At 39.5% G+C, this 72,089-nt stretch overlaps 1 protein-coding gene across 2 annotated transcripts; it reads right to left on the bottom strand.

Moving 5' to 3' along the window:
• Positions 1-905: 905 nt before the first annotated feature.
• On the bottom strand, positions 906-54,190 carry CFAP95 (cilia and flagella associated protein 95). Of its 2 annotated transcripts, XM_003407397.2 has the most exons (5): positions 53,655-54,190; positions 40,759-40,877; positions 40,144-40,212; positions 24,463-24,520; positions 906-1,878 (listed from the first exon to the last, which is right to left on the bottom strand). In XM_003407397.2, the coding sequence occupies exons 2-5, from the start codon at positions 40,848-40,850 to the stop codon at positions 1,687-1,689; spliced, it is 411 nt and encodes a 136-aa protein (XP_003407445.2). In that variant the 5' UTR covers positions 40,851-40,877; positions 53,655-54,190; the 3' UTR covers positions 906-1,686. The 2 variants fall into 2 exon arrangements, with proteins under 2 accessions (XP_003407445.2, XP_064147303.1); XM_064291233.1 differs by lacking the exon at positions 53,655-54,190 and having other exon boundaries at positions 40,759-41,687.
• Positions 54,191-72,089: the final 17,899 nt, after the last annotated feature.

Consider the following 72,089-nt stretch of genomic DNA (forward strand, 5'->3'; position numbering starts at 1 on the left):
CAGGAAATTCTCAAAAATATATGTATGTATATATGCTCAGTGTGGTTTGATTTTTTTTTTTTTTTTTTAAGAAACCGAAGTTTTTGTCTGTACACACAGATGGCAGGCCACCTGGCCTTCTTTTGTTACAAATTGCACTATTGGAGCAACATCTATATTTTCTAAGAGCTGAGTATTGCTAATATGAATTAAACTGTCATAAAGTGAATATGAATTTTCAAATTATAGTTTGGTTTGGGAAATGGGAAGTGGTACCTGCCATTACTCCCCACCCCCCGGCCCCGTTAATCTATAAATAGCACCTACTTCCACAGTTAATTGGTGGGCATCCATGGTGCTATAAACAAGTACATCACGGAGAAGTCAAATTTGAATATCATTCCCACACTTTATTTTGGTTCGTTATTTCAGCCTTTTGTTCTTTGTTTTACTTTGTTGGTACAGCTGCTGTTCACCTACAGTCTGTGACAGGAAAATGACTTGTAAGAATAATGTAAAGAGTTTGTATTCAGAGGGCTACAGAAAAATGGCAAAATTCTGCCGCTTACCCATAAATATTTCTCTAGCGCATAAAGCAGAAGGCACCATGAGTAGGTATAAAATGAGCCATCCCCCATGAACTTCAGAACCCTTATAGAACAATTACCTTTTTTATGAAAAGAAATCCAGTGAGGAGGACTTGAAACAAACACAAAAAGGCAAATTATATCACATAATATTTATCATATGCTCCAACTCCTCAAAATACAATTCAGCACCATTATTCTCTCAGTTTATAGCAAACACGGCACTTACACATTAGATAACCAAATCTGTACAGTGTCAACCGAAGAATAGCAGCACGCAGACTGCTTCATTTTGGGTGCAGCATTTCTTCAAAATATTTTTCCTGTCAGCTCCTCTTCCAAGCCATCCCTCCAGTCCTCAGTCTTAGGAGCTGTTTATATCATAGCTGTTGAGCTATACTGTTAAACTTTCACCATCTCTTGGACATGAACAGTGTTTGTTCTGGTGGGTGCTCTGGTTTACAAGCAAACATTATTTTACTTAAAGGAGGATTTCAGTCAAATCAATGGATGTTCTGGAAAATTCAGGCTTGCTCTGTTACTATTCCTGAGTCCCGTCAAGTCAACTTTGACTCATAGAGACCCCATGAGACAGAGTTGAACTGACTCATGGGGTTTCCTAGGCTGTAATCTTTACAGGAGCAGATCACCAGGTCTTTCTCCCATGGAACCACCAGATGAGTTCGGATCACCAACCTTTCAGTTAACAGTCAAGTGCTTAACCACTGTGCCACCAGGGCTCCTCAAGCTTGCTCTACAGGACATAAAAATCTCTTGGACCAATTTTGCCAACTCCTCATATTTGCCAAGATTACCAGTGGAGTCCTCAGTAATACAAACATGCTAATTATCTGTCTTTTTAACCAAAGCCAATATGATAATATGGATTACATTCTTCATAAATTACCCCTGCAGTCATTCACACCAGCATATGATTATGACAGACATCCTCATGCTAACTCCTTCAGCAGCCCTGAGTGCCCTCTGTGTTCCAGACACCGGTGGCCCCTAGATGAGTAGACCTACTATACTAACATTTTCATTGCATTTATTAGGACAGAAAATTACCAACGGGTACATCCATTATTCCCTCACTAGAAACAGAATCTGATTCCACACTTTATTTTAAAAATGGGACAATAGGACCACCAGTTAATGGGTAGAGTTTTTGTTTTACATATGAATTAGCATAAATCCCACTCTCGTCATGCCAATGGTTGATGCCAAATCTTTTGGAACCATCTAGATCTGTGAACTGAGAATGGCATTTTCTGTGCACTATTGAATGATCATCATCTTTGCTGGGATAACCCTATGGAGGAAAAAAAAAGAGAGAAATAATATTGAATGACTGAAATATGAAAAAAAAAAGGTGTGATTTTCAAAAGTTGAGCTTTAATAATATTATGGTCAAAGTTTAATTTTTAAACAATTAATTAATTTAATCCCTCTATATAACAAATGCCTCAAATGAAAACCATGGCTACTGCATTCATAAGTATTTCTTATCCTGAAAAAAGAATCTAGTTCATTTTTTTTATTTACAAAACTAAAAAGATAAGTTATCATACATGCAAAATTTTTCTAAGCCATAATCATATAGCATAAAGAATAATTTAAATTTTATGACAACCCAAATAAGACAAAAACAATTACAATTTAACTACCATTTGAACTTTTTTATTACTATCAGTTATAATCTTTCCAAAGAATAATATCTTGGGTTGTATCTTTAATAATTGCTACACTGGGTGGTTTTTTACCAAAGTCATGCTTCCCAGGACAATACTAAATGCCAAACCCTAGGATTCATTCCTATGAGAAATTTACCTCTGTATAACCCAATATAATCTTTAAGATGTTTATCCTTAGGCTACCTCATAAAAGCTTCTATTATAAAACAAGACTTTACCATTGATCATTTTCCAAAGGAAATATCGATTCTTTCAGATTACACCAGAGGTGATGATAGACATGGAACATAAAGTCTTTGAACTGATTATCTAATTTCTGCTTCAAATTGATAATAATTTTAAAGCACTAGGACAATATTGAAATTAAATCACCAAAGACATAAAACAATGAAAGGACACCGAAACAGTTTTTATCTTAGATTGGCTTTATTTTCAACCGAAGAGTTTAACCATATGTTCAACTGTAACAATCGTTACTATGCCTACCATGAATTGAATGCCTGTTATGGGCTGGGCACAGTACTTGACTGTTTATATCTTTTAAGCTATTACAGGGCTCTAAGGTAGGAATTATTGCTCCCACTTTATAGATAAGAAAATGTGAAGTAATTTGCTGAAGATCTCAGAAGGAGAGAATTTAAATAATGCCAATAGTTAAGCGACAAAGCCAGGATTTCTAATTAGGTCTGCCAGACTGCAAAACCCACTGTCCCTCCAGGATCCTTACTAAACTCTTAATAATTAAGAGATGAAAAAAAGTATTAACAATAAAACCCTAACCTACATAATATCCATGTTACTACTCTTTAGGATTTTGCGTTTTGTTGCTGGGGTCTGTTTCCTTGTTTTGTCTAATTTTGGGGCAGATAGAGGTCCGTTAAATGAGATTTGAGGACCACTGGCCCAAACGGCCCCCTCAGAAGGAGACAAGATCTTCTCATTCCTTCGCCACCATGGTCAAACCGAATAGGGCTTTGAATGCCACACCAACCCATTCCTTCAGCAACTCACAGACAGTGAGGAGGATATTGAGGTGAGTGACAAGATTAAATGTGGTGTTTTAGAAAATAATTCTGGCAGCAGAAGGTATTAAAGACTGGTGGTAAAAAGGGCTGAATTCCAGAATTGTGATTTGAATTAGATCTTGATAACTCAAATGTTCATCAATGGATGGATGGATAAACAAAATCTGGCATATTTATATAATGGAATATTGTTCACTCATAAAAAGGAATGAAATACTGATACCTCGATGACCCTGAAAACATTATGCTAAGTAAAAGAAGTCAGACACAAAAGGCCATATATTGCATGATTCCATTTATACGAATTGTTCAGAATAGGCAAAACCACAGGAACAGGAAGTAGATTGTGGTTACCAGGGGATGGGGAGGGGAAGAATGGGGATGACTGCTAAGGGGTATGAGGGTTCTTTGGGGGTGATAAGAATGTTCTGAAATTAGATAGTGGTGATGCTGGCATAACTCTGTGAGTATGCTAAAAACCACTGAATTATACACTTTAAAAGTGTGGGTTTTATGGAATGTGAATTATATCTCAATAAAGCTGTTATAAAACAAGGAATGGATGGGAGGGAGCAATTCTGAAATTAGGAAGACTACTTAAGAGACTTTGGCCTTTTAATGCAGGTAGGTTTGGAGGATGGAATTGGAAGAGACAAGCTTTGCTTAGAAACCTATATATCACTTACCTTGTTCCAAGGAGCATGTATTTCCTTAGTTATTAAAGATAATAAAACAGTGAAAAAATACAGAATCTGAAACCAGGAACTTGGGTTAAAGTAAGAGTGCAGAATACACCAAAACTGTGCAGGGCTCGTAACACACTGAACAATGTGGAACCAGGATTCTGGGATCTACTTGCAATGGACATTGCTGAGTAACTCCCATCATCATTGTTGTACTGGTAAACCATCTCTCAAAAACAAAACAAAAAAACCTAATTTGTAGTATTTGCTAATTTCCATGGTCTAAATACTCCCACTATAACTGACTTGAAGTAGCCAAAATGAGGTCAGTGAGCAGTGAGTTGGGAGTACATGAGCAGAATTCATGTAAGAGCTGCCTGCAGCTCACCCCGAATCCACTGCTCCCATTTCTCATTATATAGCAACCGTTTAATTTGGGTAGGTATTACATATTGAATTATGTCCCCTAAAAAGAGATGTTGAAGTCTTAACCACCCCCGTACCTGTGATTGTGACCTTGTTTAGAAATAGGATCTGTGAAGATGTTATCAGTTAAATTAACATGAGGTCCTACTGGAATAGGTTGGCCCCTAATCCAATATAAGAGATTTTTATAAAAGAGGGGAAGAGGCACAGACATAGACACGGGGGAGAAGATAGCCACGTAAAGATGGAGGTAAATACATCTATAAGCCAAGGAACTTCAAGGATTGCCAGAAACCACCAGAAGCTAGGGAGAGGCAAGGGAGGATCTTCTCCTAGAGCCTGCAGTGACACCACTACTCTGCCAACACCTTGATTTCAGACTTCTGGCCTTCAGAAGCGTGAGACAAGAAATTTCTGTTGTTTTAAGCCACCCTGTTTGTGGTACTTAATTACGGCAGCCCTAGGAAACCAATATAGTAGGACTGACCCCACTCCCACCTCTAGGGGGAAATATAATTGGCCTAATACAATCAGCATAATCTCACCCCATTCTCAATGACATGATTAGTTCAATGTTGAGCGTATGACTTGAGTTTGTCCAAAGTCCAGGCCTTTTGTTCAAAGGTTTGGAGGAAAGAAGCTCTTTTTTTTCACAATTGGATATACATTAGGAAGCATCTACCCCAGGTTGCTGTTGGCAGCCCTTCTACAACAAATCTAGCATGAAGCCAACACTGTAAAAGTCAGGAAGAAACCGGGTCCTTGATGACAATGCTGGATCAATCCTCTCTCAATGTAAGCCAATAAATTGCTTGTCTTGTCTGATTCTATTTGAGCTGGGTTTTGTGCAGCCTACTAAAAGCATCCTAACTAATGTGTACCTGAATAATCTGCAATATTGGAACACTGAGGTACTGAGAGTCAGAACAAGGAAATGAGTCAGAACCATGGAAACAGGGCACATATATCAAAAAAGTCATGACAAATAGTAAATCTGTGACTAAGCATATAATCAGGAATTAGAAGGTGGCCAAAAAAAAAAAAAAAATTTTTTTTTTTTTTTTAATATGGAATAGGTGAACAAAGCAGGTAATTCAAAAATTAGAACCAATTATTGGGAACATGGAGCCCTGGTGGAACAGTGGTTAAGAGTTGGGAACATGGAGGGTATGATTATTACAAGGAAGAAGAGATAGTATGTTTTTAAAAATTCAAGATAAAAAGCATGAAGCAGAATGGACAAAATCAGATGCCCCAAGAAGAACTTCAAAGGGCCTTAATATTGAGCACAGCTCAGACCCAAGGCCAAGCTGAGATGGTGGGAGTCCTGGACAAGCAAGTAATTTTCTGTACTTTCAAACCAAGTGTCAAATAATTTGAAAATTATTAGTATGTTTTCTCTTTTCAGTGCAACCACCATTTGCCTAAGAGGAGATTAAAATTCTTTCAGAAAAATGGCAACCAAAGAGCAAAGTTATATTTAGCTTCTAATATGCAAAATGGACTTTTCAGCAAGACAACAGTCCTGTAATTCAGTCTATAGTCTTAAGACTTTAGAGTATCAATGACCAAGGCTGGAGGAGTCAAATCGTAGTTTTCAAAATGTGTAGAGAAAATACCCTGTTTGCTATTAAGTCTTAGCCAGGAGTTGGAATGGAGAGGAGGGTAGGGGAGAGCCTGTCTATCTGGGGAATCGTGAGAAGGAGAGAATATGGGAGAAGGGAAGCTGGACAGCATAGACAGCAAACGTGTGCCCCGAGTTTCTCATCTCTGAGCTTTATTCAGGCAGACTCTCTTTGACCTAAAGAGAGAAAAGTACACTAGATAAATGAGAATAATGGCAGAAAGGCATAGAGGTTCTCTTGCCCCATCCATCCATGTTGAAATCTCTTGAAATAGATCAACTCTTAGACTGCCCTTTCATTTGCCTGAGGCACAACCATGTCAAAGCTGCTGGAACAGCTTGCTCAGGCAAAAGGAAGGCTCTGGGATTTATCAATCCTGAGCCACTTTTGATACTCTGAGGCAGAGACAAGATCCTGAAGTAGCTGAAAGTCTACGGAGGGTCACTAAGCCGCACATTGGAGCTAGGGCAGGATAGGAGCCACAGGAGGCTCCTATGAGGTCTACAGTGCCTCTGGGAGTGGAAGTGAGGCTGAGACATTCAGGGCCTGCATCCGGGAGCCAACCAAGTCCAAAGAGAAAGAGAAAAAAGACTGCCAGTTACACCATCCACAGACTTTAGCCACTAATGCCAGCAGGGAAAATAGCAACCAGGTGGACTAGGGATATCACCCCAGAGACCAGAACAGAGAACATAACACTTAAAACCTTACTTTTCCCCTCTGGCACCAGGATGCTAAATGACATCCCTCCCTGCATATACTTGGTCGCCACCTTAGGGAGATTTGGAGTTACTACTGCTGCATAACAAACCACCCCAAATATAGTAGTGTAAAACAATAACCATTTTATTATGTTTCCAGAGTTTTGGGGTCAGGAAGAAAAGGTACAGAAAGGGCTTCTCTCTGCTCCACAGTGTCTGGGGCCTCAGCTGGGAAAGCAGAGAATGACTCAAAGGCTGGATGGATGGTGGAATCATCTGAATGTGCTCTCATTCAGACACCTGGCAGATGATGCTGGCTGTCTGCTGGAACTTCATCTGGGGCTGTTGGCTGGAAGAACTACACATGCCTCTTCATGTGCCTGCTTGGGCTTCCTCATAACGTGGTGACTGGGTTCCAAGAATGAGCATCCAGGAGGATGTTCCAAGAAAGAGAACGAGGAGGAAGCTGTATTACTTTTTTATCAGTTAGCCTCAGAAGTCATATCATTTCCACCACAGTCACAAATCTCCATCTCTCAATAGGAAGAGTGTCGGATTCTCGTTAGACCATGTGGGATGAGAGCACGTGTTGCCACCGTTTTTTGAAAACATAACCTGCCACAGGCAGAAAAGCAGGAAATCAGAGAGGATCTCTGAGAAGTAACTTTTCTCAGGATATATTAAAGACTTCCTATGGGGAATATTTAGAAAGTCTTTAACATATCCTGAAAAACTCACTTTCTCAGAAATCCTCTCCGATCCCCTGCTTTTCTGCCTGTGGCAGACTGTATTTTCAAAAAATGGTTGCAACACATGCTCCCATCCCACATGCTCTAATAATGAGATTTTAACACTCTTCCTATCGAGAGATGGAGCCTACGTTGCCTCCTCTTGGATCTGGGAAGACTTGTGATATTTCAGAGCCTTGGTGGCACAATTAAGAGCAGAACTACTAGCCAGAAGGTCAGCAGTTCCAATCCACCAGCTGCTCCTTGGAAACCCTATGGCTGAAATTAACTTGACAACAGCAATGGGTTTGGTTTGTTTGGGGTTATGGGGAATACTTAAATTATGAAATCAAACAAGCGTTAAATAAATTGAAGAGTCTGTATTTTCGCACTAGCTGTGAGCTCAGGAAGAAAGCCAGTTATCAGTTAGACACATTTTCTCTGCATATCCGAGTTGCAGACTGTTGCTAAATTTTCAATACCTTAACATAATATTTAAATGTTTGTTCACCATTTAGTGTTTTGAAATTGCACGTAGAAACAGATTCTTGAGTCACTACGTGCCGTTGTTCGCTAGTCCATGATTCTTGTACTACACAGACCCTGAGTTTTGACAAAGTTCTTTTGCTTGACATAGGAACAATCAACCACTGCAAGCTTTTCCTGAACACTTCAATCAGATGAGGGTAACTGCAAGGGTTTGTCTGAGGTGTAGACAAGGTGTACATTACCATGTAACAGCTTATGCACAGCCAGACCAGAAAGAACTTAGAGGACTTTTACAGCCAACTGGGGATAATGGTTTGTTTGGGGATAAAGAACCAAAGATGATTAATAGCTTCAAACCCGGATGCTGGAAGAGTTGTGACACCACTGAAAAGAATAAGGAAGACATAGAGATGGAAGAGGACTAGTTTTAGAGGGAAAACAGTGAGTCATATTTTGGACATTTTAAATTTGAGATGACATCAGTATAAAATGTTCATTAGCATGGTGGGACAGATGGTCTGGAAAGAAGTCAGTGCCCTGTGTACAACAGGGATGGTTGGCAGGGGAAAGATTGCTAAAAAGAACACTATTAGGACCCTGGATGATATTTGAATGTGGATTGTGGATTATGTATCAACTTTCCTGAGGTTGAAAACTATACCATGGTTATGTGTCCTTGTTCTTAGGAAATACATATTGGACAATATAGGGGTAAAAGGCACAATGTCTCCAATCTACTTCCAAATGGTTCAGGAAAAAAAGTGGACATGTCTGAATGTGAGTGTGTGTGTGTGATAAAAAAGGACAAAATGGTGTGTGTGTGTATGATAAAGTAGGACAAAATATAAACAATATGACTCTGGGTAAAGATTATATGGGAGTTCCTTGTGCTATTCTTGCAAATTTTCTATGAGGTTGGTATTCTATAAAAAGTTACCTCCCAAAAAGTGATGGCTGGTGCAGAGCCATGGGAGTAAGTTAATTCTTTGAGATTGTGTAAAATATGAGGAGCAGGGTTCTACGGCCCAAAATTGAGGATGCCCATGGTTGGGGCCATAAAGAATCCAGGAAGACAGTGAAGGAGAGGTAGGGAGAGAATGTTGCAATGCCATAGAGTCTGAAGAGAGACGGAGGTAGGAGAATGCAGTGGTAAACAACTGCTAACTTCTAAAGAAAACATCAGAGAAAACAAGCCCTGAGAAAGCACCGTCAATATTTAGAACCAATGTCTGATCATTTTTGAGTGTGCTGTTTCAGTGAAGGGTTGAGGAAGTCAAATAAAACATGCCTATAAAAGGTGGGGAGGTAAGAGTGTCAGAGAAGGGACTCTGAGAGGCAAAATGAGCCTTGCAGCGATCCAACTGCTAAAGGTTCAGCAAGAGGATCCCTCTGGGGAAAGTCCGCCGTAAGAAAGCTTTTTTCTTCCTTTTCTTCTCTTTCACTTTCGTCGCTTTCTTTTTCTTTAAGATATCATGAAAAACAAGATGTTAAAGGAGGGCTGTCTTACTTAGTGGTCCCCAGTCAACTTTCCCTCATTGTGAAGGACAAACAGAACGTGGTTTTACCAGGTAGATCAATAAAATGTATCAAAAAAACCCACAACGTGTCTTTAAATGGTAGGTTCCACCCACCCACCACCCCACCAACCCCATCCCCTCTGCCCCTAGGGTGCTAAATTCTTACTGTATGCACCATTATCTCCTTAACCTTTTTTCAGAATAAAATCACATTGCTGTTTCCTAGTCAACATAGTGGTTAAGTGCTACGGCTGCTAACCAAAAGGTCTGCAGTTCAAATCCACTAGGCGCTCCTTGGAAACTCTGTGCGGCAGTTCTACCCTGCCCTACACGATCACTGTGAGTCAGAATCAACTCGACGGCAACAGGTTGTTAGTCAACCATAGTCCCTGTCCTTACCCAGGTTTTCCCAGTCTCCCTCTTTCCCTCAAGGGGAAGAGGGGCTGTCCTCGGTTATACTTATTCTTGTTCAATTTCATCCCTTTTCATGGGACTTTTTTTTTTTTTTTTTGTAGTTTTAGTTTTCAAGGTCATTTACAGTTTTAGGCGTGCCTTCTGGAACACCAGTAACTCTGCCTAATTTAATATTATAAGATAATTTGAAAACACAGTTTCCATTCTTTTATCTAGATCATCCATAAAAATGCACAATGGGTTGTTTCCTGGCCAAATCAGTCACTGAGGACTAACCTTGTGTCCACCATTAAAGACAGCTATTAGCCACCTGGCATTAGTACAGCAAAGACCATTGTTCCCTAGCACGCCTGTAAGTACATTCATTTTAAGTACTCCATTTACCCTTAAAAACGTATGTGAGCCAGCAAGCTTATTTATGTGAATGTCACATTGGATGGAATGAAAGCAGATATAAAAGTAGATTGCTTGTGATATTTCTTTCATTATTTTTAGTGTACATCATATCTAAAAGTCTTTACCACTTGACTGGATGGATGTACTTGACTGAAGCCCTGCCTCCTTCTGTCTAATAAGGTTGCCTTCTATACACACAGCTGTGGCAACAATACATGCAGAATGGTGTTAGGGGAGAACAGTATTTCCCGACAGCCAGATCTGCCTTGTCAACCAGACAGATCACTGGGGGACAGAAGTCTCAGATGGATGCCCCTCATTCATAATATTTTTTCTCCCAGTGATTACATTAAAAACATAAGAGTAATTGGCATATTGGCAAATGCAGAAAACTAAAAGGCAATCTGTAACTAGTTTGATTTTTTTTTAAGTATTTAAGAAACATTTACTACCCACTTTTTATTCAATAAAATTTAACAGAAGAAAAGTACTTCTGACAAACACAGGTATTTAATAAAAGAAAAAAGTCATGAGAATTGCAAGGATATTTAGACCGTGGGTATGAACATAAATACCTATATCATTGCTGAATCCCGTCAACTTAGTAAGGTTTCATCTCAAAGAAAAATATGGAAATCTATATGAACAAACACTTCAGAAAATAAGCTGACTTTTAAAGATTAATATCACACAAACCTTAGTAATGGCAAGTATCAAAAAATGTGTAATACAGCATTAAATATTATTGACACATTTTTTCTTTCTAATGCACAAATTTTAATTGGTTATATCCTTTCAGTTGTATAAAACACAATTTTTTTTTTTTTAATTCTTCAGTCTACATTATATGAGGGTGTTTCCACTGTGTTATATTTGTAATAGGGGCCCTGGTAGCACAGCAGTTAAGCACTTGGCTGCTAACCGAAAGGTTGGAGGTTCGAACCCATCAGCCAGTCCATGGGAGAAAGATGTGGCAGTCTGCTTCCGTAAAGATTAGTCTTGCAAACCCTATGGGACAGTTCTACTCTGTCCTATAGGGTCACTATGAGTTGGAATCAACTCGACAGCAATAGGTTTGGTTTCATGTTTATAACAGTGTAAGCTAATGGAGTATGCATAAATTTGAGGCCTAAGGTTTTTTATTTTAAAAACTTGTCTTTTTTTTCTCCTCTCTTTATAAAAAGTCATTTATTTTCACTGTAGAAAATGTAGAAATTAAAGGTAATCAAAAAGAAGAAAATAAAATATCTCACAATCCCAGATTCACTAAAGGGGAACTAAGTTTTATGACCTGACCTAGAACTAAAAGGTAAATCATGGTGACTTGGCTTCAGAAGTCAGTATAATATGAAGGCAAAGTTTCAAAAGAAAGAAAGTATCTTTCTACTAAAATCAGACAATGCTAAAGAACACTGAATCTGAGTTTTCTGGAATTGAGAGTCCACGATTTCTCAGCTGTTGGTGATACAGAAGATGAACAAGGAATTAAAATATTTATTTCCTAATTTTCAAGTAGACTTGAATTAAATGTCTGCCAAGTAATCAAAAAGATTACTTGGTCATAAATAAATAACTATTGGGATACAACAGGATCAGTGAGATAGAGCCAAATCAAATCAGATCAAACTGAGTAGAATTTGAGAGCCAAAGAGCTCTTATAGATCATTCTGTACAACCCACTAATTCTGAAGATCAGGAGGCCAAGGCCTACATAGGCTGAGTGTGTAATTGTTGAGTCACGTTTGTACAAAGTGTTCAAAAACATGGCATCTGGAGTCAGGCCTGGGCTCCCTTTGGACACTTATTTGCTGTGTTATTGCAAATATTTAACCTTTATGGGACACGAGTTCCTCAATGTAAGATTATACTAATAGTGGTAGTTTCCCCAGTGAACTAATGGATATATGATAACTAAGCCAGTGCCTTAGGTAAACATGGCTAACATTCAATCAATGTTACTTTCTTCTTCTTTCCCTCCCTTTTTTCCTTCCTTCTTCCCTCCCTCCTTCCTTCTACTCACCTACCAGCAACTGCATATTCCACTCAATAAGCAAATCTTACTGTATCCCAATCTACTGGGGAAGCTTGGGAAGCCCTGTGGAGCTATATGAGCAATTACCAACAGATCCTGAGGTTGGAACTGGGACCTGGGAAATGTGGTCCTTAGCGCCAACAAAATTACATGAGACTCAGAAGCTAGAACTGTTTACATATCAAGCTACAAAAACATGCCTACATGTATACATATAAGTTCAGCACACATCTATCAACACACGTTGAGGTCTTATAAAATCAAATCAAATAGAATCTTTGAGTCCATTGCTGCTGCTATTGTGTCAGGAAATTTAAGTTAGGAAGGCTACCATCTTCTGAACCTAAGTAATAGAAGGTTGTTACAGAGGTTGACTAGCAGCAGCATCATGGAACACCCTTGCATGGATCAAAAGACATTGGTACAACCACCTGGCCCCCTCCCTCTTCTCTAACTGCACTCCCTACCACAACCTCATTTGCAGAAGAATCTAAAACTCTCATTCCATTTCAGTCAATAGTACCTAAAAGATAAACAAGTATATTCAACAAATGGCCATTATTCTTTTGCTGGTGGATATTGCGTCAGAATATTAATAGGACAAAAAAGAGAAAACTAAATAGTTGATATATTCAGATGCAGCACAAAGAAAAGTAGGGCTAAAATGAAAATAAGAAGACACATTAGGAAGTCTGGAACATTTCCCTAGCTAAATTTCAACCTTAATTATCGGGGTAAAAGTTAGGCAAAGGCATACCTTATTCTAGACTATAAGACTTATACATGATGATTCCATGCGGACAGAATTATGTTGCCCAGCTATTAGCACTATTATTAGTACTTTTTTAAACAGAAAAGAGAGAGAGAAAGAGAGATGGATGGAGGGAGAGAGAGAGAGGAAGGATAGATGGAAGCAAGCAAGCAATGGAAGGAAGGAAAGGAAAAAAAAGAACTGTCTGTAATAGAATTAAAATGTTGAAGATAATGCAGCAAAGATGCAGAGAGGGCTTTTAAAAGAGCTGAGAATCAAAGCTAATTTAGTCCAGAGGAGTGATGCCTTCTTCAGATGCCCTCTTGTGGATCCATTTTCTGCCCCACTCTGGGTTTTTCAGCCATCATTTTTTCCCTTGTCTTCCTCTCAAGAACAGTGGTAGGCATCCTTTCTAGGAAGCAGAAAACTAAAGGCAATTCCAGTCTTTTGGGAGTTTCTTTTATGTAAATGAGGCTAATTAAATAATAAAATGGCTCCTAAAGGTGCTGCCTCAACCCCCACCTCTGACTCCTGGTCAAGACGTGTTTTGGTCTGGGATGATACTCACGTATTTATTGGTCAATACAGCACCAGCCGGCCAGGCTTTTAAGCCCTAAAGGCCCCAGCTCAGCCAAGTGTGGAACTTGCAGGAGGTCCAGGCTGACTTAGCCATTATGCACAGGAAGCATAGTGCCTGGGGACTCAATACTAATTTTAGGGGCCAAAAATAAATTTCAATTTTTGTTAAAATCAGACTTAAAAAAAAAGGAATATAATATAGCAACGCATTTGTAATTTTTATTTTTTAATATTTTTTTAATGGAAGGTAGAACATACATGCTTGTTAGTTGCCATGGAGTTGGCCCCCAACTCACAGAGACTCCACGCACAGTGGAACAAAACATTCCTCAGTCTTGTGTTATCTTCACAATCATTGTGACGTTTGAGTCCATTGCTGCTGCTATTTTGTCAATCCATCTCATTGAAGGTTTCCCTAATTTTCACCTATCCTCTATTTTAAGAGTCATTATGTTCTTTTCTACCGACTGGTCTTTCCTGATGATGTGTCCAAAATAAGCTGGTTGAAGTCTTACCATCCTCACTTCTAAGAAACATTCTGGTTGATCTCTTCCAGGACTGATGTGTTGGTTCTTCTGGCAGTCCACGGTATAGTCAATATTCTTCACCAACACCACTGTTCAAACGCGTCAATCCTTCTTCTCAGTACTTAGGGCCTTCAAAAGTCATAATGTGGCCCTGGGTCCGGGGATTACAGGGGAGGGGCTGGGACTGCTCTGGTGATGGGGGCTCTCAAGGTTATAACTAATTTCCAACTGCCATGAAAGTAACGCTGTTTAACAACTGCCTGGGCAACTGACAACAACAAATAGCCATACCAGCTCCCTGGGTGGCGCAAACAGTTTGCACTCAGCTGCTAACCAAAAGGCACTGTGGAAGAAAGTCGTAGTGATCTGCTTCCATAAGGAGTATAGCCAAGAAAATCCTGTGGAGCTCAGTTCTACCTTGTCACACATGGGGTCACCATGAGTGGGATACGCTCGACAGCAAAGGATTTGGTCTGGTTTTTTTACGGCCGTACCAGCACATAAAGTCCCAAAGCTAGGTCAAGACAATGCTGCCATTGTTGGAAATCACTGCTAAACAGATGCAGCATCTTTTCTTACCTACTACGAAACGTAACACGGACTTCTTATGGTCGATTTGGAATGCACGCCACCTTTAAAGCATACTTCCCTATTAAAAACTTCCTCAGCTTTCTACCCTTGAATGAACTAGGATATAGAACACTTTTTGGTTTAGAAATACTCATATGCCTGGAAAGATAATTTAATACACAGCTCTATTTAGGGAAACAAAGTGGCACTTAACGCTTGATTCTGACAAATGAAATTCACCCAACCGGCAGTTCCATGGCTGGTAGGAGTCATCAACCTCCAAAGCACTCCCCTAAGTTCTCTGAGGGGTTGGTCATCTGACATACAGTCCTTGGCCCCATCCTTCTGCCTACCATCTGGCTGGTTTATTTCCAAAACCCATATTTAGGATCTAGCCTACATTTTGGCTTAGCTTTCCTTCACCTTCTCAAGTCAATGACTTGGGTTCCACCCTAGTCACTCACTCCCATGGCCACATTCTAGACTCTGTCATTCCCCAGAATTGTTCTCACTCTGAAATAATGAACTCCGATATACCCTGTCTTAGTCATCTAGTGCTGCTATAATAGAAATACCACAAGTGGATGGCTTTAACAAAGAAAAATTTATTTCTTCACAGTAAAATACGCTAAAAGTCCAAATTCAGGGCATCAGCTCCAGGGGAAGGCTTTCTCTCTCTGTAGGCCTTCTAATCAATCTTCCCCCAGACTAGGAGCTTCTCCGTGCAGGGACCCCAGGTCCAAAAGATGTGCTCTGCTCCTGGCAATGCTTCCTTGGTGGTATGAGCTCCCCCTTCTCTGCTCACTTCCCTTTCCTTTTATCTCTTGATGGATAAAAGGTGGTACAGGCCGCACCCCAGGGAAACTCCCTTTACATTGGATCAGGGATGTGACCTGCCTAAGGGTATTACAATCCCACCCTAATCCTCTTAACATAAAATTACAATCACAAAATGGAGGACAACCACACAATACTGGGAATCATGGCCTAACTAAGTTGACACATATTTGGGGGGACACAATTCAATCCATGACACACCCCTTTGATGATTTCAGTCCTATTTTTTTAGCTTTCCCATTCCCTCACTGCTGCCATGTTTGTTCTTCTGTTTTCATCACCATATTCATTCCCTTGGCCCTTCACCTTCCTGAGTTTACTAGGCCCTGCCTCATCTAATTGTTTTCCTTACTCATCCTGAGCGTGCTCAGTCAAGTCTCTACAATCTTCCTCAGTTCACTGTTCTTGTCCTAAAGGCTCACGTACTCTACAGCCTGCCAGCCTTGGACCAATCCTCTAATGTACCTTCTCTGCAACTTTGGAACAATGGTAAGGAAGCTTCTCAGAGAGAGTATCTTTAATTGAAATTGGAATGAACCATAATAAGCGCTCCGCTTAAGGTGGATTTCTGAAGAAGCAGCAGTTTGCAATTCTTTTCCATTTCTCTCCTTAGAAATGACTTTATAGCTTCCTAATACTCCGTATTTTCTTACCTATGGCTAGATCTATGGTGTGAGAACCACATTCCCTCTAGACTTCCTATATATAATGCTGTCCCACGTTAAGCAAATTTGAATTAAGCAAACATAAAATACCATAATGTAAAAATAAAGTCTCAATTTGTATACAAAGACTGAAAGAATATGAATCCAAATATTTTTAAATTTCATCAAGAATTGTATAATTGCAAAGGCGGTCAGCTGAGTGAATGGTGAACTGTGTTTATGCTAAGGCCACATGGTTTTAGTCTCCAGCAAATAAACAAATATCTGCCTGCCTTTGTCACTATTTCAGGAATCATACACTTGTTTATGGACGTGGTAACTTCTCACGTCAGAGTTCAGTTATTATTCTGCTGTTATTTAAACATCCACTGTGATGATAACTTAAAATACTTTTTGTATCCTATAACAATGTAATGCAAGGATTTATTAAATGGGAGTTCTAGATGTAGTGCTGAAAACATGCCTCAAAATCAATTACTTTGGCACGGAAATTGGGAGTGGATGAAGAAAGCTTTGCAAATAAAGCCAAACAACTGTCATGGTGTGCTGTGCTTTTAATGTACAAACAAGCAACGGAAGAAGTATTAGAAATAAGGCTTAAAAATTTAAAAACTCCACAAAAGCACAAGCATACACCACAATAGCTAAAGATTCATGTGCCCTGAGAATACACCCACATTCTTTATATTTATGCCTATGGGGAAATTAGTTCTTTGAATTTTGTGTTTTTAATTATGCATCTTACAACTTCCTTTTGCTTAGAGATAGAGCCCAACCCCATGTAGCTAAGGAAATGGGCCTGAAATGCATTTTTAAATAATGTAGCTGTTCCCCTGTGGTTTTTGTGATTATAAACAATCATGCTTGCTGCATTGCAAAATTCTAAAGTGTAAAGATGAAGAAAATCACCTAGCATTCCACCATTAAGTGCTAAATTTACTAGTATTTTGACAGTTTCTTCATTTTTTAATTTTCTCTATAGTTTTACATAGTTTAGATAAAATATACATGCAATTTTGTATCTTAATGTTCTTCTTAACCTTAAATGAATATTTACCAAGACACTAAAAACTGTCTATGGATATTTTAAAGTCTGCATAATATCTCATCCTATGATTATAACTGACACTTCTCCTAATAGGAAATATTTAGGTACTTTCTACATTTCATCAGTATAAACAATTCAGTAATGAGTATATTCACATATAAATTTTATCCCCAGTTTGAATTATTTTTCTTTGGGGAAATTTCCTAGAAAGAGAATTACGGAGTCAGAGTATGGACAAAGCTAAGTATCTTCATAAGGAGCTCTCGTGGCAAGAAGGTTAAGTACTTGGCTGTTAACCAAAAGGTCATGGTTCGAACCCACCCAGTAGCTCCATGGGAGAAAGACCTGGTGATCTGCTACGATATAAATTACAGCCTACAACACCCTATGGTGAAGTTCTACTCTGTCACAGGGGATCACTCTGAGTCGATTACATCTAACAACAACAACAAAGTATTTTCAAACATACTGCCAAATTCCTTTCCAGAAAAATTATAACAATTTACAATCTTCCTGGCAAAAGATGAATTGTCCATCTCACCCCACCCCCATGCCCCACACTGAATATTATTTTTTTAATATTGCCAAATTTTATTAGCAAAGGAATATCTTATTACTTTAACTCACATCTTTTATTATTTGTAAGTTGTAAATTAACTAGTTAATTATATTTCCTACTATGTAAATTCTCTATGTATGTCCTCTGTTCATTTCTCTATTGGGTTGCTAACATTTTTCTTGCCAATTTGTATGAGTTCTTTATGAACTGAGTATATTCTTTATCAAATAAGAAACAAAAATAAGAATGTAATAAAAAAGGTAGTCATAAATTTTTTACTTCTCTAAATTGGCTATGCCACATTTTCAAAAACTTTTGATTATTCTCATCTGCTAATTCTTTCAAATAATTCTTAAAATCTTAGAATTCTGATAGAAAACAAAATCCACTATTAAATTTAAAATTTAATACAACTGCAATTATATTAAATCCATAAATTTAATTTAAAATTAAATTTTAGTTTCCAATCCCCCTACAATGGTAGTTATTCCCTTTTATTAGAAATTTCTGTCTCAATTATATTTTAGTGCATATTAAAAAACAAAAAACTTGGTGGCTTCAAACAATAATTTACTATTATCTCCTTCTTGGGCCTCTCATGTGGTTGCAGTTAGATGGCAGCTGGAGTCCAGGCTCAGCTAGGCTGGATGTCCAAGATGGCTGCTGCACTCACAAGTCAAACTCATCAGTGTTCTTCCCCATGGCCTTTCCCTCCAGTAGAGCAGCCTGGATTTCTTACATGGTGGCTCACCACTCTGAGCGGTAGAGCCAGTCTTCTTAAAAGCTAGGCCTAGAACTGGCACAGAGTCACTTTTGCCATGTTCTACTGATCAAACCAGTCACCTGACAGCCGAGATTCAAGGGACAGAGCAATATTCACCTCTTGACAGGGGAATGGCCTAAAAAAACAGGGTAGGCTGTCATCTTTGGAGAAAAACTACCTCACCTTCTTTTATTGATGTTGGTAAAATTTTCCTAATAAAAGTATTTTAGTTTGTGTTGCTGTAGTAATTTGCATATTTTTTCTTTTATAGTTTATTAATTGAACAGTACTGATAGGAAGGAAAACGATTGGCCATTGTCTTTGATATATGTATTTTGTATTCAATCACTTCACTATATGGGTTTATTCATCCTAATCACTTTTCAGTTCTTGAAAACTGAAAAAGTTTCCTAAGTAGATCATCATACCATCTGAATATAAAGATGACTCTTCTCCTTTTCAGTACTCAAATCTCATATTTATATTTCATGCGTACTATGTGGCGTAGTGGTTAAGAGCTACAGCTGCTAACCCCAAAGGTCAGCAATTCGAATCCACCAGGCACTCCTTGGAAACCCTATGGGGCAGTTCTACTCAGTCCTATAGGGTCACTATGAGTAGGAATTGACTCAACAGTAATGGGTTTGGTTTTGGTTTGGTATATCACTGGTTAAGATTTCCAGAATACGGCTAACAAGAACCAGCCTTGTCTAGTCCCTATTGCACAATTTTTTAATATAATTTTTATGGTGCTTTAAGTGAAAGTTTATAAATCAAGTCAGTCTCTCACATAAAAACCTATATACACCTTGCTACATACACCCAATTACTCCTCCCCTAATGAGACAGCCCGCTGCCTCCCTCCACTCTCTCTTTTCGTGTCCATTTTGGCTGCTTCTAACCCCCTCTACCTTCTCATCTCCCCTCCAGGCAGGAGATGCCAACATAGTCTCAAGTGTCCACCTGATCCAAAGTTCACTCCTCACCAGCATCCATCTCCAACCCATTGTCCAGTCCAATCCATGTCTGAAGAGTTGGCTTTGGGAATGGCTCCTGTCCTGGGGCAACAGAAGGTCTGGGGGCCATGACCACCGGGATTCCTCTAGTCTCAGTCAGACCATTAAGTATGGTCTTTTTACGAGAATTTGGGGTCTGCATCCCGCTGTTCTCCTGCTCCCTCAGGGGTTCTCTCTTGTGCTCCCTGTCAGGGCAGTCATCGGTTGTGGCCGGGCACCATCTAGTTCTCCTGGTCTCAGGCTGATGTGGTCTCTGGTTTATGTGGTACTTTCCATCTCTTGAGCTCGTAATTACCTTGTGTCCTTGGTGTTCTTCATTCTCCTTTGATCCAGGTGGGTTGAGACTCATTGATGCATCTTAGATGGCCGCTTGCTAGCATTTAAGACCCCAGTCGCCACTCTTCAAAATGGGATGCACAATGTTTTCTTAATAGATTTTATTATGCCAATTGACTTAGATGTCCCCTGAAACCATGGTCCCCAAACCCCTGCCCCTGCTATGCTGGCCTTTGAAGCATTCAGTTTATTCAGGAAACTTCTTTGCTTTTGGTTTAGTCCAGTTGTGCTGACCTCCCCTATATTGAGTGTTCTCTTTCCCTTCACCTAAACTAGTTCTTATCTACTAATTAGTAAATAACCCTCCCCCACACTCCTCCCTCCCCCGCTTGTAACCACTGTGTTCCTCTCAGTTTAAACTATTTCTCAAGTTCTTATAATAGTGGTCTTATACAATATTTGTCCTTTTGCAACTGACTAATTTCACTCAGCATAATGCCTTCCAGGTTCTTCCATGTTATGAAATGTTTCACAGATTCCTCACTGTTCTTTATCAATGCATAATATTCCATTGTGTGAATATACCACAGTTTACTTATCCATTCATCCGTTGATGGGCACCTTGGTTGCTTCCATGTTTTTGCTACTGTAAACAGTGCTGCAGTAAATATGGGTGTGCATATATCTGTTCGTGTAAAGGCTCTTATTTCTCTAGGATATATTCTGAGAAGTGGGATTGCTGAATCATATGGTAGTTCTATTTCTAGCTTTTTAAGGAAACGCCAAATCAATTTCCAAAGTGGTTGTACCATTTGACATTCCCACCAGCAGAGTATAAGTGTTCCAATCTCTCTACAGCCTCTCCAACATTTCTGATTTTGTGTTTTTTGGATTAATGCCAGCCTTGTTGGAGTGAGATGGAATCTCATTGTAGTTTTGATTTGCATTTCTCTAATGGCTAATGATCGAGAGCATTTCCTCATGTATCTGTTAGCCGCCTGAATGTCTTCTTTAGTGAAGTGCCTGTTCATATCCTTTGCCCATTTTTAAATTGGGTTGTTTGTGTTTTTGTGGTTGAGTTTAGCAGAATCATATAGATTTTAGAGATTAGGCGCTGGTCAGAGATGTCATAGCTGAAAACTTTTTCCCAGTCTGTAGGTAGTCTTTTTACTCTTTTGGTGAAGCCTTTAGATGAGCATAGGTGTTTGATTTTTAGGAGCTCCCAGTTATCTGGTTTCTCTTTGGCATTTTTAGTAATGTTTTGTATTCTGTTTATGCCATGTGTTAGGGCTCCTAATGTTGTCCCTATTTTTTCTTCCATGATCTTTAAAGTTTTAGACTTTGTGTTTAGGTCTTTGATCCATTTGGAGTTAGTTTTTGTGCATGGTGGGAGGTATGGGTCTTGTTTCATTTTTTTGCAGATGGATATCCAGTTATGCCAGCACCATTTGTTTTAAAAAGCCTATCTTTTCCCCAGTTAACTGACACTGGGCCTTTGTCAAATATCAGCTGCTCATATGTGGATGGATTTATATCTGGATTCTTGATTCTGTTTCTTTGGTCTCTGTGTCTGTTGTTGTACCAGTACCAGGCTGTTTTCACTACTGTGGTGGTATAATAGGTTCTAAAATCAGGTAGAGTGAGGCCTCCCACTTTGTTCTTCTTTTTCAATAATGCTTTACTTATCCAGGGCTTCTTTCCCTTCCATATGAAGTTGGCGATTTTTTTGTCCATCTCATTAAAAAATGTCTTTGGAATTTGGATCGGAATTGCATTGTATATATAGATGGTTTTTGGTACAATACACATTTTTACAATGTTAAGTCTTCCTACTCTTCAGCAAGGTATGTTTTTCCACTTATTTAGGTCCCTTTTGGTTTCTTGCACTAGTACCTTTTGGTTTTCTTCGTATAGGTCTTTTACGTCTCTGGTTAGATTTATTCCTAAGTATTTTATCTTCTTGGGGGCTACTATGAATGGTATTGATTTGGTAATTTCCTCTTCAATGTTCTTTTTGTTGGTGGAGAGGAATCCAACGGATTTTTATATGTTTATCTTGTAACCTGAACTCTGTTGAACTCTTCTATTAGTTTCAGCAGTTTTTTTTCTAAGGATTCTTTAGGGTTTTCTGTGTATAAAATCATGTCATCTGCAAACAGAGATACTTTTACTTCTTCCTTACCAATCTGGATGCCCTTTATTTCTTTATCTAGCCTAATTGCTCTGGCTAGGACCTCCAGCACAATGTTGAATAAGAGTGGTGATAAGGGGCATCCTTGTCTTGTTTCCGTTCTCAAGGGGAATGCTTTCAGAATTTCTCCATTAAGGATGATGTTGGCTGTTGGCTTTGTATAAACGCCCTTTATTATGTTGAGGAATTTTTCTTCTATTCCTATTTTGCTGAGAGTTTTTATCATGAATGGGTGTTGGACTTTGTCAAATGCCTTTTCTGCATCCATTGATAAAAACATGCAGTTCTTGTCTTTTGTTTTATTATATGGTGGATTACATTAATTATTTTTCTAATATTGAACCATCCTTGCATACCTGGTATAAATCCCACTTGGTCATGGTGGATTATTTTTTTGATATGTTGTTGAATTCTATTGGCTAGAATTTTGTTGAAGATTTTTGCACCTATGCTCATGAGGGATACAGGTCTGTAATTTTATTTTTTTGTGCTGTCATCTTTAGCTGGTTTTGGTATCAGGGGTATGTTGGCTTCATAGGATGAGTTAGGGAGTGTTCCATCCTTTTCTATGCTTTGAAATACCTTTAGTAGTAGTGGTATTAACTCTTCTCTGAAAGTTTGGTAGAACTCTGCAGTGAAGTCATCAGGGCCAGGGCTTTTTTTTGTTGGGAGTTAAAATTTTGATTACCTTTTCAATCTCTTCTTTTGTTATGGGCCTATTTAGTTGTTCTACTTCTGTTTGTGTTAGTTTAGGTAGGTAGTGTGTTTCTAGGAATTCATCCATTCTTTTAGATTTTCAAATTTGTTAGAGTACAATTTTTCATAGTAAACTGGTATGATTCTTTTCATTTCAGTTGGGTCTGTTGTGATATGGCCCATCTCATTTCTTATTCGGGTTATTTGTTTCCTTTCCTGTATTTCCTTAGTCAGTCTGGCCGATGGTTTACCAATTTTGTTAATTTTTTCAAAGAACCAGCTTTTGGCCTTGTTAACTCTTTCAATTGTTTTTCTGTTCTCTAATTCATTTAATACTTTTGGTTGGGTCTAATTTTTGTTATTTGTTTTCTTCTAGTGCCTGATGGATTCTTTTGTTGCTTGCTTTCTATTTGTACAAGCTGTAGGGACAGTTCTCTGATTTTGGCTCTTTCTTCTTTATGCATGTGTGCATTTATCGATATAAATTGACCTCTGAGCACTGCTTTTGCAGAGGTTTTGATAGGAAGTGTTTTCATTCTCGTTACAGTCTATGAATTTCTTTATTCCTTCCTTAATATCTTCTATAACTCAGTCTTTTTTGAGCATGGTATTTTTCAGTTTCCAAGTATTTGATTTCTTTTTCCTGGTTTTTCTGTTATTTATTTCTACTTTTATGGCCTTTTAGTCAGAGAAGATGCTTTGTAATATTTTGATGTTTTGGATTCTGCAAAGGCTTGCTTTCTGAACTAATATGTGGTCTATTCTAGAGAATGTTCCATGTGCACTAGAAAAGAAAGTATACTTTGCAGCTGTTGGGTGGAGTGTTCTGTATAAGTCTATGACGTCAAGTTGGTTGATTGTAGCAATTCTTTATTGAGCTTCTTAGTGGATGTCCTGTCCTTCACCGAAAGTGGTGTGTTGAAGTCTCCTGCTATAATTGTGGAGGTGTCTATCTCACTTTTCAATTCTGTTAGAGTTTGTTTTATGTATCTTGCAGCCCTGTCATTGGGTGCATAAATATTTAATATGGTTATATCTTCCTGGTCAATTGTCCCTTTAAACATTATGTAATGTCCTTCTTTATCCTTTGTGGTGGATTTAACTTTAAAGTCTATTTTGTCAGAAATTAATATTGCCACTCCTGCTCTTTTTTGATTGTTGTTTGCTTGATATATTTTTTTACATCCTCTGAATTTTAGTTTGTTTGTGTCTCTAAGTCTAAGGTGTGTCTCTTGTAGGCAGCACCTATTGCATAATTTTTAAGAACAAACATATTCAAGTTATAAAGTGTACATTTTTAAATCAACATACACATTTCCCAGAGCTGAATTAAGTCACTTACTTTTATGTGCAATACACAAGTGAATAGAAAGGTTGATTCTTTTTCCAGATGAATTAAATTCAGGGAAGGGGGCAATAAAACAAGATGAGGAAGAAAGTGACCAATACATTTTGGACACACATAATTTCTCCCTGAAATCTATAAACTTCCAAAAATAAATCGTAATCATAAAATATATTTATTGACTGCTATGAACAGCTAATATCTCTAAATAAATATAAAACATCATAAATCCCAGCAGTTTCTCCTTTCTTCCCAAGCTTGACTACTTACACTGGATGTAAAGAATCACTTTAAGTACATAAATACATATTAGAATATGGCTTCTTGGCCCTCTTATACTCACAAGTGTCTGATAAGCATACGGTGGAACATATTCTTCAGAGTATGTTGACAAGGGATACCTAAAACAGATAAGACAATATTTGAGAGAAGAATGACTTCAAATTGAAAGATGTTTTCAATTTTTAGCAGTATATAGTTTACATGAAATCAAAACACTTGAGGACCCACTGTCCCTTCTAAATTTAAAAACTGGTCAAATTTTTAATCCCCACAGCAGTCCTAGATCTTGTTTACAGTGTTACCCACCACCAGCAAGGTGAACCTTCTTCAATTGCTTTCAGTTCAGCATCACCTAGAGGTTCTCTAATACTAACAATACCTGTGGCTACCAAGTCCCAGCTCCCTGGGTTCAGTTGCTCTACATTTCAGACCTTTGAGGTTTTCCTTATCACTCATTTTTTACCTCTCAAACCTGTTTTGACCCTATGCCAGTTTCTCTACTAGATAACAACTGAAGAGATAATAGAGGATAACTATGGTGGACTAAGGTTACAGCCATCTATCCTATTAAACACACAGAAGTCTTGGTTGAGATATATCCCCCCACAAAAAAAGTCTACAAACATAGCCAAACTCAAAAGGGAAAGCCTAGAAAAAAAATGAAGGTAGAAAGACACCCAATCCCAGATTCAGGAAGGCAAAGAAAACAAAGCAGGACAAATACCAAAAAATCTATACCTAAGCACATTATATTCCAACTTCAGAAAACCAAAGACAAAGAGAAAATCTTGTTAAGATGGCAGTTCTTCCCAAAAAGATTTATAGCTTCCATGCAATGTGGATAAACCTAACAACATATGATATATAAGACAAAAAAATGGCAGAATCACAAACATGTTATTAAGTGCTGTAAAATCGGCTTCAACTCATACCAACCCTATGCACAGCACTGCCTGGTCCTGTGCCATCCTCACAATTGTTGTTATGCTTGAGCACATTGTTGCAGTCCCTGTGTCAGTCCATCTTGTTGAGGGTCTTCCTCTTTTTTGCTGACCCTCTACTTTACCAAGCATGATGTCCTTCTCCAGGGACTAATCCCTCCTGATAACATGTCCAAAATATGTAAGACAAAGTCTCGTCAGACTTGCTTCTAAGGAGCATTCGGGTTGTACTTCTTCTAAGACATATTTATTCATCCTTTGGCAATCCATGGTGTATTCAATATTCTTTGCCAACACTGCAATTCAAAGGCGTCAATTCTTCTTCAGTCTTCCTTATTAATTGTCCAGCTTTCATATGCATATGAGGTGAGTGAAAACACCATGGCTTGGGTCAAGCACACCTTAGTCCTCAAGGTGACATCTTTGCTTTTCAACATTTTAAAGAGCTCTTTTCCAGCTGATTTGCCCAATGCAATGCATCTTTTGCTTTCTTCGCTGCTACCTCCATGGGTGTTGATTGTAGATTCAAGTAAAATGAAATCTTTGACAACTTCAATCTTTTCTCTGTTTAACATGATGTTGCTTATTGGTCCAGTTGTGAGGGTTTTTATTTTCTTTATGTTGAGGTGTAATCCATACTGAAGGTTGTGGTATTTGGTCATTAATGTTCAACGCATCAAAGTGTGCAGGACCAGTCTTGGAAAGGCACTGCTTCTGGGGAAGAGGAAGGCAATAGGAAGGTAAAGAGAAATAAGGAAGTAGGCACAAGAAATTGAGGGTTCTACGGGAGAAACCCTGAAAGTATGGCCCCCGGACACCCTTTCAGCTCAGTAATGAGGCCACTCCTGAGGTTCACCCTTCAGCCAAAGATTGAACAGGCCATGGAACAAAACAAGATTAAAGTGGCACACCAGCCCTGGGGCAGGCACTGGAAGGCAGGAGGGAACAGGATGGCTGGCAATAGGGAACCCAGGGTTGAGAAGGGAGAATGTTGTCATGTCATGGGGTTGTCAACCAATGTCATATAACAATGTGTACACTAACTGTTTGATGAGAAACTAGTTTGTTCTGTAAACCTTCATCTAAATTTCAATTGAAAAAAAAAGAAATTAAGGGTCCTAGTGCTATAAGAAGATATAATATCTGTAGGCAACCCCCTCCAGAAAAAAAAAATTAGGTGTCATTAATTAAATAAACTTCACTGTTCCAACATAAGAGGGCACTCTTGAACTAAGCTATACAGTGGACTGCCCAAATTTCTCATTCTCCTTCTGTAGAATTACCTATGATTGCTGCTAGTCTAGGAAAATCCAACATACTTAAAATGAACAGAAAAAGGCAACATTACTATAAGGAGAAAACAGTAAATGAGAATCAAAAATCCTCCCCCGCACCCCCACCCCTCCCCGCCACCAGAAACACTCCCAACCAGACAGAGAAGTCCTCCATCACCACTTCTGCTCAATGATGTACTGGAGATCTAGTAAAAGCAGTAAAACAAGGAAAAAAGAAGCCTAAGTATAATAATTGAAACAAAAGAAACAAAATTTCATCACCTACATTAAAAAGTTCAAGAGAATCCACAAATCATAGGACTAACAGGCAAATTCAGCAAGGTTGATGGATACAAGATCAGTACACAAAAATTAGTAGCATATGCATATACCAAACCAAAAAACCAAACCCGTTGCCGTCGAGTCAATTCCAACTCATAGTGACCCTATAGGACAGAGTAGAACTGCCCCCATAGAGTTTCCAAGGAGCGCCTGGCAGATTCGAACTGCCGACCTTTTTTGGTTAGCAGCCATAGCACTTAACCACTACACCACCAGGTTTCCATGCATATACCAGGAACAAGAAATTAGGAAGTATAACTAAAGTGGAAAAAATCCCATTCATCATTGCAACAAAAACTCTAAGATCCTTACTGGAATATAACAGAAGATGTGCAAGACATTTATGGAGAAAATTGTAAAATTTTGTTGAAGGACATAAAATAACTCCTTTACTTATTGATGGAATGACTCAATATGATGATGGCAATTATTCCGTCCAACAAAGTTAAAGCACTTCCAATCCAGATACCAAGAAGTTGTTTTATGGAGCATGACGAACTGATCCTAATATTCATAGACTTCCATAAAGAGCCGAGGGGAGTGAAGGCAACTTTGAAAGAGAAGAACAAGATGGTTAAACTCACTGTACCAGATATCAAGGCTTATATAAAGCTGGAGTAATTAAGACAGTGTCGTACTGTTTGCAGTCAAAGTATAAAAAGTTGAGTTGAAAGGATACCAACTTCAACATAGTGGCTTTTCATGCAGACAGAGGAACACAAATGAAAGGACTTAATAAAGAGGGTACCTTATAGTATATCTTGAGGAACACCTCAATTTTATCTGGGAGGTATCATTTCTTTTAAAAATATATGAACCAAATATGATAAAAAATATTAACACATTATCACAGGATGACGAGTACATGGGTTTTGAAGGGTATTTTATACAATGGAAATATTTCATAATTTTAAAATATGGTTAAGTGCCAATAGATGACAATGAACTTGCTTCCCTACCCTCTTCTTACCCAAAGTTGTAATTCAAATGATGTGATTATCAGGGACCCCAGTCAAATATCGGAATTACTTTGGGCAGGCAGACCTTACAAATCAGCATTTGATACCTCTTAACAAAATGGACGCTTTTATAATATTGAGCGATAACTTTCAGTTAGTTATTTGAACGCTTTGTAGTCCTTTTTTAAAATCTGAAAAACAGGGCAACAATCTTTAAATGATACATAGGAAGTATATTATGTACTCCCCAAATCTGAAGTAAGATGGTCTTTTAATAACACAAATATGGGAATCATCATGGATCTTCCTTGTAGACATCAGTCTAAGGCTCTAGCAGGATAAAGAATATAAAGGAAGAATCTGTCCATAAGAAGAGAAATGGCCTTCAGTGAAACTCAGGGAAGCAAGAGGTTAGAAAGACAAAGGAGGCATTGGTTCTAGGCATGGTCCTGGGGAACAGGTGTTCTGGGTCATAAATAGGTCTCTCTGGTTCTGGGAGCGAGATGGAGTACATCAATGTCGATGTACCAACTAGACTCACTGGCAGCCAAAAATGGCTTTATTTCATTATTTGGAACCACTGGGAGCAAGTCCGTCCTATGAGGCTCTTATCTGCCACTCCTATCCCTTTCCATAGCTAATAGGTCCAAATATCAGCCTCTGGCCTGTGCCTGGTCAGAGCCTCCTCTAGGGGCTTCTCCTTCACAGAAACCAATGGGAGAGGGCCAATCACTCTTCTGTGACAGGAACCATGGAAGGTAATGTCCCCACCATGTGGAAGAAGCTATCCTCAGAGGGAGAGAATAAAGCCAACAGGAAGGGAATCTTAGAGATTTTCTAGTCCTGATTCTAGTTGTCTCTAAAACCCAGCTGTTTCACTGACTTTCCCATAGTTCCATGATTTACTCCAGTATCTTTTAATAAATTCCCCTTTTTGCAGATTTCAACTGTGCTTCTGTCACTTACAACCGGAAGAGTCCTGACTATTACAATTAGGCAATCAGAGTCTGAGGCCATTAATCATTGTAATCATAAACCAACTCCCCTTGCTCTATACCAAAGATACTGAAGAACATTCTGATTCTAGTTTGGTTTCCCCTATGATTTTCTAACAGAGGGAGAGTGCTTTTATTAGGCTGACATGACTGGTGTGCCAGAAATTTTGATTTCTCATGATAATTAACTAATTAGAATTCTGGCTTTCCCTGTAAGTTTAATGAATACAAGTCAATCTCCATGAGTCAGATAAATTCTGAAACACAGAAAAAATGGTCTTTTTGGACATGTAAAACTGAAGACCAGAGGCGGTAACATTCACCAGGATAATGTTACACCTTAAAGACACTTATGGGGCATTGATTATTCAGTGGTAGAATTCTTGCCTTCCATGTGGGAGACATGAGGTCAATTCCTGGCCAATGTAACTCATGCAGAGCCACCACCTATCTGTTAATGGAGGCTTGAGTGTTGCTATAATCCTGAGCAGGTTTCAGTAGGACTTCCAGACTGAAGATAACATAGGGCCAGGAAGCATTTCATTCTGTTGTTCATGGGGTCACCATAAGTCAAAGGCCAACTTGATAGTAGCTAACAACAACTAAGGATGCTTTGAAGTTGGGCAGCTGGCTTCACTCAGCACTACCCACAATTTGCCACACATGACATCTTCAACCTTAAAAGGTTGTAGTTATAAGAGACTGTCTTAGTCATCTAGTGCTGCCATAACAGAAATACCGCAAGTGGATAGTTTTAACAAAGAGAAATTCATTTTTTCACAGTCTAGTAGGTTACAAGTCCCAATTCAGGGTGTTGGCTCCAGGGAACGGCTTTCTCTCCCTGTTGGCTCAAATCTTCCCCTGGTCAAGGGGCTTCTCAGGCACAGGGACCCCATGTCCAAAGGACATGCTCTGCTCCTGGTGCTGCTTTCTTGGTGGTTTGAGGTCCCCCTGTCTCTCTGCTTGCTTCTTTCTTTTATATCTCAAGAGATTGCTTCAAAACACAATCTAATCCTGTAGGTTGAGTCCTGCCTCACTAACACAACTGCCACCCATCCTCCCTCATTAACGTCATAGAGGCAGGATTTACAATATGTAGGAAACTCACACAATACCAGGAATCATGACCCAGCCAAGTTGATACACATATTTTTGGGGGAATATAATTCAATTCATGACAGAGACTTTATAAGATAGAGAATAACTAAAGATGTTTTGTAAGATGAGAAAGAAAAAGAAGTCTTATCTCTCAGTTATCACGAAAGCCAAGGTATTGGTCAAAATACCTTTACCTGCAGTAAAACCAGTGGTAACATGTGTAAGTCTACAACAAGATAAGGCACAAAATCACAGTTGTTTAAACTTGGAAGAACTTTAAAGGTCAACTGTTTCTTTTCTGTTTTGTCTAGACGAGGTGCAGATATTTCCTCACCCAAATTCCTGGAAGCCAGAGCAAGGACATATGATATATAGTCAGCAAATCGGATGGTCCCACCTAGGAGACTGAATCTGAGTAAAGGACTCAGAGAAGCAGGGAATTCATTTGGAATTAATCCCACCACTGGCAGCAGCAGCAACAGCATCCATTATTTAGGACAAGTACAGCCACAGAGGGCCGTGGAGTCTACTAGACTTCATATAGTCGGGGGAGCTTATGACCACTCTGGGAAATTCAGCCTCATTCTTAATAGCAACTATCATTTAAGAAAAAAAAAAAAAAAAACTTTCTTATATTGAGCTGAAATTGATATCCCTGTTATTTGCTCCTACTTCTTACCTACTGAAGCCACACAGACCAAATCTAATAGTTCTTTCACAGCTGCTGAAAGCCAGGACTGTTTTTTAGAAATTAGCCTCTTAGAAGTTGGTAGGCAAGAAGTGGAGAGGAAAGGTGAAATGGAGGCTGATCCAGATCTGCTTTTACCCCTGGTCCAAGCCAAGCACTTGCTAAGTTGCCTAGGAGCTTCGGCCACAGCCTTCCCCTCCTACAAAGAACACAGCGCTGTGAACCCAAAGATGCTAGCTAGTCTCTGCTTTGCCACTAAGTAGCCATGGGGCCTTGAGCAAGTCATTTAAACACTCTGCATCTTCACTTTCCCCATTAAGTATCTGTTCCATAAATATTTATAGAATAGATGGATGGATTAATTAATGAGGAACTGGATTGCTTTATTATCTCTCTGCTTTGATTTCCCTCTATGTGTAACAAAGAAAATACCTACCCAAATGACCCTGTATGATTATTAGAAGGAATGGACTAATGGACAATGCATGTGAAGGTACTTTGAAGGTTACAAAGCACTACACACATTTAAGCATGGAAGGCAATGTAGCATAGTGGTTACAGATGCAGGCTCTGCAGTCAGACAGATCAGACATGAGTTTAAAATCCAGCTCTGGTGCTTACTACTAAGCAGCTTTTGGAAAGTTACTTGACCTCTTTGAGTTCCTTTTCAAAATGGGAATAGTTGCAGTATCTATCTCAAAGGATGAGAATTAAATAAAAGAAAGCACATAAAGCCCTTAGCCAGACACACAGTAAGTGCTTGTTAACATTAGTTGGATACAACCACCCTGTTATTGTTAGGTGCCATCAAGTTGGTTCCGACTCATAGCGACCCTAGGTACAACAGAATGAAACACTGCCCTGTCCTGCACACTCTGCACAATTGTTACTATGTTTGAGCCCATTGTTGCAGCCAGTGTGTCAATCCGTCTTGTTGAGGGTCTTCCTCTTTTTTGCTAACCGTCTACTTTACCAAGCATGATGCCCTTCTCCTGGGACTGGTCCCTCCTGATAACATGTCCAAAGTACTTAAGATGAAGTCTCACCATCCTCACTTCTAAGAACCATTCTGGCTGTACTTCTTCCAAGACAGATTTATTCATTCTTCTGGCAGTCCATGGTATAGTCAATATTCTTTGCCAGCATCATACTTCAAAGGCATCAATTTTTCTTAGGTCTGCCCTATTTATTGTCCAGCGTTCACATGCATATGAGGCGACTGAAAACACCATGGCTTGGGTCAGGCACACCTTAGTCCTCAAAGTCACATCTTCACTTTTTAACACCTTAAAGAGATCTTTTGCGCCAGATTTGCCCCATGTAACATGTCATTTGATTTCTTGATGTTTTTATGACAACCACATAAATTTACACTATTATGATGAATAATACTGGCTCATCATTAATGTACATGGAATAATAGGAAATATCAGGCTTAAATATAAGTTCTACAACCTCGACATCCTGAGAATCTTTACTACTTACTTACAAGACACATTGTTTTATTACCAAGAGACAAGCTGCCACACAAGTGCCTGAGTAGAAAAGGAAGTAAATGCCTTGCACTGTCCTTGGAGAAAAGAGAAGCCTCTTACTATTCATGTGCAGCCCCTTTCCTCTGAAGAGTGCCAAAGGTTTTACAAAAGCTAAATGCCCCAGTGAGAGGAATAAACTGAAAGAGTTTAAACTGTGGCCTAAGCTTGCCACAGCTACTGTGATCACTCCACGGGCATACAGATAAGTGCTCTAAGCCAATAATGAAAACTTAATTTCCTGAACTGCTTTCTGGCCTCATTTAACCTGCCCATTTATGTGACTACAGATGCCTTCTCCTTATAACTATAAAATTTTAGAGCAGAAAAGGGCTTTATAGATCATTTGGTTCAATTCCCTCATTTTCCAGAAGGAAACAACTGGAACCCAGAGAGGGTTATTAGCCAGCACAAGGTCACATAGCAGGTTTAGTGCAGGCCCTGAAGCAGAACCCAGGTCTCCTGTGTTCCCTTCCATGCCATTTCTGAAAAGCACACTATGTCCAAAAAGGTACCCAGTGATCCAGAACACTACATTAATTTTTCTCGGCTCCTGCCATATGGATCACATAAATGTTTAGATGAGCTCTGGAAAGAAGGCACATTTACCATAAACTTTGGACAACAGACACTAATCACTATCACCAGGAGATGATAAAGTAAAAAAAAAAACCTATTGCCATAGAGTCAATTCCGACTCATAGCGACTCTAATAAAATTTGGTAAAAATGACAAGATACAGTAGTTGGGGCTGATCTTATGAGAAGTGTAGAGTCAACCTTGGGCACTTCTCCATCCTCCAGTAGGTGTCCCAGGGCTGCCCTCAAACTGACCCAAGCTCCCAAGGACCTGCTTCTTATACAGCAAATACCCCAGAACTGGCTTTTCCCTATCAAAAAAAAAAAGACTTCTCCTCTGGACCATTATCCTAGGATCATGCGTGGTTACATATGCATATTTTAATAAAGGCTTCTGAGAAATAATATCTCAACAAAAAACTCTGATATTTATTACTATATTCCCTTCCAAAATTGAAAATTCTTGGTATAATTTTGTCGCTGTTTCGAGGTTTTTTTTTTTTTTGCTAGGTTGTTTTATGTTTTGGTTGTTGGTTGGCTGGTCATAAGCCCAGTCCAGATATCATACATAAAAGACCTTATTTTTTAGAATGAATCAGCTACAATCTTCTGGTTCCCTGAACAAGTCATAAAATGAATTTGTATTAGATAATCAGACATCCAGGGGTCTTCTGATAATTAGTGACTTTGTTTTCCATGCCTTATAAAAAAGCACTCCCACAGTAAGTGAAAGGTACTTAAACATGCTTGAGAACCACATAGGAAGGCAAAGAAGGAGCATTACCTACTAACTTACTAACTATATCCATGTTCCCACCCACTTTTCCTACGTGCCTTCAAGGAAACGTGCCTCTCGGTACTTTTTTATGCCTTTAAATTAATGTCTCTTGCCATATAGTAAAAGTAATACATGTTAGAGATCGCCTGAACATACAACAGTATTAGTCTGAGACTATAAGAGCACTGCTGATGTCTAAGGGGTCTTGGAACCTCTTTGACTTTCAGCTGTTCCATCGCTAAACCAAAACCAAACCGAATGTGTTACCATCGAGTTGGTTCCAAATCATAGTGACCCTATAGGACAGGGTAGAACTGCCCCATTGGGTTTCCAAGGCTGTAAATCTTTACAGAAGCAGACTGCCATATCTTTCCCCCTTGAAGCAGCTGGTGGGTTCAAATTGCCAACCTTTCAGTTAACAACTGAGGGCTTAATCACTGTACCACCAGGGCTCGTCCTTCCATCACTACTAGCCAATGCCAAGTCCCTGGAGACTCACTGACAGAAATGTGACCACCTCTCAAGGGAAACAGTTAACTCTAGTTCTAGATGAGCTCAATCTAGCTCAAAGTCTATAAATCTCCTTTTTAAACTTTAAGTTTTCGATATCACTTTTAGTCCCACCCTGGCTGCTCTCTATATTACAGTTTTTTAGCTCATTTAAAATCGTCATGTGTGGCATATGTGGAGAGAATTATCCAGAGGACCTTCTATTCTAGTTAAGGTCAGGACTGATAAGTCCACTGGTATCAAACATTCTAATTGTTCTGATTTTGAATATGTCCCACTGAAACGTTTGCTGCTAATTTATGGAGGAAAAATGTTGTATCTTCTTCACATTGGTCCAAATTTGAGCAGGTGGGCCATAGGTTGAGTCATGAGAAAAAGGAACAGATTGTAAAATGCCATAGCAACAAAGTAGACATTATCTAAAAATTAATGTCATCTGGCTAATATCTCCTTAATAGCAAAGATACACCCTTATTCTTTTTTTTTTTTTCCTTAAGAGGTAACCTTAAGTTTAATTTATATTGTGACTACAGTACAGCCTTTCTTTTATAAGTTGAAGCACATTATTTTGGTCCACTGAGCAAACTCATTCTTATTCATTGCCTTTTAAAGCTGATATTTAACTTCCACAGCTGTACAGCTGGTAAGAAGCAAGAGAATATTTAATATTCAAGGCAGCAGATTCTGAAACACCATGGCATTCTATTGTATAGGATGTCTTCTAATTAGTGCACACTAACTGAAAGAAAGAACTACATGTGGAATTAGCAGAGGGCAGTTGGAGGTGCTCATGTATTTATTTCCTTGCTAATACTCATAAGTCAAACAAAATAAACAAGTAATTCTAGCAATTCAAACTAATAAGGGATGATTTTCTAAAACACCAGGTCTTCTAGTGCACTTGCCAGAATAGAATTGAGAACCTTTTTGGTCTATGGGCTTTGTAGCCATATTGCTTGTCCATCATAATTTGCTCTTCAACATCAGAAAGAATTTATTTATTTATTCAAGGAATAATTATTGTGTGTTTTCTGTAGGCAGGTACCCTGTTAGGTACTGGGGATAGAGCTGTGACAGCCCTGCCCTTCAGAGCACTGGATTTAACAAAGGAGACAAACAAGAATATAGGCAATTAAAAAAAAGATGAAGAGTGTTAGGATAAAAGAAGTCTATGGACACACACAATGAGGGGCTTTACCAAGTCATGGTGGACTTAACCAAGTTCATGACTTAACCAAGGCCCTCTGGAGGAAGTGACACTTCAGCTGAGACTTGATTTCAGGGTTAAGATTGGATGTATACATATGATTTTGCTTTTTCCAGAAGTCTCACTAAAACCACATTGAAAAGATTTAATAGTAATAATAATCTCAACAAGAACAAGGAGAACAGGAAAAGGGACAACAGAAAAAAAATTTGGAAGCTGGAGAGGAGAGGGACAAGTGGTCACTGCCTTAACAGAACACTGAATCCTAAGTCAGCAATGGGGAAAGCTGAGAAGCCAGGGATGTTTGTGCAGAGTCCTCACCAGACTCAGGACACACTCAGTACCTCTGGAACTAGGAATGAAGTCAAGAGCTGAACAAAGGAAGATTGAGGGAGAGCTGTTTGAGAAGCAGCTAGATCTCCAGAACTCCTTTGCTGCTCCCCTACTCTCCACCCTCCACTGCTGGGTGACTGCCCCTCCTCAACTCCAACAGGAGGCTACAAATGTATTCACTAGAAAGGGTAAAACAGAAATGGCTCGGTGATCAAAGGCAGGGTTGGTTCTGTGGCCATACATAAAGAAGGCTGAATACTGAAGTCCCAGCCCGTTTTCCCCGCTCACTCCAAGAGCACAGGCATTCAGCCCTTCACTCCTCAGGTGGGAGATTGGTGGAACTACTCCTGGGGAATCTGACCAACTGGAGAGGAAAGGCTAAAATACCAATACCAGGGCTTCCAAAAACAATGGCCTGCCTATTTATTTATCGATAGATGAATGGATAAGCAAAATGTGGTACATCCATAGAATGGAATATTATTCAGCTGTAAAGAGAAATGAAATTCTGATACATGCTATAACATGGATGAACTTTGAAAATATTATGCTGGTGAAATAAGTCAGACACAAAAAGTCAAATATTGTATGATTCCACTTACATAAAATATCTAGAATAGGCAAATGCATAGAGACAAAAGTTTATTAGTGGTTACCAGGGGCTAGGGGAGGAGGGAATGGGAGTTAGAGCTGAAGAAGTACTGACTTTCTATTTGGGGTGATGTAAAACTTTTGGGAATGGATAGTGGTGATGATAGCACAACATGGCAAATGTAATTAATATTACTGAATTGTACACTTGAAAATGGTTAAAATGGCAAACTTTTTGTTAGGTATATTTTACCACAATAAAATAAAATAAATGGCCTATAGATTCCTCCAGTGAAGCTCCAACTCAACAAGCCTCCCTCAAAGGCTCAGAGTTCCATCTCTTAATCATAAGCCTGATTTCTAGACATCTAGCAAAGCCTCTAGCATGGAAGATACCCAAAACCAAACCCACTGCCACTGAGTCAATTCCGCCTCGTAGCGACCCTGTAGAACAGAGTAGAACGGCCCCACAGAGTTTCCAAGGAGTGCCTGGCGGATTCAAACTGCCAATCTTTTGGTTAGCAGCCAAACTCTTAACTACTACACCACTAGGGTGTATAAACAAATAAAAAATAGAAGGAAAAAAAGGCAACATGGAGGAAACAGACTACACATGGAGAAGAAAATTAAAGAAAAACAATCATTAACATCCCCAGATAGATGGACAAGATATTACAGCCATGAAACAAAAACAAAGGATTCTATAAAATCAGAAGATTAAGAGTACCAAAAAGGGAACTCTTGGAAATTAAAAACAGAACAAATGATACACTCCATAGTAGGCTTGAAGAAACAAAGAGGAAAGCATATCACAAAAAAGGAAAATAGGAGGGAAAAGACGGGCCCAGACAATCCGACATCCAAATAAAAGCTTTCCAAAAAGAAAAAATGGAAGGTATACATCACCAATGAAATAAGTCAGGAAAATGTCTCTGCATCAACGGTTATGAGTTTATGACCAAGAGTGTACACCAAGGATCCGGTGCACCACAGACTCGCACAGCACTTGCCGTGTGTGCGTCAGTTACTATTCTGTTTTACGTATATTAACTTGCTTAGTACTAACATCAACCCTATATCCTGGGTGACTTTATAATTATCTCCATTTTGCAGATGAAGGAACTGAGACACACAAAGGTTAAGCAATTTGCCCAAGATCGCACGGCCAAGAAGTGCCAGAGCCAGGATTTGAACGCAGGCTAAATGGCACCAGAGCCCACTGCACAATAAATACTAGTCCACACAAACGAGCACCATTATGAAATTTCAGCATGCTGGAGAGAGAGTTCTATTGTATTTTAAAAACCAGATGTATGTGTTACATGATAGGACATGCAGAGCCCAGCCCTCGACCGAGGACCTGAGGGGAAGCCCATGAAGACTTCTGTCCCTACCCCGCCCTTGCCCCCACACACACCATTTCCTCCTCTCCTATATCCTGCCCTGCAAGTTCCAGCCTAAATTCCCATTCCACCTCCTAGCTCAACAAGAATAGTCGTCTACACTTGGGCTCACCTCCCTGCACCATAGCCAGGAAGAGTGTCCCTGTCATTAGTAAGGGAAGAATGTGATGCTTACTTCCCATTCTCAAGGAGCACAGTCCCCCACTTCTTGCTGTCTAACATCTGAAAACAGTCACCTAAGATGTTTCGTCCATCTCTATAGCTGTTCATGGAGACAGTGGTGATGCAGTGGTAGAATTCTTGCCTTCCTTATCGGAGACCTGAGTTAGATTTCCAGCCAACGTACCTCAAGTGCAGCCAGCACCCACCTGTCAGTTGAAGGTTTACATGTTGCTGAACAGGTTTCAGCAGAGTTTCTAGACTAAAACAGACTAGGAAAAAAGGCCTGATGACCTACTTCCAAAAATCAGCCAGTGAGAACCCTATGATCATAACTGCCTAATCCCCGTCTGATCCCACAACTGATTGTGGGAATGGCACAGGACCGACTGGGTAGTCTTTTGTTCTGTTGTGAGTGGGATCATGAGTTGGGGGCTGGCAGCTAACAACAACATAGTTGTTCCCAGCAGGATGGTAAGTCTGAAACCAGTCCTCCTATGCCTAAAAATATCTTTGTTTGGCCCTCACCCATTGTTTGACCCTCACATGTTAAAAATCCTAAGTTCAAAATTCTTCTCCTTCGACACTTTAATGATATTACTTGTTGCACTCGGGCATCCAATGTTTCTGTTGGGAAGTTAACGTCAACCGGACTTTTATTATTTTGCTTTATGTTTGCAACAGGTTTCTTTGCGCAAGTGATGACGTTTTAAATTCCCAAGCCATCTGTCCCATTGGGCCTGATTCCTCCGGTTTTCTGTAATTTGTTGTTTCTCATGATGCGTCTGCTCTTTGGATATGTCATGATTTTTTTTTTTTTAAACTGGAAAATTCCCTCATATTATTTCTGAGACTACCAATTGCCTCCGCTTTGGATGATTAGATGGGTGGCCCATTGACAAGGGAAGCCCAGCTGGTGTCTTCACTGTCAGCGTGGGAGATGTGAGTTGAATGCCTCAACTGCAGTTCTCTGGACTTTACTGTACTCGTTTTCCCTGACATCCATCTTTCCTTAGGATACACTGCCCAGTTCCTGTATCAGGAACTGCTTTCTCCAACTGGGGCTGGGGGAGACCTACTGGCTATCTGTAACTGGCATCAGAGTGCCAGGAAGAAAGGCTATTTTCATCAAATCCTCTATTATTTGGAGCCCTGGGTGCCTCATTTTCTGTCTTGGACTGAAAACACCAAAGCCAGTGCAGAAAATGCAACTTTGAGCATATAATCCAAGGTCCTAGTTAGCAAACACTAACTAGACAAGACTCATTAAGCTTCTGTCCTAGCCTGGTCCACTGAGATCATAGCTTCCCTCTAGGCTGGCTCAAGATTCCATCTAGAGACTTACACCCTTGCTTTCTCCTCTCCTCTCGCCCCTCAGCCCTCTCCTGCTCTGGCCCCTTGTTTTCTTGAGGGTTTCTCACCTTTGATGTACTTATTAAAGCCTGCCTCTGGATTCATTCTGCCTTCCCCTGTCTTTGCAGATTTCAGTGCAGGGAAACGATCCAGAAGCCCATCCTCTTCTAGGATCACTCTGGGGTTACTTCCTGTGGACCCTTAAGCTCACTAGGGGATGCTACACCAGGCTGTGGGAGATGCAGGTCCAAGCCAGCCTTGCTGGAGCAAACAGCTCCATTTATCTGGCCAGAATTACAACAGGTAGCTGTGATGCAGGGTAGGGTGTTATCCTTTACAGCACTCTCCCAGGTAGACTCTGCAAAATGGCTTCGTTCTAATGTCTCAAAGGAAGTAAAACACCTTAATTTCCGGTGATGATGACACACACTCAGATTATGTTTTCCTAATGCACAATCCAATACTTAGAATTTTGTTACACTTACAAGTGCCTGTATTTCTACATCGCTTATCTATACATCATTATAGACATTACATTATTAAAGTTGTCTTTAGAAAGAGGAGTGGAAGAAAAATTCTTTTTTTTACTATAACATGTCATGCTATCCCCAAAATAAACTCATTTCTCTTCATCAGTAAAAATAGCAGTCTTAGTTATATTATTGTTATTGTTATACATATTTATTAGCAGAAAGAAAACTTTTGTTAAAGAAAAGAGGTCTGTAAGATGTTACATAAGGGGCATCAGTTACTATGCTGATTGTTTTACATATATTAAATTGCTTAATGTATGTATATCTTGGGTGCTTTTACCTTGGGTGCCTATATCTTGGGTGCCTTTAAAATTATCATGCCCATTTTACACATGAAGAAACTGAGGCACACAAAAGTTTTGTTGCTCTTGGTATACACATACCCTTGACCACTACCAAAAAAAAAAAAAAATCCCAAGTTATTAAGAAACATTTTGTACAGTCTGCAGCAGTATAGAAACTACTAACATTTTACGATGATCTGGTGGGTGCCTAGTGAAGATGGCTCCCAAGCCCGTAGCAGGCAATCCAGTGTCCCTGAAAACAAGATAACAAGTTTTAGAAAACATGTCAGGCTGCCACTTCGAAAGCTACACAAAACTAATTTGGGGCTGAACTTTTATGATGATTATTTTTAAAAGGGACTTCATGTTTGGAACATTTAAGTACCTTGAAAAATAAAATTTTCCAACAAGTAAGTGGAAATTTTAGCATTTTGTTGTTACTTTGACTGCATTTTCCAATGATTACAAGATAAGACAATGTCTGTGTCATGGGCTTCCATGGGAAGACACTGTGCCAGGTTGCAGGACCACAGAAATGACTAAGAAACAGTTTCCACCCTCAAGGAACTCTCGATCTCCAGGGAAACATACATACATATAAACAACTAGAACGCCAGTCCAACTGTTATCCAGAACATGAACAAAACGCTTAGCACGAGCAGAAATCAGGGGAGCTTGAGACGAATGTGGCTGATGTGTTCCTATAGTATGTAGCTGGGCCACTATACTTCTTTCCTGCTTCTATAAATTTATACCCTGTTCTGCACGCACTGTAAGCAAAGGAAAGAATTAAGAATACCTTTCAATAATCCCAGAGTTTAACGTATCCTCATTCAATAAGGCCTTGCTCTTTACTTCAGCTGATTGTGTTTTTAAACGAATTTGAGCCATCTGTTCATTTGTTTCTGATATCCAAATCTGGGAAAATAGCCACATACAGGAAAAAATTAATACAAAAAAAAAAAGAGGTCAGTTACTAAAATATATTTCTGTTGGAGTACATTCCAATTTTTACTTCTCATCTTCAATTGGCATTAAAAAATAAGTAATATCATATCTCATAACAGTCAACTATCTCATCATAAATATGGAAAAATGGCAATTCCTTACTGTGTGTGGTTGGGAAAATAAAAACCAGATTGATTGTTTCTACCAAATGAAAAGTGTTGCATTCACCAAAAACTAGCTCTGCCTGCTTTGTACTCCCTTTCTCTTTCTCAGGGTTGGTGTGTTTTAACTTCCTTAAGTAAGAAAATGTTTGTAGCAGTCCATTTGTAAGTCACAAAGGACTTCAGATATCATCTCTGTCATCACCCTCATCGTTGCTGTCACCACCACCATCATTATTATTATCCATTCTCTATCATAGAGGATATTTCAGTGAATTATCAAGCAATTATTACTATGATGACATCTGTAAATTATAAGAGGCACTCAGACCAATCACAGAAGTGCCACAGGTAGCATCTAGGGGGTCTTAGGAACACCATCCTTGTCTCTAAGAGTATCACAGCCACAGTCAAGCACCTTTGGGCCACTCTGGATCAGTCATAATGTTCTGCTATAACTAGGAATCTACCCTACTCAAAGCATTTTAACTCCAGTCTCTGGTCCTGGCTCCCTGGCCTACTCCATGGCTCTCTAGGTCTTGGACTTCTCCCCTCACTGCTCTGTAAGGCTTCAGTCTTCAGAATCACAGCCTCCCAGCTCTGACCCATATGTCCTAGCTCAACGTCTCCTCCTCTTAGATTCCCAGGCTCGCAAGTCAGTGGTAGAGGATACTGTATTAGATATCATGTACTATATTTTAACAAAAAAGAACACATGTTTTTTAAAAAAATTATTAACCATCATTTTGATTTAATGCCGTAAGGTTGACTTAAAAATGAATCTTAGGTATGTGCTGATCATTTTCAGCAGTAAAATATTTCAACACGTCCATCAGCACCTTTGAAAACTGTATTTAAAGAAGAGATTACCAAACAGGGAATAATGAAGAGTAAAAAGAAACAAATAATATTTGCACTAAAAAAACCATTGCCGTCGATTCAATTCTGACTCATAAGACCCTATAGGACAGAGTGGAACTGCCCCATAGGGTTTCCAAGAAGCAGCTGGTGAATTTGAACTGCCGACCTTTTGGTTAACAGTTGAGCTCTTAACCACTGCGCCACCAGAGCTCTATATCTGCATTAGTGGAGCTTAAATTTATTGAGTGCTTATAGTCTGCGTCAAACACTATATTAAGCACTCTATATGCATTACTTTATTAAATACTCAAGACAATCCTATGAGTGTTGTGTATCAAATATGGTCTCAGAAGGAAAAGTGCAATCATGGGGGAACTGAAACTGACAAAACCAAACCCAGTGCTGTCAAGTCGATTCTGACCCGATAGGGCAGAGTAGAACTGCCCCATAGAGTTTCCATGGAATGCCTGGCGGATTCGAACTGCCGTCCCTTTGGTTAGCAGCTGTAGCAATTAACCACTATGCTACCAGGGTTTCCAGGGGAACTGAGGAGACTTTAAATAAGGATCCATACAAATGTGGCCAACACTTTTAAGGAAAGCAACAAGTTACAACCTAGTAAGTGGTGGAGCCAAGAATCAAACTGAAGCCATCTGACTCCACAGCCCGCTCTTAATCTCTATGTCACCTGTATCAGAAGCAAATGTTATCCCCCAATATTAAACGCCCCCTTCTTCCTCAGGAATAATCCTGTTGCCATTGAATTGATTCTGACTCATGCGACAGAGTAGAACTGCCCCATAGGGTTTCCAAGGAGCAGCTCATCAATTCAAACTGCCAACCTTTTGGTAGCAGCAGAGCTCTTAACCACTGTGGCACCAGGGCTCCCCCAAATTTTAACTGACACATGGCCTTGTATGACACATTTTCCAGCCTCCATTATAGTTATATACGACCAGTGACTGGTTCTGGGCAACTGAGCTAAGTGTAAGTAGTTTATACAACTTCCAGGGAAAGTCCTTCTGCTTTTCTCTTCCTGCTACCTGGAATGTGGGCATAAGGACTGGATTCCAACAGTCATTTTGGACCTTAATGACAAGGGCCCTATCCAAAGGATGGCAGAGCAGAAACCTGGAAGGAGTGGGACCCTAACAAGTTTGTGGAACTTCTATACCAGTCCTGGTCTGCTTTCCTTCACATTTTTTAGATGGAAGAATGAAGGCTTCTGAACAGCACTGTTGATTTGTGGTTTGTGTTGCATGTAGGCAAACCTAATACTACCCCGTTCTCAATGTGAAAAATCACTTTGGTATAAAAATGTTCATAACCTCACATAAGGCTAGGTAATTCATAAAAGTACTTCCATATGTTTAAAAGTCTTTGGAGCTTTGTATATATATCACAAACTAAGGATTGGCAATTTGGTTTGTGAGGTAGCTAAATTAACATATCACAAACTCACGGGATAATCACTAACATGTCCATTTAATTTGCATAATAAAATCTAGCTTGAGTCAAATGATAACATAAAAAGAATCTAACGTATACAAGAAGTTCACTTCATGATCTCATAATGCTTATTCCCTGTTGTCTTGAGAATCAATTTTTTTAAGTCTTAATTTCTAATCTTTCAGAATGCACTCTTCACATATGAGCTACATTTAAGACAACTCAATAGAGGTATAACCTGGGTAACTACTTGGTACATGAAACGAGCAGGTAACTCAAGTTCCACATTTGATGGTAACCAAACTTTTTCTGCTGAGGATGACTCATCCCCTAGCAGAATCTTTCTTGCCAGTTGTTTTGGATTGAATTGTGTCACCCAAAAAGATGTGCTAAAGTCCTAACCCCCAATACCACTGAATGTGACCTTGTTTGGAAATCATTGAATCTTTGAAGATATTATCAGTTAACATGAGGTCATACTGGAGTAGGGTAGGTCTTAATCCCATCTAAGTGGTGAGAAGAATAGGGACAGAAAAAACAGATACATGAAGGGGCCATCTACACACCAAGGAACGCCTACCCGAGAGCCTTAGGAGGGAATGTGGCCCTCCCAACTCTTTGAATTCAATGTCTAGCCTATACAACTGTGAGAAAATAAAGCTCTGTTGTTTAAAACACCCACTTTGTGGTATTTTGTCACTGCAATTTGAGGAAACTAGTAACAGTTGGATTCATTTTAGATGATCCCCAACTAACATTTCTATCGTAGGTTCCTTATACCGGAAAAAAAAAAAAAACCCACTGCCGTCGAGTCGATTCCAACTCATAGCGACCCTATAGGGTCCCCAGAAAACATAGTTTCTGATCCATATTGAAGGAAATGTGGGTACTTTCCAAGTCAAGTTTCCACTCTGATGCCACAGGCTGCTTCGAAAACCCTCTAGCTTATAGCCTTTTGTCCAGCATGAGTCAGACCCCAGTCCACTAAGCTCCCCAATCTGTAGGGGACGCATATCAAGTTCCCTGTGTGGTATCCTTGAGGCTCCATTCTAAAGCTTGAAATGAAGGGGACATACTTCCCACTTATCCTTATTTCTCATTCTTATTTCTGAGCAGTAGTTTTTGCCCTTGGAAGTCTGGCTCTGTTTTTCTGTCTAGGTTAACTTAGTACCACATACACATTCTACAGGATCCCCAAGAGGCACCCACAAATATAACCACCGTTATTTTGAACAACTGGGACTCGAAGGGTGCAATCAGAAAAACAATTTCATGTGTTTGTCCCCACTGCCTGGTCAAGCCAGCTTTTATGGGATGGGTCTTTCCTTGTCCCTAAGAGAAATAAATCTTGGACAAGCCTCATATTTTTCTGATCACTCCCAGATAACAAAATTATGTCCTGTCATAAAAGCAGTCTCTGCTTATTAGTCAACATTAGGAGAATCATCCCAAGAGGGACTTCTGGTTGTCTGGGGGAAGGGAGGAGCAGAGCAGGTGAAGGAACAGAAAAGCAGTCCATCAAGCCCATCGCGACCCTCCACTTCCCTCTGCAGCTTCCCCACCCAGAGCAGGCTAGAGGTGGAGGACGGGAAAAACTTTAACCTGAAATGAAATTGATCATTTTGATTAGATATTTTAATTATTAAAATGTGATCAATGGATTTTTTATTACCTAGGCATGACCATAAAAATGAGGGAAGCTGCACAAGATTTTATCCACGGCTAGAGAAAGAACAAATTCCATAAAGCAGGTATCTTAGTTACCTAGTGCTGCTGTGACAGAAATACCACAAGTGGGTGCCTTCAAAAAACAGAATTTATTTTCTTACAGGTCAGTAGACTACAAGCCTGAATTCAGGGTATCCTTTCTTGTCTATATCAGCTTTTAGCAGCTGCCAGCAATCCTTGGAATTTCTGGGTTTGTATTAATAGATGCATCGTCTTTCTTCCCACTATGTGTATCTGTGTCTATTCTGGTCTTTTTATAACTGATTAGGTCTGGGATCCACTTCACACTAGTATGACCTCGTTAGCATAACAAAAGAAGCCCCCTATTTCCGTACAGGGTCATATTTATAGATACAGGGGTTAGGATTCAACACATATTTTGGGGGCACACTATTCAAGCCGTAACACTAAATAGACAGTGGAGGCAAAGAATATAGGTTTTGGTTTGTTTTGTGTGTGTGACTGCACCTTCTGAGTCTCATTTTTCTATGTAACAGTTACACCTGCATAAGCAAATTAATAATTAATATACACGAAAAATTAAAATCTAGTTTCTCTAAAAGTTAAATGAGGGCATGATTATTGATATAGAAAAAGATCTGCAGAGGAATAATAGGATCAAAATGGTGCCTACCTGCTTTCTTTCCTGTTCCAAATCCCTAGGAATGACAGAAATGAGATTCCCTAGAATAAATAAAGGTACAACTGCATCCGAAAACAAGAAAAGCACACTCATGAGGCCAAAATGTATAAAGAATTTCTGAAACAGGATAGGCAGGTGTGGTTGTGCTGATACTGAAAATCACAGCCCAAAGTAGATCCAGGAGAGGGCCTGAAAAAGGTGGTGTCAACTACAAACTCAAAGACTATGGATACACAAAGCAAGCCGTGGCCCTGGCTCAATAGCCCCAAACATCTTCCTTTCTCTTGGTTTAGGTGCCTCTCCTACATTTAAAATGATTTCATTCACCAAAATTTGATCCACGTGCCTCTTCCAGGCCCTTAGACCTGGGTGCAAGAAGCATCTGTTTGTAAGATTAAAAGTGCCGTCAGTGGTCAAAATACCACTCTACTATGTCAATCAAAGGAAAAAAATACCTGAACCAATTAAGGAAATGAGAACCCAATCTCTCAGATCTGGTATAATTATATCCCTTTATATCTCTTTTAGGATAATTACTGCTTAAATGTCATATTTTTTAGCCACTAAAACAGCTCTTGTTTGAAGCCTATTTAGCTCTTCTTCACCTATTCATAAAACGAATGCTAGCACACTTTTATACTCTTCACTTCTTTGCCATTTTAAAACCCAGAATGACTGTGATGCTTTAATACTAGCATTATCCTAATTTACTCATCGGAGTATTATCCTAATTTACTCATCGGTGTTGTCCTGATAGTTCCAAAAATGCCTTGGCATTTATCCATTGGCTGCATAAGAAAAATCTGTTTAATAAAATTGCTCACGTTTGTCTTTGCTTCTTTGTGTCTGGAAAGTTCTCACTTTCTATGACACCGCATCCTGTGTTCTGTACTTAATCCTTCCAAGATTATAGGATTCGACATGCTCAGACATGGCCACTCCAGATTCTCAGTGGCTCTCGCTTTAATATCAGATTAACAGGTTAACGGAGTAACATATGTGATTGTGGTGGGGATTTTGATAGTGTGGTAAGGATCCTTGGGCCAGGGGCTTTACATATTGGAGGAAAAATGATAAAAATACTTTTGATAATTTTAGTTTGCATGAAATCTACTCTGGTATAACTATGTAGCACCTGAAAAAAGTCCAAATAAAATACCCAAGCAAAATACTATAGTCTAAAATGCTATTGCCCATAATCACTTCAACAATAAGACAATCAGAGAAACCCCAGTGTTTGTTCCTCTCTGCATCTTGGCTCCTGAAGCCTGCGGGAACCACTGGAGTAGGAAACCGATTATACCTGAGTGGTATGTTTCCAGATTCTGCCAATAGATGGTTCTTTGACAATTCAGCTCAGGGGCCTCAAAGGGATCACCTCTGCTAGGCAGCCATTCCTGACCCTCCATATAACCCATTCCAATTAAGATGTCCCTCAGAGCATCCACATCTTTCTTCTATCACAGCATCCATCACCCTTTGCCAATGTGGTTTTCCATCCCCATTTCCACCACAAGCCTATGAGTTCCTTATGTACAGAGACCTTGTTTTAAATTATGTGTGTTACCACAGCACTTAGCATAATGCCTGACCCCCCCCAAAAAAAATAGGGCCTCAATAAATGTTTGTTGAACATGATCCTTCATTCATTCATTCAACAAATATTTGAGTACCCATTATGTACCAGGCACTGTAGGCACTAGGGATATAGCAGTGCCTACTTCCTCTTCTCATGAAACATATTCTAAGAGGGAGAGATAGACAAAATAAACAATGAAATAAGTCTAAAATATGCCCAATGGTATAAGTGCCATGAAGCAACCTAAAGTAAGGAAAGGGGTTAGAGAGGGATAATGAGACTGGGCTATTCTTTTATAAATTGGTAACTGGCTCATTCAACAAGTGGGACTTGTAGATAGGTACAACCAAAAACAAATCCATTCTTCCCTCATCAGTCCCCATTCATACTTTCTTGGAGGGGCTAGCTCTTTTCCATGGCCCTTGATGAAATATAGAATGGACTGGTCCTATGACTTTTCTGGTCATTCTCAGGTAATAGAAAAATCCTCTGGTTACTTCTATGCCAAGAAGAGTCCCACATCATAGCCAAGGCTTTAAGCTTCACTTAAAGATTCTCATGTCTCCTACTTAGGCCTGCCTTGGTATGGCCTATTATGGTGGGAAAAGGGGGCCCAGTTGGCTTCTTCTCAATTGGCCCACTTGAAATTCTTCCTTGCTCCCCCAACTTCCTCTGGCTCCTTGAGGGTTGAAGCTGGGGGTGTGGAGATATGAGAAAGGAGAGAGGTAAGGGCAGAAGTGTCGTCTTGTGTTGGTTTCCTCTGGCCATACCTATCTTTGACTCTCTCTTACATTGACGTCTTCAGTTGATTCAAAACTGACCTTCTTGAGGAGTTCTGGTAGACTTTGAGGTTCAACACTGAATGGCATATCCCATGATGAAGGACGCCTCTAGCTTGACTTAAATTTTCTATCTCAACCCCTGGGACTCTAGCAGGTCCCTCCTCATTACTACACAAGGTGTTCTTGGGCAGGCTCTGAAATGGCTCCATGTCATCTCTTGCTTCCATATGGCCCACATCTGATCCTCAAGAGCACTCACACACTCTTGCTCCACAACTGATGATAGTGTAGCTAGCTCCCTCTTTCTGCTCTGCTGCTTCAGACAGATCACTGTAGTCTCATATCTGTAACTTCACCAGGCACCCAAGGGGGTATTCAGATGAGACTTATAACACAGCAATAATTTTCCAAAAATCTTCTCTCTAATCTTAATCTCCTCTTTTGGATTCTTTTTTTTTTAAACTTAATTGTGCTTTAGGTGAAAGTTTACAGCTCAAGTTAATTTCTCATACACAAATTTATACACATATTGTTATGTGACACTAATTACAATCCCTATGATGTGACAGCACACTCCCCCATTCCACCCCAGGTTTCCCATGTCCATGTGATGAGCTCCTGTCCCTTCCTGCCTTCTCATCCTGCCTCCGGACAGGAAACGCCCATTTAGTCTTGTGTATCTGCTTGAACTAAGAAATACACTCTTCATGAGTATTATGTTATAGTCCAGCCTAATCTTTGTCTGAAGAGTTGGCTCCGGGAATGGATTTAGTTCTGTGTTAACAGAGAGTCTGGGGGCTGTGTCTTTGAGGGTTCCTCTAGTTGTCAGATCATTAAGTCTGGTCTTTTTATGTGAATCTGAGCTCTGACCACACTTTTCTCCTGCTGTCAGGGACTCTCTGTTGTGTTCCCTGTCAGGGCAGTCATTGGTGGTAGCTAGGAACCATCTAGTTCTTCTGGTCTCAGCCTGATGGAGTCTATGGTTTATGTGCCCCTTTTGTCTCTTGGGCTAATATTTTCCTTGTATCTTTGGTGTTCTTCATTCTCCTTTGCTCCAGGTGGGTTGGGACCAACTGATGCATCTGAGATGGATGCTCAGCAGCTTTTAAGACCCCAGATGCCACTGACCAAAGTGGGATACAGAACATTTTCTTAATAAACTTTATTATGCCAATTGACCTAGATGTCCCCTCAAACCATGGTCCCCAGATCCCAGCCCCTGCTACTCTGTCCCTAGAAGTGTTTGGTTGTGTTCAGGAAACTTCTTAGCTTTTGGTTAAGTCCAGTTGTGCTGACTTCCCCTGTATTGCGTGTTGTCCTTCCCTTCGCCTAAGATAATTCTTGTCTACTACCTAGTTAGTGAATTCCCCTCTCCCTCCCTCCCCACCATCGTAACCATCAAAGAATGTTTTCTTCCGTGTTTAAACCCTTTCTTGAGTTCTTATAATAGTGGTCTCATACAATATTTGTCCTTTTACAACTGACTAATTTCACTCAGCATAATGCCTTCCAGGTTCATCCCTGTTGTGACATGTTTCTCGGATTCATCACTGTTCTGTATCATTGCATATTATTCCATTATGTATGTTGTTGTTAGGTGCCGTCGAGTCGGTTCCAACTCATAATGACCCTATTTACCACAGAACAAAACACTGCCCAATCTTGCACCATCCTTACAGTCATTGTTATGCTGGAGCCCATTGTTACAGCCACTGTGTCCACTGCATATATATTCCAAAATTTGTTAATCCATTCATCTGTTGATGGGCACCTAGGTTGTTTGCATCTTTTTGCTATTGTGAACAGTGCTGCAATGAACATGGGCATGCATATATTTATTCATGTGATGGCTCTTATTTCTCTAGGATATATTCTGAGAAGTGGGATTGCTGGATCATATGGTACTTCTATTTCTAGCTTTTTAAGGAAGCGCCAAATCAATTTCCAAAGTGGTTGTACCATTTAACATTCCCACCTGCAGTGTATAAGTGCTCCAGTCTCTCCACAACCTCTCCAACATTTATTATTTTGTGTTTTTTGGATTAGTCCTAGCCTTGTTGGGGTGAGATGGTATCTCATTGTAGTTTTGATTTGCATTTCTCTAATGGCTAATGATTGTGAGCATTTCCTCATGTATCTGTTAACCACCTGAATGTCTTCTTTAGTGAAGTGTCTGTTCATATCCTTTGCCCATTTTTTAATTGGGTTATTTGTCTTTTTGTTGTTGAGTTTTTGCGGTATCTTGTATATTTTAGAGATCAGACCCTGATCAGATATGTCGTAGCCAAAAATTATTTCCCGGTCTGTAGCTTGTCTTTTCACTCTTTTGGTAAAGTCTTTTGATGAGTGTAAGTGTGTGATTTTTGGAAGGTCCCAGTTATCTAGTTTTTCTTCTGGTGTTTGTGCATTGTTAGTTATGGTTTGTATTCTGTTTATGCCATGTATTAGGGCTCCTAGCATTGTCCCTATTTTTTCTTCCATGTCTTTTGGTTTCTTGGACTTCAATCCTTAATGTGAGTGGATGCCTAAGGGCACTCTCTTCTTGGAGGATCTTGAATGAGTGGCCTAATACTTCACTTCTAGTTCCAATAGAATGTGGGACAATTATTTTGTTCTTGGCCTTTTGGAGCATCCTCCAAAACACAGACAAAGAGAGTCCCACTTCAAGTCTTGTTACAAATAAATGATGCTCACATTAGCCCCAGCGGCAGCATTTAAAGGCAAGAAAACCTTCAATCAGCTAAATAGAAATGCTTGTGGATGTAAAAACCAAGCACTCAGCAGCAATCTTGCAAAAAAACAAAAATGCTACGAAGGCATTCAGGAGGTAAAACAGATGGGGACAGGGCTAGCCAGCACACGTGTGAATATAATTCAGGAAACAGGACAGAAGTTATAGCTAAGATGTAAGAAATCAAAGCACCAACACATATGCAGTGAGGTATATACAATACCCAAGCCAGAGCCAAAAAAATAATTAGGTTCACTTTCTGCAAGAAGCATGCAGCATAAAGGTAAAAAGTCCAGTGGACTAGAAGTGGGACAGCTGGGCTTTCCAAGCAGCAGTTCGGAGAAGTATTTAAGAGCTTAGGCTTTGGAGCCCAAGGAGAAAAAAAATTTTTTTTAAGATTTTTAATATGCTCTGTAGCTGTTTTACCTTGAGCAAGTCATAAAGTTTCATTCAGACTCAGTTTCCTCATCTATACAATGCAGGTCAAGGAAAGTACCTGCCTGAAGAGTTGTCCACTGTTAATGTAACAGTTTTATGGAATAAGCTGTACCAAAGAGGATGTAATCATGAAGTAACTTTATTTGAATCCAGTGGTCCCTTCTGTCCCACACTGAGGGCTAGTTCTTTCCTTTTGGTTGATGGACACCTTAGGCCAGTCCCACACCTTTTCTGGTTCTTTCAAATCCCAAGAAGAATCTCATTTGAGTTATGAAATTTTCCAGCATAGTGAAATTACCAAAACCTCAAGCTGGATTAGATTTAAATCTTCTCACCTTCCCAGCTCAGTGCTGCTTTAGGCCTGGAAGTCTGCAGTGGGATGGCCTTGGTCAGCTGCTGCTTCCTTCCCTTTCTGTCTCTCTCTCTCCTCCTCAACTTACTGACTCTTTCCAAGCCTGGATGATGAGGAGTAACTGAGGGAAAAGACATAGTATCAACTGGCCCTTACTCTCCTGACTTACGCTAGCACCTCTGGGCTTAGAAGACTTTCAAAACTGACTACTTCTCTCATGGGGCACTTTTGTCATTGTTTTCAGAGATTCCCTTACTGAGAACCTCCAACTACAACCTTCTAGAAGCAAGCCAATCTTCTTCTCCTTCTGGTTGATTATAACTCCTCTTCCTCAGCTTTGGGTATCAGGTGGGACTCTTCATTTAGATCTCTTTGCCCTTCATCCCTACCCCAGGCAGCCCTCTTTCAACAGCACTCTGGACAGATTCTCTCCAGTACATCCCCGGGGAAACCTCGCAGAAGCACACATCCTTGGCCACCACCATCCCCCTCCAAGTGCAGCATGCTCCACTCTTTTCCTGCTCGGCATGTCAGGCCTGTCCTCTGACCTTTAGATTTCTCAGGAATGTCATATACCTGTATGCTCCATGTATTCTCCAACTTCCAGGTCAATTTTAATCTTTCTAAGTGGTTCCCTTGGAAGTCCTCTCAACTTTGGAAGGAGGGACATGCAACACTCAACTAAAGAAATCCTCCTCATTCTCTTCAACTCCTAGTCTTCAAAGGCAAAACCACTCGTACTGGCTTGATCTAATTTAGATTTTCTTAGCAGGTCCCACCTAGATGGCACAGCATCTTGCTATAGGACATATGGCTTTTCCCATCTATCAAGAGTATCCTAGTCTTTAGGCCTCTATCAAAACACTGTGACAAAAGGTGGAGAGGCTCATCCACCCTCCTGCTGCATCCAGTATCACACCTGGGTCATGAAAATATGGAGGCTCTGTGCCTGTATCCTCTCCCTTCTCTTTATACCCAGGACCTCAGGTAAGTCATTTAAGATCTGTGAGTCTAGGATTATAACTGGAATGATATCTTTCTTGTCAACTTTATAGTTTTGTTGTAAAAAGCATCCATGTCCTGCCTTGTCAACTAACTAGCTCTTAAAATCCCCAAGACCATCCTATAAGGTTGAACTGAGTCTTTGTCTAGTCCCAAAATTCTCGACATCTTAGGGCACAACTTAAGGGTCTTTTGAGAGTTGATTGAGCAGGGACCCAAGTAGCCAAGCAGCAACCCATTCATAATAATGCAAACAGAAATTACTTAGGCAACAAATATTCCTTTTGTAATTGTGTTACACAAACTCCACTACCTTATGAAAAGCACAAAGGACTGAAATCAAAGACCTGGGTTCATACCCTAACTTTCCACTCCCTAGCTGTGTGACTTTAAGTAATGCAATTAACCTTTAGGAGTTTCTTTATCTTCATCAGTAAAACAGAGACAATAAAACCTACTCCACAGAGAAGAGTCCCTGGGTGGTGCAAATAGTTAAGCGCTTGACTACTAGCCACAAGGTTGGTTATTTGAACCCACTCAGAGGTACTTCGGAAGAAAGGCCTGGTAGTCTGCTTCTGACAGGTCACAGCCTTGAAAACCCTATGAAGTGCAGTTCCACTCGCACACATGGGGTCGCCATGAGTCAGAGTCAATTCCACAGCAACTAACAACAACTCCATAGGGTAACTGTGAAGAGATATCTAACCAAACGCTGCAACAGCACCAGCAACAGCATCACAACAGTAACAATTTCTTGAGCACTTGATACGTGTCAGGCACTTGATATTATATTTATGAAGCACTTTATATTCTTTGTCTTATTGAATTCTCACACCAACTGTAAGAAGTGGGTACATTCTATAGGTAAAGTCACTGAAGCACACAGTGGCTAACTCGCCTGTCTAAATCACTGGCATAGCTAATACGGGGGCACCGACAAGGTGCTCCTCCCTTCATTTTTCCATGTTTCACTATGATGAAGACTCCTGGCTTAATAAAGAAGTTAGCAGCCACTACTTACTGGGGGTTCATCAGTTCCAAGTCGCCGGTATGTTGAATTACACAATTTTTTGACAGTCTCAGGACCCTCTATATCATAATCTTTGGGAAAAGCTTCTCTGTCATGGTGCCTTAAGAAAAAAATCCAGTACGGGATGAATCTTATTTACGTGTACCGCACTTACATTTTCTAAGTTACACAATGTACATTTTCTAAGTTACACAATGAAAAGTTACTATAATCGTGACATCATTTTAATTGTAAATCGACTAGGTTCGTGACATATAAAGTATTTTCCATCTCTTTTTTTAAGACATGATGAGGCTACTTCCTAAAAACAATTAGTTCAAGTGACAAAACTAATAACGTTCCCCAAACAAGACTTATCCAACACAGTAACTCAATTACTCTAATGAGCTGAATCTTATTTAATAATGTAGACTACTTCCTGAAAGCACACTCTAAAACAAAACATGGTAACAAATCAGAAAGGTAACTTACCACTCAGAAATTCTTTCTGCTATGCATTTAATTACAATTTTTTTTTTTCCAAAATGAGCAGGATAGCAACATATTTGCTTATATTGATCTATAACCTACGCTTCCTGCTTCTAAAGAGGGCCTAAAGGAAGCTGACAATTAAACATAAGCAAAGGCGGCGGGGAGGGGAACAGTGCTTAAAAAATGTAGGTGGAAGAGGAAAAAATATTCCAAGTATCCTGACTAATTAGGTGGTTAGGAATAATAGGAGTCCCAGGTAGTACAAAATGTTAACACACTTGGCTGCTAACCAAAAGGCTGGAAGCTCAAGTCCACCCAGAGATGCCCTGGAAGACGGGTTTGGCGGCCTGCTTCTGAAAAAATGAGCCATTGAAAATTCCATGGAGCACAGCTGTACTCTAACACACATGGGATAGCCATAAGTTGGAATCGCCTTCATGGCAATTGGTAAATGGTACCTTGCCATGAGCACAGAGATGAAGGGAAAGACCACCAGTTATTATTCCCACATATTATCCCCACAGCTGACTATTTTTTTTTTCAGCCATGGTGCCTAAGGTCTGCACACTTTCAGAGACTTGCAAAAATGTTTTAGGTTTTTTAAATCAGAAAAATGAAATGAATGGAACCCAACTTGAATTACATCCACTTTTATAGCAAAGCAGTAGTGAAATCTCATTATAATGCTTTTTTATGGAGGATGGGGCCCATGAACCTCAAAGTGCTTGGGGCCCACAAAAGTCAGAATGTGGCCCTAATTATCCCATGACATATTTTAAATTTTATTATAACTATATTCTCACAAAAGATGCAAATATGTTCTTTTTCTTATACAACCTTAGATAGCAGCCAAAAACACAGCATTGAAAACATGAATCCATAATGAAGGTGTTTCTTTGGGGGATGGAGCTAACGCAATCTGGTGTTTACTGCTGCCTGCCGCTACCCACTAATGGTGTGTGCCTACGGCCTGCCAGGCTCTGACAGATACACAAATCAAAAACCAAACCCCTTGCCGTTGAGTGGATTCCCACTCATCGTGACCCTATAGGACAGAGTAGAGCTGCCCCATAGGGTTTCCAAGGAGCAGCTGGTGGATTCGAACTGCCAACCTTTTGGTTAGCAGCCAAGCTTTTAACCACCGTGCCACCAGGGCTCCAACAGATATACACAGTCACCAAAAAAGACCTGCCCCTACTTCCAAGAGGTAGCATAAAAGCAAATGTAGTAAAAATAATTAAGGTATTGTAAAGGAAACCAGAGGCCTAGTTGATTCTCTAACTTTATTATATCATGTCATGTGAACATTTGTCTGTGCCTCAGTCTCCCCTGAGATGAACTGGGAATCAAATAGCCAGGAAATAAATGAGTCAATGCAGTGAGATTCTCAAATGAAAAATAACATACAAATACAAAATATTATTGTTTAATGATATGGTGTCTATCCGTAATATTTTTGGATAGTTGGGTATTTTAAATACTTTATCACTACTAAGTAAGCCATACAGCATCTGTATAAAAATAAACCAGATGTAATAATACATATGTATATATACTTTATACAGGCTTGTTCTCCTTGCTCCATGCATTTATTTACAGTCACCATACAACTTGTCGTGACTCGTTGTTTATATCAATAAAAAAATCTTCGAGGAAAAAAGATGACTATGATAAAATAAAATTTAGAATGACTCTCAAACAGTAACTTTCAAACTTTTTGACCACAGCCCCCCAGTAAGAAAAGCACGTTACATCTTACTCCAGAATACGCATATGTGTAATTTCTGTGAATAAAACTGAAACTTAAATTTCTACTTCCCCTTATGTGATCTTGGATACTTTCTAGACTCTTTCATTCTATTTCATTGTTTAAAGTGCTATGATCAACCCACTAAAGTGACTTCACAAAACATCAACAAGTCAGGACCACAGTCTGGAAAACACTGCTCTAGACCAGCGGTTCTCAACTGGGTTGGAGTAGGATCAATTTGATCAATCTATTTAGCAACAACTAGGGACATTTTTAGTTGTCCAACTGGAAGAGGGAGTTGTGTGCTAGCAGTCAGGGATCCTACTAAACATCCTGCGATGTACAGAACAGCACCACAACAAAAGAATTACCTGGCCCAAAACATTGGTAGTGCCAAGTCTGGAAACCCTGCTCAAGAGGGTAGTCGCATACCAGGCTCTTAGATCATTGGTTCCTAGATCCAAGTGTTTCATGGAGCAGCAAAACTGACCCCCAAAAGTGGGTGGGACCAATATAAAGTTGCCAATTTTTTTTTGACAAGAACACTAAAAACAAAATAGCCATCCAATTGCTTTAATAAGAGGACCGCTGACACCAAAAATTGTAGTCCCAAGAGGTGCAAACAGTTAAGGCTCTCAGCTGCTAACCAAAAAATTAGAGGCTCAAGTGCACCCAAAGGTGACTCAGAAGAAAAGCTGGAAATCTACTTCCAAAAAATCAGCCACTGAGAACCCACTGGAGCCCACTCCCTCTCTGACACACACGGGGTCACCATAAGTCAAAATCAACTGGACAGCAACCGGTTTGACTGGTTTTAAGACCAGAGATTAATAATAAAAAGAATCTCAGAGTCCTTTATATGGAATATATATAGCTGTATGAAAAACAGACCCCTGGTGGCACAGCAGTTAAGAGCCACAGCTGCTAAACAAAAGGTCGGCAATTCAAACCCACCAGCTGCTCCTTAGAAGCCCTATGGGGCAGTTCTACACTGTCCTATAAGGTCGCTATGCATCGGAATCGACTCGATGGCAATGGGTTTATATGAAACACTTGCTATATTGTCTTGATAGTTTGTACATCACCTTGGATTAGTGAGAAGGTCACTATTGACCAGAGCCAGTCTAATTCACACAGATAGGTATTTGACAGGAGCTGGTCAGCAGTCAACTCAAGGCCAAAAATGCTTGAATATAGGTATTCTGTGCTGCCTGTGTTTGAGGCCAGGCATGTAGGTACAGCCTGACCTTCTTGCTAGGAGGGGGACCTACAGGGCTTCCTGCCAAGAAGGTCAGAATTTTCCTTGAGAAGCAGCTTGTTTCTGCTGTGAACCAAGTTCTATCAAGCTCAGAGCTGAAAGCTATGGCTATTTTTTTATATGGGAAATCTTTATGTGAGATAGCCTTAACTACAAGTAGGTGAATCTTGTTTTCTTTGTCCTTCTGTGGAAGAGATAATATGAATGTGGATAGAATTAGGAGTGGGGAGAGAGCTGATAGGACAAAATCAGAGCTGCAAACTATATAAAAAGGAACATACAACCATGGCTCTGGCCTCAAAAATGCAACTTGGAATGATTTAAAGAATGCTGAGATCAAGCACTCAGCTGCTAACAAAAAGGTCGCTTCATGGGAGAAAGATGTGGCAACTTGCTTCTGTAAAGATTACAGCCTTGGGAATGCTCTGGGGAAGTTGCTATGAGCTGGGATTGACTCAATGGCAGTGGATTTGGTTTTGGTTTTTTGAAGGTCAATAGATGAAGAAAATCCTCAATGAGATGGATTGACATAATGACCACAACAATGGACTCAAACATACCAATGACCATGAAGATGGCGCAGAACTGGACAATGTTTTGTTCTGTTGTATATAAGGTCACTATGAGTCACAGCCAACTTGATGACAACTAACAACAACAAGGTCAATAGAATCCAGCAGAGCAAAGATTAGCATAAGCAGGTCCCACTCTGGACAAATGCCCAGCATACACAGTTGGTTACACAACTTCTCACCACCAACTCTACCATCATCCGAGACCTTGTAGGAACTTGAAGTTCCTACCAGAAGAGCAGAGTGACTCTACATCAAACTGGATCTGTAAGTGCCCCTTGAGAAAACACATACAAATTCCCAATTTCGGAACTAAACAAACTTAGGTCCAGGGCAGACTCAGCCACGGACCTGCACCTCCCCTAAGGCTGCCATAGGACAGAGTGGTCCAGCTTCCCATCAGAGAAGGATGGGGTGGGGTTAGGACACAGGATTCTCTTCTTAGGAAAAGAGACCAAATTACACTCTATGGTTTCTGTGGTCTCACGTCTAGTGGGGAAAGTGAAGTGGGGGAGGGTTGCAAAGAAACCAGTATCTTCACTATTACTCTGCCCTTCTCATTGTTTTATAATTACCCGTGAATACATCTGCCTTCTCATTAGACTAGGAGCGTCTTGCACACAGTGATTATTCTGTATTCATCTTTGTGATCTCAGTGCCTAGTATAGTCTGACATATTGTAATGATCATCGAGTCTTGATGGATTGATTGACTGAATGAATGAATGTTCTTACATTATGTTACTGTCACCTTAATACAATGCTGAAAGCAAAGGCTTTCGAATGTGTCTATAAAAATAAAGAGTATCCCAGCTCACTCTGCAAAGCACACATAAAGAGGGAATGATTATGCACATAGAGATGCTAGTCCTTTGCAGCGCTAACTTGTCTCTGGAGGAATTATAAATCTACTTGCTGAGTGGAAAAACTCTCAATATGCATATGCATAACACTGAGTGAAAAGGGAGTTTGAATCTGAGCAACATCTGACATGTGAAGAATGATAATCTGAGCCAAATGCTAGCTTCTGGTTACTTGACAAGAGACATACTTTCTTAGCAGGTCTCAAAGATGTTAAAATTTTTTAGCTGGGACTCCAGATGGCAAAATATATTACTTTTAAATGTTAGAATTATTAATTTAGTTTACACCTACTCTGTCAGCTATTTTGTTTTTTGATGTAAATCTAGTCCAAAAGAGATACCTTTTCTATTAGGTTTTGTAATCATCTGCTATCTAGGGCTTTCTAAGAAAATTACCCTAGAGAGTCAGCTATATTCCCTGACACATTAGAAGCATGAAATCAATAGTCTCAAAGGCTGAAAAGAAACTTCTGACAATCCTCTTTCAAGATTTCTTGAGCGAATGATTTACATGCCAAGGTGTTGTTACCTGGTGGTACGTTCACCAAATTGACAAACGAAGACTTTACGATGTATTTGCAGAGTTATAAAGAAAATCTTATGTCCTTGGGGGAAATGGTGACATCTCAGAGTTATGAAGAAGGACTTTGTTTTTCAATGTGTCTCCTGCTGCTTGTGATTTGTGCATCTATAACCAGGAAGCCACAAAATTTGATGCCTAAACTGTACTAAAAAAAAAAAACATTTGACCGAGACAGAGAAGTGAAGTCATTTTTTTTTTCATTCCATGTGTATTGAGTGGCATGTAAATAAGGCCCGTTATCATTATAAATTGTCTTCATAGAAAAATCTTCAAAAACATGAGGCCCTGTGGAGAATAATGGGAGTAAACAAAAGGAACACACTAGTTCAGGTCTTTGTCTATCTTAAAAGTTTAAACATTAAATTGTTGTCAGTCTGAGTAACTACATACATGTGACTGTAAAAGCTGCTGAAGGGACATGCATTAAACAGAGTGATACTACAACTTATTATCCCAACTGAGAAACCTTTAGACGGAACCACCATTTATCATCGAGATGATTCCAACTCATGGCAACCCTACATTTGTCAAAGTACAACTATGCTCCATAGGGTTTCAGTGGCTGATTTTTTGGAAGTAGATCACCAGACCTTTTTTCCAATGGGTTCCTGGGTGGGTTCAAACTTCCAACTTTTCAGTTGTTAACCATTTGCATCACTCAGGGACTCCAGGACTGGTGTAACTCAGACAGTCCTGGTCAAATCAGGAACAACGTGGTGATTTGCCATAATCCTATAATTATTTTTAAATCCTAAGATACTACTCTGGGTTTCTTTCATCCTCTCCTCCAAAAACAGCATATACTGGCAGACCAAAGCCATTCTAGGTGGTGGAATAGTGGACTAAGGAGCGAGATTTTAAAGTGTATCATATATATTAGTAATTAAGGTGTATTATATATTAGTAATTACTGTAGTCCAAAAAGCACCTTCACGGTATATCCCCATTGGCATGGAGACCAGTTTACCCCCTCAAAAAACAAAAAACAAAACAAAACCCTGATTACCTGTGTAACCTCCTATCCCTGTAGTCCTTAAAACACTTGACTATCTGTGTAAGCTCCTATCCCTCTAGTCTTAATATCATTGGCTTAAACAATTTGAATTAATTACTCCAGAATAATATCAAAAGATTATATTATGTGAGTTTAGGGCCCATTTTAATCCACAGTCTTGTGATTCCACAAGCTATGCATATTGAAGAGATAATACAAGGTTCTTTGGTTTCAGAGCAATTCATTACATTTACATTAGAAAAAAAAAACAAGTCTTTCTCCACAAATAGGATCTAGAGTTCAAACAGACATCTGTTATGAACACAGCTGCATGAATGAGCATTTCCCCCTCTTCCCCCTAGAAATCATTCAAAAGCAGCAAAGATATTGGAAAAAAAAGAAAAAGAACTAACTAAATTTTTAGCAAACTAGGAAAGGTATAATCCCCAGATTGTATCACATGTAAGGGCTACTAAAAGCAGCCAAGATCCTGTAGAAGCCAAGTGGGAGAAGTGAAAACAACAGGCTGTAGTGAGAAATCTCAGTAATGAGATTGCCCAGAGGTGGGAACTCTCAGAGAGTTGCCAGCCAAAAAATTATTTGTCCTGAAGTTATGCAGAAAAAATCTTTCACTAAAAACAACAAAAAATCACACACACACACACACGGAACCCTGGTGACTCAGTGATTATGAGCTCGGCTGCTAATCAAAAGCTCAACAGTTTTAATCCACCAGCCACTCCTTGAAACCCTATGGGGCAATTCTACTCAATTCTACTCTGCCATATAGGTCACTATGAGTCAGAATTGACTTGACATCAATGGGTTTGGTTTTTAGTATATAGATATAGAGACAGAGATAGATATTTGTCGTTGCTGTGCGTCATCTTTTTCTTTTTTTTAACCTCAAACACATTATAAGTATTTACGAGCTAAAAATTCAGTGAAGAACTTCCAGGTCAATTTTTGGATGATAGCCTGTACCCAGAAGAGTAATTGGAATTTCAAACCACCAAACCTGCTGATGCCCTCAGGGTGTTTCCCAACATTGCACTTGGGTAATGGCTTCAGGGCTGCAGGGACAAGTCTAGCTCCAGAGCTCACCCTATGTGGGGAGTTTTACAAGAAAGCCTTCCACATGTGATAGACATTGTGCTCCTCAATATAATTTCTTCTTTCTTTCCTGGGAATACAAGAAGTTGAAATTCCCAGCCACCTTGCCGTTAGTAGGGCCATGTGACTAGTTCCAGTCAATAAAATGTGAGTAAAAATGGATTATGTGTCATCGCTGGACTAAGACAGTCAAAGCTCTTTTGCAATCCTCAACCCTTCCTTCCCCTGCCAGAGCAACAGATGACATTCTACATGATGCAGCCTCAATCAATCTGAGTCCCAGAGTTCATCCCCCACTGAAAATCTACATCAGTGTTTGTGTGAGCAGGAAATAAACTTTTATGTGTTAAACTACTTAGATTTTGGAGTTGTCTGTTACCACACCTTAAGCCTAGACTATTCTGATTAACATAGAAATCAGTACCAGAAGTGGGGAATGTATTGATATAACAAAAAACTAAAATATTGCCCGGCTACCACCAATGACTGCCCTGATACAGAACACAACAGAGAATCCCTGATGGAGCAGGAGAAAAGTGGGATGCAGAACTCAAAGTCTAGTAAAAAGACCAGACTTAATGGTCTGATTGAGACTGGAGAGACCCCAAAAGGACACGGCCCCTGGACTCTCTGTTAGCCAAAAACTAAAACAATTCCTGAAGCCAACTCTTCAGACAAAGATTAGGCTGTCCTATGAGTCGACAGCACTGAGTTGGATGAGACATAAAATGATACTAGCTAGGAGTGTGCTTCTTAGCCCAAGTAGACACTTGAGACTATGTGGGTAGCTCCTGCCTGAAAGGGGGATAAGAAGGCAGAGGGGAACAGAAGCTGGCTGAATGGACACGGGAATACAGGGTGGAGAGGAGCAGTGTGCTGTCACATTGTAGAAAGAGAAACTAGGGTCACATAACAAAGTGTGTGTAAGTTTTTGTATGAGAAACTGACTTGAATTGTAAACTTTCACTTAAAGGACAAAGAAAAAAAAATCTAAGATATATGGCCTTGGCTTAGAGATCAGGCAGAAGGTAATGAGGAAAGTGATACCATAAGCTGGAAAGGCAAAACTCAACAGAAACTGAGGAGTCAAATCATATTTCTAGTAAGATTGGGAAAGAGGTTGGAAAACAGTTCCGTGTGGGAATTGCTATTGGCTGTTTCTGCCAACATATTCAAAAGGGAAAGAGAGATGAATTCAGGAAATAACTGGATGCTTTGCAAAAAGAAAAGAAAGGGAAATAAGAGATTCCAGAAATTTGGTGACATGCAATGCTAGAAAATCTAACCACTTTTAGAACCCAAACAGTAAGACAAAAAAACTAAGATATATTTTTATGAGACAAAGGTCCATTAAAGCTCAGCCTTTCAGCAAAGTTCACCCTTATCATTAAAACTTCCCAGTGGATTGAGTTGTATTGGAGCAAATATTCGATTAAGGAGATGGTCAAACAGAAAATCATAGGGTTTCTAATTCTCTAACTGCATCAGTCCCAAAGTGACATTTAAGGTGTTATGAGAAGAAAAGTTAAAGAAACACAGCAAATCAGAGAACTATGTCTAGAAAGAACTGGGGGTAAGGTTGCTAGCACTTGGAACTAAGTGGATTCAAATAGATAAGAAGCTTACCAAGCTTTTGAGAATTGTATTTTCAAATAAACCAGGAGTCTACACTAAAAAGTCCTAAACTGTTTAATACTTAAAATACTCTTTGGCTCCCAAATTTCTGGGAATATGAAATGAACTGAGAAAGCTGAACAACCTAAAAGGAGGCATATTCTCCAATATCTACTGCAGATGTGGCCAAGGAGAATAATGGAAAAGATCACACCCAGGGCACAGCCAAGAACCACAGAGAGCAATGAGAAAGGGAGGCTGTTCCCAGGAAGCAGAATCAGAGTCCAATCAAAGAACATTCCTGACACTAGGGTAAGGTGCCATAACAATGTATGCCTGACAGGATTTGGGAATTAGTACTGACAAATCAGAGTTCTGTCACTCCCATGCTTCCTCTTATTGGAGCTATCTTGCTCCTTATTCTACCACTGTATATTGAGTGTATAGAGGAGGCAGATAATATGTCTTTTTCTTTATAGGCGTTTGAACCAAGAAGAATGACAGCTTGACTTGAGAGACTATAGCATAATATATGAATATCCTGGACTTCTGACCTGTGACTGAGGGGAATTTGGGCATCTTCCTTGGGTAAATGGGTGAATGTAGTCTGCAAGTGAAAATAAGAGTGAAACCAGTATTTAGTGACCTACCTAAAGAATACAGCTTCAAGTGCACATTGAACTTTTATAAAAATTAAGGAAGAAAATTTCAATATATTTGAGAAACATAAATTATATTCTCTGACCACAATGCAATAAAACTGGGAATTAATAACATATTTTTTAAAAGATCCTTCTTCAGTCTGGAAATGTTTAAACTCTTTATCAAACAACTTTTGAGTCAAAGAGAAATATAAACTTAAATTGCTGCGTTTCTCAAAAATATCAGTAAATGAAAACACCACTTCTAAGAATCCATACGATATAGCTAAAGCAGTACTCAGAGAAAATGTCAAAGCTTCAAATACTTACATCAATAAAAATGGAACAATGAAAACAAATAAATGAAACATGAAATTAAAAAATGTAGAAAAAGAACAAAACAAAATAAATCAGAACAAGATAAAAGCAGAATTACTTAGAAAACAAAAAAGAGAAGAACCAAGAAATAAATGAATAAATAAATAAAATAGGCAAACCCCTATCTAATTACCCAAGAGAAAGGGTGGAGGGAGATACTATGAGTTGGAATCGATGCCAGTGGGTTTGGTTTTGTTTTTTACAATGGAGTATTATTAGGCAATAAAAAGAAATGAAGTACTGATAAATGCTACAACACGGGTAAAACTTGAAAACATTATGCTAAGTAAAGGCGGTCACAAAGAGCTATATATTGCATGATTCCTTTATATGAAGTCACCAGAATAGACAAATTCATGGAAACAAAGTAGATTCATGGTTGCCTAGGGCTGGGGTAGGGAGGTAGATGGGAGTATTGTGGGCTAACAGCTAAGGGGAGCAAGACTTCTTTTGGGGGTAATGAAATGTTCTAAAATTGATTGTGGTGATGGATGTACAACTCTGTGAATAAACTGAAAGCCTTTGAATCACACACTTTAAAAGGGTGCATTCTATGGTATGTGAATTATGTATCAATAAAGTTGTTCTTTAGAAATAAAGGGATAAATCCATCAGAATAGAAGAAAACATTTTAAATCATTAAAAACTACTTTCCATAACTCTATACAAATGTATTTGGAATCCTAGAGGAAATACATAACTTTCTAAGAAAAATAATTTACCAAAATTGTTCCCAGTTCAGATAAAAAAGGCCACTTTCCAAAGAAGAAATAGAGAAAATTGTCAAAGAGCAAAGAGTTACTCCCCTACCCCCACCAAAAAAACAACAGTATTAAACCCAGACAGCTTTATATTGAGGGGAAATAACTTATTTGTGCCTGAATGTATAGCAGGACATTCACATTCCTTGATATGTTAACTTGTCAGGGCTACATGAAAAGGGTTTGGGGCAATAAGTAAGATCTACACATGAAAGTCAATGCCCTGACTTTGACATAATAAATGTAAACCAACCAGAGGTAGCCTTTCCAAATTACTTAAATCCATTACAGGATGGTTTAACATATATATATATATACACACACACACATATATTCCTAATAGAAAGATTCAGCAGAGTAGCAGCATACAAGATCAACATACAAACATCAATGGGATTCCTACATACAAACAAAAAGAACTTCAAAAAGGAAATAAGGAAAGTAATACCTTTATAATAGTCCTTAAAAAGATAAAATACTTAGGAATAAATCTAACTAGGGATGTAAAGACTTATACAAAGAAAACTACAAAACACTATTGCAAGAAATTGCAAGAGACCTACATAAATGGAAAAACGTACCATGCTCATGGATAAGAAGGTTCAGCCTTATGAAAATGTCAGTTCTACCCAAAGTGATCTACAGACATAACTCAATCCCAATCCAAATACCAACAGCATTTTTTAATGAGATGGAAAAACAAATCACCAACTTTATATGGAAAGGAAAGAGGGCCAGATAAGCAAAGCAATATTGAAGAAAAAGAACAAAGTGGGAAGCCTCACACTACCTGATTTTAGAACCTATCATGCAGCCACTGTAGTCAAAACAGCCTGGTACTGGCACGACACACACATAGACCAATGGAACAGAATCGACAACCCAGATGTAAATCCATCCACCTATGGTCAGCTGATCTTTAACAAAGGACCGAAGTCCATTAAGTGTGGAAAAGACAGTCTTTTTAACAAATGATGCTGGCAAAACTGGATGTCCATCTGTAAAAAAATGAAACAGAACCCATACTTCACATCATACACAAAAACTAACTCAAAATAGATCAAAAACCTGAATATAAAACCTAAAACTATAAAGACCATGGAAGAAAAAATAGGGTAACACTAGGGACCCTAATACATGGCATAAGCTCAATACAAACGATAACTAACAAGACACAAACGCCAAAAGGTAAGCTAGATAACTGGGAGCTAAAAATTAAACATTTATGCTCCTCAAAAAACTTCACTAAAAGAGTAAGAACAGAACCTCTTTGAAAAAACTTGTTGCCATCAAGTCGATTCCAACTCATAGCGACCCTATAGGACAGAGTAGAACCGCCCCATAGAGTTTCCAAGCAGTACCTGGTAGATTCGAACTGTCAGTCTTTTGGTTAGCACCTGTAGCACTTAACCACTATGCCAACAGGGTTTCCAGAATAGAACCGAGACAGGGAAAAAAAAAATTGGCTGCAACATATCCAACAAGGGTCTAATCTCTAAAATCTATGGAATAGTTCAACACCTCAATAACGAAAAGACAAATAATCCAACTAAAAAATGAACAAAGGATTTGAATAGACACTTCACCAAAGAAGACATTCAGGTGGCTAACAGAAACATGAGGAAATGCTCATATCATTAGCTATTAGAGAAATGCAAATCAAAACTACAATGATATACCATCTCACCTCGACATTACTGGCACGAATCAAAAAAAAAAAAAAAAAACCAGAAAATAACAAATGTTGGAGAGGTTGCGGGGAGATTGGAATTCTTATGCACTGTTGGTGGGAATGTAAAATGGTACAACCACTATGGAAAATGATATGAAGACTCCTTAAAAAGCTAGAACTTGAAATACCACATGATCCAGAAATTCCAGTCTGAGAAATATACCCTAGAGAAATAAGAGCTGTCACACGAATAGACACATGCACACCCAGGTTCATTGCAGCATTATTCACAATAGCAAAAAGATGGAAACAACCTAAGTGCCTGTCAACAGACAAATGGATAAACAAATTATGGATTACTATACAAAAATAAAGAATAAGGATGATGGTCCCTGGCTACCACTGATGACTGCCCTGACAGGGAACACAACCGTGAATCCCTGGTGGAGCAGGAGAACAGCGAGATTCAGATCTTAAATTCTCATAAAAAGACCAGGCTGAATTGTCTGACCGAGACCAGGGGGACCCCAATGGTCATGGTCCCCGGACCCTTTGATAGCCCAAGATTGGAACCATTCCTGAAACCAACTCTACAGACAGGGATTGACCTGGGCTATAAGATAGACAATGATGCTGGTGAGGAGTGAACTTCAAGCTCAAGTAGACACATGAGACTATGAGGGCGACTTCTGCCTGGTGGCGAGATGAGAAGGAAGAGGGGTACAGGAGCTGGTTGAATGGACACGACAAATATAGGGTGGAGAGGAGGAATGTGCTGTCTCGTTAAGGGGAGAGCAGCTGGGAGTGCTTGGTGGTGTATGTATGGTTTTTTGTATGAGAGACTGACTTGATTTGTAAACTTTCACCTAAAGCACAATAAATAAATTAAAAAAAAAGAATGACAAATCCCTGAAATATCTCACAACATGGATGAACATGGAGGGCATTATGCTGAGTGAAATAAGTCAATCATAAAAGGACAAATAGTGTATGGGACCACTATTATAAAAACCAAAAAAAAAGGTTTACACACAGAAAATAACAATGTTTCACAGTTACAAGGGAGGGAAGGAATAGGGAGGGGAAATCACTACCTAGATAGTATCCCAAAAAAAAATCAAACCTGCTGCCATCGAGTCGATTCCGACTCATAGCGAGCCTATAGGACACAGTAGAACTGCCCCATAGGGTTTCCAAAGAGCAGCTGTAGCTCTTAACCACTGTGCCACTAAGCCTCCAACTAGACAATAGACAAGTGTTAACTTTGGTGAAAGGAAAGATAACACACGAAATAGGGGAAGTCAGCACAACTTGACCAAGACAAAGCCATAGAAGCTTCCAAACACTTGAGGGACCGAGTTACTGGGACTAAGGGCTGGGGACCACGGTCTCAGGGGACAGCTAGGTCAATTGACATAGTTCATAAAGAAAATGTTCTATATCCTACTTTGGTGAGTAGTGCCTGGGGTCTTAAAAGAGTGCGAACAGCCATTTAAAATACATCTATTGGTTCCACCAAGTTTGGAGCAAAGGAGAATGAAGAAAACTAAACACACAAAGGAAATATTAGTACAGAGAAGTAACGGACCACATGAACCACAGCCTCTACCAGCCTGAGCCTGAAAGACCTAGATGGTGCCTGGCTACCACCACTGACTGCTCTGACATGGATCACAACAGAGGGTTCCAGACAGTGTGGGAGAAAATGTGGAACAAAATCCAAATTCACAAAAAAAGACCAGACTTACTGGTCTGACAGAGACTAGAGGAACAAACCCCTGAGACTACGGTCCCCCAACGCCCTGCTAACTCAGCACTGAAGCCACTCCCAAAGTCTATCTTTCAGCCAAAGATTAGACAGGCCTATAAAACAAACAATAACACATGTGAGAAATATGCTTCTTAGTTCAATCAAGCATATGAGACCAAATGTGCAAAACCTGCCCAAAAGCAAAGACAAGAAGGCAGGAAGGGACAGGAAACCTGGACGAATGGACATAGGGAACTGGTGGTATACAAGGAAAGGTGGAGAGTGCTGACACATTGTGGGGATTGCAACCAATATCAGAAGACAATTTGTACATAAATTTTTGAATGAGAAACTAATTTGCACTATACACTTTCACCTAAAACACAACAACAACAAAAAACTTAGTTATACTGTATGACTAATAATTAAAATATAATTGCATTTCACACAGCACTGGGGAAGCCAACACAGCTTGTCCAAGGAAAGGTCATGGAAGCTCCATAGACACATCCAAACTCCTTGAGGGATCGAATTACTGGGCTGAGGGCTGTGGAGACCATGGTCTCAGGGAACACCTAGCTCAACTGATATAACATAGTTTATAAAGAAATCGTTCTACATTCTACTTTGGTGAGTAGCATCTGGGGTCTTAAAAGCTTGTGAGCAGCCATCTAAGATATTCCACTGGTCTCACCCCATCTGAAGCAAGGGAGAATGAAGAAAACCAAAGACACAAGGGAAAGATTAGTCCAAAGGACTAATGGACCACATCTACCACAGACTCCACCAGGCTGAGTCCAGCCCAATGAGATGGTACCCAGCTACCACCACTGACTGCTCCGGCAGGGATCACAATAGAGGGTCCTGGACAGAACTGGAGAAAAATGTAGAATAAAATTCTACTTACAAAAAAAGACCAGACTTACTGTTCTGACAGAGACTGGAGAAACCCCAAGACTATGGCGCCTGGACACCCTTTCAGCTCAGCAATGAAGTCACTCCTAAAGTTCACCCTTCAGCCAAAGATTAGACAGGCCTATAAGACAAAATGAGACTAAAGGCGCCAGGGGCAAGGACCAGAAGGCAGAAGGGGACAGGAAAGCTGGTAATAGGGAACCCAAGGTCAAGAAAGGGAGAGTGTCATGGGGTTGGCAACCAATGTCATAAAACAATTATGTATACTAATTGTGTAATGAGAAGCCACTTTGTTCTGTAAACCTTCATTTAAAGCACAATTAAAAAAAAAATAGTTTTGGGGTTTAGCTTAAACTTCAGCTTGGCCATTACTAGATAAGTGACCTCACTGAGAAAAAAAATATATATACATATATATATATATATACACATATAAAATTGCATTTCAAATTGAATTAAGGAGACAGTAATAAAAGACAATAGTGTATCTTAAGAGCAGTAATACAATATTCAAGTTTATTCACAACTAACTTTTTCAAAGTGCTGTAATGATATATTAGCTAACCTCTACACAAGATTTCTATTTTCCGTCCATAACGCTCAAGGTCAATTTTTTAAACTGCATTGGATGGGTGGAGGGTTTAAATTCAAAACAACACCAAACGTAAGAAATCCCAATATACTAATGAGTTACATGCTAAACTTCTGCTATAAAATTGAGTATCTGGAATTTGAAATTCATTCTCTATAGTAGCTATCTAAAGGATTCCTGACCCAACATTTCTTCTTTCTCCTAGGGGCATCTGTATTTCCTGGTGGTTATTGGAGTGCTCTTATGTTTTCATCTGACCTTGTCCAATCAGATAACTCCTGGAAGATGACTGACCCAGGGATGAGTATCCAACCTGGAATTTTGGGAGTCAGAACTAAAAATACCTTAAAGTCAACCTTTCTGTGTAGGAAGGATAAAGATGTAAGGTATAAATTCCAAACTGGCAGCAGCTCCAATGATAAAGGAAGCAAACACAGAGAAGAACAGACGCGGGAAATGCAGAGAGTCCTGGTAGCTTTTGCAATCCTTGTTCCATTTGCTCCTAAGGTTCAGCTGTATCCCTGCCCTTCTTGTTTTCTGGTTAACCAATTGTCCCACGAATGTCTTGAGCTAATTCATTCTCCCTTTTGCTTAGGCTAATGGAAGCTTAGTGTCTGTCACTTACAACCAAAAGAATTCAAACCAGGATATGCATAAAATGATATCAATGGTTATGGGTTCCCAGGCAAACTCAGACAAGTTTGCCTAACAATAGTTCTAGTGCTACTAAAAACCCTGAGCACTGAGCCTGAGTATCTCGGTGTCCACAGATCAAACCTCCCCTTATCAAAATTTCACTAAGCCCACATTTCTCTTACTCTCTACCCCACCCCCATTACACACACACACACACACCTCCCTACACCCTTACCTAGAAAGGGCTAGCCAACATGGCAAAGAAAAGAAAGCTTGATGGAAAAGGTGCCTGTGATTATTTGTGAAAGAAAAGACTTTTGCGGTGACATGGGGAAATGCTTGTGCCAGGTACTATGCCTTACAAGGGTTCATCTTACAACTTTTATTTTAGTCAAGGTCATTTAAGTTGACCAACCCTTACACAATGGTCGAGGCACAACAATTCTATACCACAGGTTTTCAGACAAAGAATTTGTTTTAGATTTCTTAAAAGAGTATAACATTGAAAGAAAAATGTAGCCAGGGCAAAAGAATAGAGTCTCCTAGACTTTATCTTAAAAAAAAAAAAAAAAGAATGTACTTCCTCAAAAGAACTACTACCTTCAGAAGCATTTGTGGGTGTGTGCATACGTCAAAAAATAAGAATGTAGAACTAGATTAAAAATAACCATGGGGTAGGATCTACCATTATAGAACACAGACAAAAATGAAAGGGTGGTTAAACCAAGTGAATGTGAATAACATCATCCTTTTTATCCAACATAAACTAGCAATTAAAAAGGTATAAAAAAGACTCACAATGAACCAAGAGTGACTCAGACTCTGAAAGAGATGAAGTATTGTGTCTAAATTCTGATCATTTAGAGAAGGTTTGCTGCAGGGGGAAAGCTGTACAAAACTATACCAAATTTTTATAATTTACTTTATTCTTAACAGTACATGTTTATTATAGAAAATTTAGAAATAGCAAAGAAAAAAAAAAGGATAAATAATCCATAAATCCACCATGTTGTAATGACTATTTCGTGTAATTGGTGAGCATTCTCTAGTCTGTATTCAATGTATATAGACACACGTGTTTTAACAGAAGAGAAAACCCAGTACATGTTGCTTTAAAAAAAAAAAAAAAACTTGTACTGAGATTATATTTTTAAATCTTATTCTTTGTACTTTTCTTTTCTGAACGTCCTTTAAGATAATTTTCACTCTAATAAATCAGAGGCAACTACATGTGGCTTGGAAAGAATTAGTATTTTCACCAAGAATATGAAGAAAAATAAAGTGTTGCTGGTTAATTTTTGACTGAAATTATGGATTGAACTGTGTCCCCCCAAAATGTGTGTCAACTTGGCTAGGCCATGATTCCCAGTATTGTGATTGCGCACCACTTTGTGATTTGATGTGATTATTCTGTGTGTTGTAAATCCTAACATCTATGATGATAATGAGACAGGATTAGAGGCAGTTAAGTTAATGAGGCAGGACTCAATCTACAGGATTAGGCTGTATCTTGCGTCAACCTCTTTTGAGATATAAAAAAGAATTGAGCAGAGAAAGGAGGGACTTCATTACCACCGAGCAAGAAGAGTCAGGAGCAGAGCACATCCTTTAGACTTGCAGTCCCTGAGCCGAGAGCCTCCTGGACCAGGAGAAGACTGATGAGAAGGACCTTCCCTGAGAGCCAACGGGGAGAGAAAGTCTTCCCCTAGAGCTGGCACCCTGAATTTGGACTTCTAGCCTCCTATTCTGTGAGAGAATAAATTTCTGTTTGTTAAAGCCATCCACTTGTGGTATTTCTGTTATAGCAGCACTAGGTAACTAACACAACTGACAAAATGTAACTTCTGAGTGCCAAATGAGATAA

This window comes from Loxodonta africana, chromosome 9 (genome assembly GCF_030014295.1).
Source record: "Loxodonta africana isolate mLoxAfr1 chromosome 9, mLoxAfr1.hap2, whole genome shotgun sequence".
In the NCBI taxonomy this organism is placed as follows: domain Eukaryota; kingdom Metazoa; phylum Chordata; class Mammalia; order Proboscidea; family Elephantidae; genus Loxodonta; species Loxodonta africana.

Bases quoted from the DNA above. Each gene is read 5' to 3' on its own strand.
- CFAP95 (XM_064291233.1), bottom strand. From the start codon at position 40,895: ATGTGGCTATTTTCCCAGATTTGGATATCAGAAACAAATGAACAGATG. The intron at 40,213-40,758 runs GTATTCTTAATT...TCTTGTTTTCAG, and splicing joins AACTCTGGGATTATTGAAAG to GGACACTGGATTGCCTGCTA. The intron at 1,879-24,462 runs GTGAGTATAAGA...TTTCCTCCATAG, and splicing joins CGTATGCTTATCAGACACTT to GGTTATCCCAGCAAAGATGA.